The 72089-nt window shown below is 24.7% G+C and overlaps 2 protein-coding genes across 3 annotated transcripts in view; one reads left to right on the plus strand and one right to left on the minus strand.

Moving 5' to 3' along the window:
• Positions 1 to 2557: 2557 nt before the first annotated feature.
• On the minus strand, positions 2558 to 31370 carry LOC145845024 (transient receptor potential cation channel subfamily M member 3-like). 2 transcript variants are annotated; one of them, XM_082952552.1, is made up of 37 exons: positions 31261 to 31370; positions 30714 to 30802; positions 29528 to 29647; positions 28978 to 29086; positions 27399 to 27538; positions 26764 to 26837; positions 26054 to 26184; positions 24302 to 24470; positions 23836 to 24001; positions 21449 to 21575; positions 20741 to 20810; positions 20462 to 20562; positions 20168 to 20302; positions 19702 to 19794; positions 18539 to 18685; positions 17582 to 17869; positions 17305 to 17402; positions 16035 to 16263; positions 15396 to 15544; positions 15045 to 15099; positions 14105 to 14332; positions 13757 to 13831; positions 12139 to 12353; positions 11726 to 11840; positions 11300 to 11405; positions 11105 to 11234; positions 10754 to 10929; positions 9173 to 9299; positions 8059 to 8182; positions 6841 to 6973; positions 6480 to 6662; positions 5882 to 5985; positions 4871 to 5001; positions 4481 to 4629; positions 4134 to 4351; positions 3529 to 3662; positions 2558 to 3392 (listed from the first exon to the last, which is right to left on the minus strand). In XM_082952552.1, the coding sequence occupies exons 1-37, from the start codon at positions 31279 to 31281 to the stop codon at positions 3368 to 3370; spliced, it is 4884 nt and encodes a 1627-aa protein (XP_082808678.1). In that variant the 5' UTR covers positions 31282 to 31370; the 3' UTR covers positions 2558 to 3367. The 2 variants fall into 2 exon arrangements, with proteins under 2 accessions (XP_082808678.1, XP_082808607.1); XM_082952481.1 differs by having other exon boundaries at positions 2558 to 3395.
• A 34586-nt stretch (positions 31371 to 65956) lies between these two features.
• Positions 65957 to 72089, plus strand: part of LOC145849221 (kelch-like protein 18) — a 13146-nt gene continuing 7013 nt past the window's right edge. The window contains exons 1-2 of the mRNA XM_082954357.1: positions 65957 to 66065; positions 67957 to 68260. Coding sequence (XP_082810483.1) covers positions 67960 to 68260 — 301 coding nt within the window. The 5' untranslated portion in view covers positions 65957 to 66065; positions 67957 to 67959. The remainder of the gene's footprint in view (positions 66066 to 67956; positions 68261 to 72089) is intronic.

Below are 72089 nucleotides of genomic sequence, written 5' to 3' on the forward strand. Positions count from 1 at the left end.
CTCTCGTGCAAAATTAAAACTTGTGCAATATTGACCCTTGGTGTAAATTGTCTTCGTGCAATTTAGTTCCCTCGTGCAAAAGTATCTTCGTGCAATTTTCTGCCCTCGTGCAATTTAGTACCTCGTGCAATTTTGACACGTTCCCTCATTTTTGCTACCGTGTAACTTTCTATCGAGTTGTAACTTTTATACAGATGACTAATTTTCACACAAGTCATAGTTTTTACTTTTGATTTATACTATTTGTTGTAAAGTGTTGTAAATAAAAATGAGTAGCTTCTAGATAGTATAATAACTTTTCAATAATTTATCTAGTCTTCAAAAGAGCACATAAAAAAACAAAAGAGCACATTAAAAAATAACATGTTTGAAATAATTAAAAGTAATAACTAGCACTAAGCAAAGAAAAATCTTAATTTAAACTGTTTTTGTATAAAACCTTTTAAACTGTGATAGTTTGTTTACATATTTAGTTTACATTATTAAATATTATAAAACAACTTACTGTTAATATAATTTAAAATATTTTTTTTTCTAGTACGCAAGTGATTTTTTTACTGACTAAGTTTCGCTGATCATAAAATACTAGACAGCTCTACAGAGTCATATTCGTCAGTAAAAAGATTGTTTGCAAACAAATTCAGTTGTTATTTTAATTATACAAACAGGTAAGTTGTTCAATGATATCTAACAGTCTAAGTTAAATTTCAAAAACTTGTAATGCAGTTTAAAACTTTATAATTGAAAGATGTTACGATTATTGATTTTTTAGTTTGTTTGTTTTAAATGCTAGTAATTTCTTTAAATATTTTAAACGTTTTTTTTATTGGATTTTCTTAAGATTAAAAACCCTCATACGTTGTATCTTACAATTAAAAATAAAATTAAACTAATTTTCATAACTTTTTTACAAACGTTAAAGCAAAAATGAAAGATATTTTCAAATCATTGCTAATGGAAAACTTTATATCCTTTTAAAGGTTATATAATAAACACATTTATAACTAAAATACTCTATTAGATAAGTTAATAACTTTAAAATTTAAGACAAAAAAATTTTTAACAAAAAAAAAACAAATACTTAATTAGTTTTGTATTTTCCTACTTTGTTTAAATAACTATTAATAAGATTTAAAATGTTATGCTAAGTAAAAATACAGCTAAATCTAAAATAGTGTTGAAATTAAATAATCTTCTCTGTACAAGACATTTTTCAAAACATATATTATTCACAGTTTTTAAAATTCCATATATTTATGCGTTTTTTAATAACTAAGAGCAAGACTTAGGGTTGCCACGCAAAATTTTAAAAATTCAGCCTGACTTTTACCTTTCTCTTAGGTATGCGTTTTAAACTTGCACTTCTAGTTAAGTATGCAGTACGAGTACGCATATTTATAAGTACGTTTTTTGAGTACCCATATTTTGACAGGTACGCATTTTAGTACGCACATCTTATTCAGTACACATTTTTGAACCAATGTAATGAAACCAACATTTAAATTATATTTTTAAAGCGTTTGAATAAATACGGAATTTTCAGTAAGAATAAAAACATTTGATAATTTTTCTTAAAACAATTTTCTCAATTTCCCAAAACAGCATCGTTTATTCGAAGAGCTAATTTCGTTCCAATGCGTATATATCGGTGTTTGTCTTTCAAATACGCGTTAGTTGTTATATGTACTGCAAGACGATTCAACAAGTTAAGCTCAACTTTTGGTTTCGAGAATCAAGAATATAAAATCACGAGCTTTAAAACGTATACATCGTTAGTATTTTATATAAATTTACGGTTGCTAATATTTGTTATATACGACGTTTGTGTAATGATTTAAACAGTTTTCTTTCAGCTTGTTGTTATTGATATATTAAAAAAAAATACTTTACATTGATTTAAGTGTGTTTAGTTTATAACTTAGAAACATAACTTAGTAATAAGTTACTTTAGATCGTAAGTAAATTAGTCAGTTTACTCGTAATTACTTGGAAACCACGTAAATAAAACATAACCAGTATCATAAATATAACCACTGTGGTTTTACCAAAATAAAAACTTTCTGTCAAGTTTCTTTTTTATTAAAGCTAGAAATGTTAGCTTAGCTACTAACTTTTGTAGTATTTATTATTGAGTAGCTGTTGTGTTGAGAATGTGTACTTCAGCGAAAGATAACTGTAATAATAAGTTATTTGAATGTAAAAATAGTTGATAAAAACTTAATTATTAAAAAATTTGCTCTGAACTAGGTGTACCTTGAATTGTGTGAGGGTCATAATAACAATCCGAAATTTTTTTAGCTGGACGTTTAAAAAATTAAAATTAAGTGGTCAACAAGAAAAAAACAGTAAAATTATACTCCATTGAGATAACTTAAAGCTACATATACAAAAAAAAAACAAATTTTATATGATATAATTTAATAAAAAGTAGCAGACTTTACATGAAATATAAATCACATTTAAAATGTCAGTAAAATTTCTAGGTAATAAATAAACTTAAAATAAACATATGTAATAAACTTTAAAAACTATCATAAAAGTCAATAAAAAAAGCATTGTTTCATTTAATAAAAACATAAAGTATATAAAATTGTTATTGATAAAAGCTTTATTTTCTAATTTTTATAATAATTAAGCTTATACCATATTGTGTAGCTTATAATAATTTTACTTTAAAACTAAAATTCACGTTAAGCTCATAATTAATCACATAAGTTACTTTATGAAATTTTTAAGTTGAAAAACAATTAGAACCACGATTTTTAACAAATCAAAGCCTGTCGTTTTTATCTGACTGTTTTTTCCTCCTAACTATTGAAAAATTTATTACAACTGATAAGAAGTACAACTTTAAAAAATTACTGTTCGGTAATATAAAAAAAAATAAACAATTTTCGATCAAGTATTTATATTCATATCGAAGGGAAATTCATTTATGTGCGGTCTTAACGATAAGTAAAAAAATATTATCATAAAATGATCATATACAAATGCAACCAACATTAAAAAAATAAATAGATAAATAATTTAGTATGACCAATCTAAACATATCGAAATAATTAAAATAAATACTAAATATGGTAGTGCAAAAGGCTTTTTATTAAAGTGTGCAATTTTTTCGGTATATAAATAATGGGTTTTATAGATAGGTCTAATTAAAAAAAGTAGCAGCTTATATAAGCTATAAAAAAATACCTATGAGAAAGCATAGTAATAAATAATAAAAAAAAACTTATAAAATAATCAAGTTAAAATCTATTTCACGATTAGTTGTGTTTAAACAATGCTATTTTCTTTCAAACCCGCTTGCAAGAAAAATGTGTATAACGAATTAATCTTACATATTCTTCCAACTTCATCGTTATATTCAATTTTTTTTGTAATTTTTCTTCCTGCTGCAAAAATTGTTTGATTAAATTTTATCAAGTTTTATTTAAGTTTTTATTTCCAGAAACTGATAATAGATACTTTACAACTCACCAATAAAGTAGAAATTATCCGATTTGAAATAACTTTTTAACAACTTACTTTTTGAACTTGTACTTCTTTTCAGTAGCATGTTGGTTCACTGATGTTTTGAAATCATTGTTTTGTTGGGGGCAAGCTGCACTTGATGAATACAAATTTTGTGGCTTTCTAGCGCTTTTAAACCTTCCTGTATTCTGTTACCAGATGTTTAAGTTTACGTATATACACTCTTTTATTAGTTTTCACAATTCCACTAAAACTTAAAATATGATAATTACAAAGTTATAAACTAAATATTTATTTTTGTAGATTAAGAGAAGTTTAGTATTTCTAACAAAACAATATTTATACATTTTTAACCTGTCAAAATTTAATTAATATATTAAACATACTCTAACTCCGTAGTTAATCATAAAAAAATCATGTAATATTTATTAAAGCTTGTCGTAAGAAAATGATGAAAAGTTCTTCAACAGTAAAATGATTTTAATATTTCACTAATTTACCTTTTTTGAAATTCATGGAAACTTAGGTTAACTAAATTTTCTATTGCAAAAATATTTAAAATCTTTCAATTGTTGTATGTACTGGAATTTTTAAATACTTTTAAAGCAATACAAGAGAAGATAACATAAAGAAATGTCTCTTTTGGTTATTATACTAACAGTTAATGGCAGCTTGTTGTGAAGATAGGCGTTGTTTGACGTATCACTGTAGTAAGACTGGTTTGCGCTATTCACTTCGATGTGGTCCGTAATTGACGTGTAGTTTGAATTAGATCTGTGAATAATTCTTGAAGGTATGGAAGTAAATGGAATTCCTGAATAAATTGCAACTGGAAACACGTCTTCGCTAAGAGCTTCAGGCAGTGTTTGATATTGGTCTGTATCAAAAGTTTAAAAACTTAACTAACTTATCGCTATAAAACTTAATTAATAACCTAATCTTTAAAATTGACTAAAAACAGCTGTATTTTAAAAGTTAAATTGCAAACTAGTAGGGCTTTTCTTACTATTTAGATTATCCTTGAAATTATTATTTTCGTTTTGTCTTTTAACATTTTCTTCAACTTTGTTCAAATTAGGAGAACTGTGTGAATTTAATTGATCGTCACCGGACGTATTGTTCTTCAAGCTCTCAATGTTAATACCAGTCATTGATCTATAACAAATAAATTTTTGCTATTTAAAGTAGTAAAAAAATGGTTACACACTAGGTTTGTCTCAAAAAAAAATCCTTAGCTATAATAAAGCTAAAAAAATTTTAAGTCAATTTTTATCTTTATAATAAAGACCTACACGTTTATATCATCAGTTAACAAAAAAATCTACAATAAAGATCAGAATTAAGAAAGCAAAACTAAATGTATTAAAAGTTTCAATCAAAAAGATAAATAACAAACTGGCATTTTCTTAGTGTTTCATTTGCAGTAAGATTTTTTCTGCTATCGAAATCACTAGATAGCGACGGAAGAGATGCGGTCGGTGTTGTTGCTTCTGAATTTTCATATAATTCATTTTGTCTTCCGAGTTCCTTAGTAAAAAAATATATAAACTTAAATGTGTGTAATATTAAACGTACCTAAATTATTTTAACATACGATTGAAAATTTACCTTAATAAAAAAAGTAGACAAGAATAGTCTAATTTAAAAATTAAACATTATAAAGTTTCTATTTTTAACAAGTACTTTGCTTTTTTACTGTAATATCTCTGTATAAATTGAACAACTGTATTTGGTTAGGTAAATAACAAATTTATTTAAAACGTTAAGCTTTTTTTATGTAAGAAAATAGTATGAAAGTATTAATATGACAAAAAATACTAACTATAGATCTAAAAAAATTCCGATATAGTTATAGTGTCAATGTAATTGATATAAAAATAAAGTATTAATATAATATTTTAGATTTTCAAATAACCAGAACTCACTCTTTTCGAAACACCAATACTAATTTAGAACAATAAAAAATCCATGAAAACTTTATTAAATTATGCTAATGATTTTTAAATAGTAAATATAAGTAAAGAATTTCATGGATGCACTTTGTGTAAGTAAAATCAATTTTCATTAGACAAGCTGTCGTTTCAAATCACACTATTACTATTTAACTTTTCTTATTTAATTCTCGTCAGACTTAATGCATTATTCGCTGAGAATTAAGTAATAAGTTTTTTTATTTATAAACTAAGTTTTAATATGGCATTATAAAAGTTGGTTACGTGAAATATAAAAACTAGACTGTATTATTGATTTTCCTATTATATTTTTTTGACTTTTAGAGCTAACAACTTTAGAAAATTTCTATTTTTATCCGAATGGAATTTACTTTATATTAAGTAAAAACTAAAATAAACATTGCAACCTTTTTAAAGTTAAAATCATTATATACATATATGAAATAAAAACTCACTATACAAGAAACAGCTCTTGACATAGATTTGATTGAATTATCATTTATCATAAGCCGATTCATTGTATCATTTATATCTTCTGTGCTTAAATCATCTACCACTTCTGTTTTTTTTTTGTTTACTTATATTATTTGAAATTTGTCTTTTTTAAAGAAACTAATTCAGAACAAAAATTCCTTAAACAGTTTATAAAGAAACTTAATTTATCAAAATTCTTACACTTGGTTTTTAATTTTTGGAGAATATTAATAAATATTTACATAAAATTTCATTTTTTTTTTTTTTGATAAGGTTACCAAGTCAATAATAATGACTTAATTTTTATTTGTAAATAAAACATAGAAGTTTTATTATCAAAAATACTATTATAAAAGAATTTATAAACAGAAATCTTCAAAAAATTACTTAAAATTCGGATGTAAATTTGTCTAGATGCTGTACAACTTTTATAAGACATTCAAAATTGTCAAAGGAGTTTTGTAAAACGTTTCAAGAAAAATAATTGTAGCATAACATACTCGTAATTTTGAGTATATAATGAGTTAGATAAAATCAATACAAATTAATACAAAAGTATCGATATAAAACTAATCAAACCATCAGAAACAGATTTTATTTTGTCCAAAGTAAGCGATTGCTCCATGTGAGCTGCCGGTTTAAAACTAGGATTGTTGCCACTGATGAATCCATCAGACACTTTCCAATGAGACACATTGCTCATCTCCGAGTCTTGCCTCTGTCTTCGGCGTCTTCTCAAAAGAGTTTCTTGAATGCCATTCACTTTATTCGAAAATTTTATTTATTACTTTATGTTTATGTTTGAAAACTTTGTTTTAAGTAAAACAAACTTTATCATTTTAGTATTAATCTTTCTTAAACTCTATTTTTTTCAACAATAAGAAAGTTCAAAACTATAAGCACTAAACAAATTAGATTTATCAAATAATCATGAACTTACTTTTAAAAGGAAAGTTGTCATCATCACTACCATAACCCTGCATAATATTGTTTTCAGTACCAACTTTTTTACTTGGTTTAGTACTGAACAGCATTTGATTAGAACGCTGAATCTGTAAGTACATCTGCATTGTCTGAAATTAAAACTTATGTTATGGGTGATACCAGGAAATAATTTTACTATATCTTAATTAAAATTATTAAAGAATAACTCATGGTTGCTATAAACATAAAAAACTTTTTACTACACTGTAATTTACTGAGTACCATAGAAGCAAAATACTTAAAGAAAATTTAGTTGCTCCGCTTTCATTTTAACTTTATTGTTGGTCTCTAAACTTGTCTATAACAATTTTGTTACCTTTAATTTTTAATATTTTTTATAGTTTCAAAACCAAAAATTTTTTATAAAATAGTTTAAATTTTTTTTTGTGAAAATTAAAACGTTAAAAAAACAACTATTGACGTATATTAATATTTCTAGGATATTTCTAGGGTGGCCACTGATTTTTTGAAACTTCTTCCAAATTTTTAAAAAACAATTTTTAATATTTTTCATAGTAGAGAATAAAATTTAAAGTTAAAAAATGTACTTGAGTCAATGAAAAGTTATTGTAATGCTAAACGTTATATTGTAAATGATTAAAATTCTAAGCAGTACATATTTTTCTGTTCTTTGAGTTATTCTTGTCTAATCTAAAAATTATTTTTTCAATTGAAAAACCAGGGATCGGCAGCCTTTTGTAACTCGCGGGCCAATTTTTCCAACAAAAAAAATTTGCTCGCGTGCCGCACTATTTACAAAAAAGTTTTCGAGGGCCGCAAATATTCAAAAATAATCATAGGATTTAATATAAAAATACAATTCTAAACCAAAATATTACAAAATAAGTATTAAAATAGCACTAGTCAAGAGTAAGTAACAAATTAAGAGCCTAATTGTAAGTTTTTATTGCAATTTTTTTTCTTTTTATATGTTTTAAAAAAGTATGCTTTTAGTTAAAAAGTATCTCGCGGGCCGCAGATTTTTGCTTTGAGGGCCGCAGTTTGCCGATCCCTACGTTAAACTGTTTAAGAGTCGTGGCTTTTTAAAGTATCAGATTTAAGGTTATTTATTCTTACCACGATTCCAGGTTAAATGACCGCCCTATAAATGGCTTTAATAAATTAATTATTCGTATCTAAAAACACTAAAAAAAAATTCTGCTATATTAACAACCTGCATATGTAATTGCTGCATTTGAACGATTTGTTGAGTGTTATCCTGAATATTTGTCAACGTTTTTTCCATCACCATGTTTCTTTCTTGCAATTCTTCCATTTTTTCCTTCAGACTATCCAAGCTGTCGAATTAAAACCAAACTAATAATGATCATATTTTTAATTTTTTTTATTAAAATGAAAACGATTTAAGCGCGTCTCTTATTTAATGCTAAATCTAAACAAAAATTTGTAAATTACTAACAAAAGTTTGTCATACTACAAAATTGTTTTACTAATAATTTGTTAAAATTTTTAAATCTAAAAATTAAAACTTAAATTACTTTTCATAGACACTTTTATACTAGTGTGGTTTCCTATAAGTAATTTTTTTTAAAGATTTCTAAAAGATACTTTACTAAACAATTTTGTTGCAGCTAAAAAATCTAAAATTAAGTAAATAATAGTTGTAAAATCTGTTTATTAATTTCATTATTTATATTTAATTAGCATGCCACATTAAAGAAAAATAAATGCCATACAAAATTTCTTCTAGCTTTGGTTAACACAGCTTTTATAATTCACTTTATTGATTTAAAATAATTATACTGTTAAAAAGTTCTATTTTTTAAACTATCTAAAAGTTATAAGAAATAACATACTTGTAAGTTCTTGGTAATGATGTAAAAACATGCAAGCATAAACTGTAAGTACAATGTACTAATACAAACATAACTAAATTGTATATATTTGTTATTTAGATAAATTTATTTTTTACAATATATACAAAACTCACGAAAGTAAAAAGTTGTTTTCTAGAAACTTTACTGAAAATTAAAAATAAATCAAACTGGTCAACATTTTTACTTCAAAAAAAAAACAAAAAGTTATAATCCTTCTCTTTTGAATTTGGATTTTGTAAAGTGTTAATACATTACTTTAATTTTCTAACGATTTTTTAAGGTAATACTAAATAAGAAATTAAAAAACTTAAACATTTTGCTTCCTGTGTAATTTATAAACTCGAAAAACTTCAAAAAAAAAGTCATCAAAATCTTTTGACAAAGTTTATATAAATTTTAAGAAGTTTTTTTACATTTCTATAAATAATAAAATTTGAAACTTTAAGTAACCTTTGTTCAGCTTCTGGTTTGTTTTGTAGACACTTTGGAATTTCTTTTTTGTTTCTGAACATATCATCGACAGCTTCTTCTTCAAAATCATGAAGATTTTCCACAGCATTTTCCTCCAAACTTAGTTCTAGAGTAAAAATTAAACTTAGTATTTCAATTAAGTTTTTATTTTTTTCAAGTTACTACTAATTTAAAAATTTGGTTTTCTAGATTATAAATAACATTAAATTAAAAATACACAACTATAAAAAAATGTTTGATAACTTTCGGAAAATAAAATTTGATTATACATTAACTTTAGAAGATAAGAGCCAAAAAGTAAACAGTGATTTAAAGAATAATAATCAAAAAAAATGTATTCAGCAATGGTCATAAGCGTCTAATTTTAGAAATTTTCGTGCTAAGTGTTCAGCTCTAAATTTGTTTATGATAACTTATGACTATATTATTTGAAATTCGTAACTAAAGAATTGTGTAGCCAAGCTGTTTATAAGTAACGGACCAGTTTTATCAGATAAAAAGTTTTCTTGCCGCTCTAATTTTAAACTCGATTACTAAAACAAAAACCAATATAAAATGCAGAAAAAACATTACTCAATCAATTCTATTGAGAACATGATGGTTAAATTAAACTCTTAAAATTTCAGTTGTTAAATAGCTTAAATACGATGCAAGCAGGATTTTTATGTTTAACAAACAGGATGCAACCCACGGGTATATAGTAATAATATACAGTATACTTTCTGTTTGTTTCAGTATACTATTATAACTCGTCGTATATACGAGACCTATCTAACCTCTACCGAAAGCTGGTGAGGGAATAATTCAACTAATGTAAACAAAGCTTACAATGTCGAATTTCACTTTTAATTGTGTTAACTAAAAGTAAACAGCAGTATATCCATACTCTAATTTTTTTGAATAAAATTATATAGCAATTCAAGCTAAGCTTTAAATAAATTTAAAATAAATTATTATTATATTATAAAAGAAACTTTAAGAAAATAAAATTGCTGTTTTTATTCTTAGCAATGTTAAACCGTCAAAACTCTGCAAAATAAAAACTAAAATATCTCAACGTTTAAAATTTACCTTACCTACTTATAAATTGACTCAGCAGATTTATAGCGATATTCTTTTTTAATTAGAAATTAAAATTATTTACAACTTCTTTAGATTTTTTTTAAATTGCAGTTAAGTCGAAAATTAAAATATTATATACTAATAAAGATATTAAAATTTTTTTTATTAAACACATTTTCATTTATAACAGTTTTAAAAACAATTTTTTATAAAAATAATACTTTTGTGCTAATACTTGACTTCAGTTAATAAATACTAAAAATTATAAATATAAAATATGTTGAATTGAAGTAAACCGATTAAATTTTTTGTTGTCAAAAGTAATAAATACTAACCATTCAGATGGATACTCTTAATATTTAAAACAACTAAATAACTAAAAAAGTATTACCTATGAATATAAATGTTTAGCTCTTAGTTATAGAAAAACTTAAATAACAGTTTGATTGATTTTAAAAATATTTAGTGCTAAATATCTACAAAAAAACTCATACTTACTAAGCCCAAAGTTAATTTTGCGTTTTCCACTAATGAATAAAACCATGTAGTACAGATAAACAAATAAGCTGAGAGGGTACGGGAAAGTAGGCCTTCTGGCAAGCTGCCATATGCTGCGATATCTACCAAACATCCAAACTTTGTCTGAGAACGGCATTCTATACTGGTACGTTGTGCTGTAAAATCAATTGGTGCAAACATGTCTAAAGTTTCATTGCTAAATCAAAGTCGGTATACTTATTGTAAAGACATTTTATAATGATACTAAAGTATAAACAAAGTTCGCCATAATAAGTATTCGTAATATAAATATTACGTATGTTCAGAAACACTCTTTAAAAACAAACTTACTTAAATTTCGAAATAAGCAAGTTAAGCGCAATGAAGCAGGATTTTACCAGGAAAATAACTTGTAAAATTGTGACGATCCAAGGAAATGAACCACGTAAAGGAGTGGGTCCAGTATAGTTTTGGTCGGTTGCTAGATAAAATATTAAGATATAGAGATAAAAAACTTAACAACAACGTATTTGCTTTAAAACTCACGGTCTATTAAATCAGCATAAACTTCTCCATACAACATGAAATAAGGTTGTAGTACAATGTCTCTCAAAGTACTGATGGTAAAGTTTGGGTCAGGATTTAGAACTGCCTATAATTACAGTAATAACTTTCTTAATTGCTTTCTTTAGATTAATTACTTGTTTAGTGAAAATGCTAGTAAGATTGCACAAAAAAAAGTTTAGTATATAAGAAACAATAACAAAGAAGTTTAATTCATTAAAAGCATATACAAAAATTAAAAACTAGTTTGTAATTTTTTGTTTTAACTTAATGCTTGTCTGATACCAATTTTTAGAACAAGCTGCTTCTCAAAATTGTAAAAAAAAAACTTATAAAACTTAAAAAAAACAATAACTAACTACTTCACTTAAAATAAAGAGTTAACAGTTTAATAAGTTTTAATCTAACCTTTCGACCCGATCCAAATGCCCATATCAAAACAGTCATTATTGCAATCACAGGAAATAAGTCTGGGATCATTTGTTCCATCAATGTTATAGTTGAACCAAATCGTTTTATTTTACTGTTTGTATAACTTTATTTAATTTGATATTAAAGTTTTATGGTAATAATTAAATTGTTGTCAACTTTCAGTAGGTTTAAAAATATTGTAGTTTAGACTTACTATAACAACTTTAACTTTTTATTCATTATTTATTTTACTTTAATTTACGTAAGCTTTAAAAACTTAAAGTATTCAAAATTTAAGCAATTAAAATATAATCTAAAAATAGCAAGATGTTTCTATATGTACAAATCAGGATCAGGCGAAGGTAGTTAAAAAATGGCATAAAGCTTATAATAATATACAACAGACTAACTGAAGATAGTTTAGTATGTATAAAATCCAAGCCAAATAAGTATACGTGTAAAATACAGTTGATAGGTATTCTAAGTTGTCCCCGCAATAATCTATAATAAATCCCGTTAAAAATCCAGTTACCATGATGAGTTCAAGTATTTTTGAGACTTTTAGTAGAGTTATTTTCAATCTTTTTCTAAAACTAGAAGCTTGAGACATACTGACTTCGTGTATCTGAAAGTTTATAGTACTAGTAATTTTATGGAATGGTAGTAATGTTAAAAATAATAAACAGTAATAATATAATTTAGAAGGCTGTCTTCAATAACTTTACGTTATTGTAAAGATACAAGTTACAAATAAGATTAAAGCGTTGTAATATCGGTGTTCAAAATTAAATCAAGTGTTCCACGCAGATGTAATTTTCTAATATATTAATTCTTAATCAGTTAACATTTATATACATGAAAAAATATAACTAAATTGAGTACACAGAGTTTTGTGTGAAAAATACAGTTAAACAAACTATAACTTATTTATTTATAAAATAAAAAAGTAAAATATTGGTTTTTATATTTTGTTTAACTTTAACTAGCCCAATAAATTTTTCATGTTTTTTTCTTATTGCTTCATTTTAATACCATTGTTTAACAACTTTAGTTATAGATATAAAAAATAGTAGCAGTAGTTATGACAAAAGTTTAGACTAAAAGTAAAGTCCAAATTGTCTAAAAACGCCAAATGTGGTCCGTGACATGGTTTACAACTAATGCAAGTTAATATAACACAAGTTTATAAAAATACTTATTTTTTGCTCATGGGAAAACTGCTGCTTATTTTATGTTTTTTCATTACACATTTGCTAATATTTATTGTTTTCTTAAGTACTATGGCCTTCAAAGAGCTCTATATTCTTTATATGAAAAGGACTTTTTTATAAATTTGGCCCGTTCCTTACCAAAAGCTACCGACCCCTGGTCTAAAAAGTAATGTTTATAAATAATGATATTAAACCATTCGTTTAAAAAAATCAAAGTTTTGATCTATAAATTACTTTGAAAAGATAATAATTTTATCAAACAGTAGTTTTGTAAAAAATTATAAGCTTATTTTTAAAATTTTCATTGTCTATAATTAAAAAATGAAACATTTATAAAGATCTACATTTTTGATTTTAGACTTTTGACTTCAAAAATTTCAGGAAACTTTCCTTAAATAATACACAATGTTTAGGTATGAAATTTCTTACCAAAATTCAATAACAAATTTAGATAATTTTTTTTTTCAATATGAGAAGTATTTATAATGCAAATATTTTGAATTTAGATAAGAAGGAATTGAAATTTTTAAATGAAGAATGCTTGAAAACTTTAGTAATTTTTATTAAATTTCAGTCTATTTCGCCTGTTTAGCTTGAATCTTTTATTACAAACCCATCGAAATCTTAATCTTATTCTTATATAAGATAGTTTTTTGTGTTTGTCTATAGCAGTAAACTACAAATTAGTAATCAAGTACAATAAACTATCACATTCAGCAAAAAAATAACTTTATGATATGTAATTTAGTGTAGTACAATAGTTAGTACAAACTTTAAAGTAATAATACAAATCTTAAAAAAAGAAAATCCAACTTACAAGATCAAATATTAGGTGCAAACAATATCCTGCAATAATAAGTGACAAATAATCAGAGTACCATTTTCGACCTTGCTGTTAAAATAATTTACTTGTAAAAATAATTAGAAGTACAATGATAAGATAATGTCGTAAAAATTATATATACTGTTTTACTTCGCTCTTAAATTTCATTAAAAAAAAAATTAAACTTTACGATTTGTATATATACATTTATCTGTTTAAAATCTAAGAGTACTTATGTTAAGTTTTTATTCATCTTTAAAGATGGAATATAAGGATAAATTGAATTATATTAAAACTGTTAATAATTACTATTATATTGTTTTGCAACAAACTTAATCTTACCATAACTAGTGCTGTGTAACAACACAAGATTAAAATGTATGTCAAGCATGATAAGTAAAACTTGACACAAGGTGTTTTGTAAAAAACTGAGACCAATTTAATTTTTTTGTTCAATTCTCTCTTCGTTGTTACAGAGTTTTCCAAGGTATGGGTATCTGGAGCTTGTTGCATGCTTAAATTCTTTTTTCTCCGTTTAGAAAATTTTCGAGCTCTTCGAATAGTTGCTTGCTAATGAATTAAAAGTTACTGAGTCTAGTCTTTTTTATAACTCGTTTAAAACAATGTTAACAGCCTTTTATAAGTGGCAGGCAAATTATCATAAAAAAAGTTGCTTGCGGACGAAAGTTATTAAAATAGTTTTAGTAATCGTTTTAAAAACAGTACTTAAATAACAAGTTTGATAAAATAAGCATTACAAAAACTGCTTAAGCACTATTAATTTTAACATACCAAATAAAGAGGTTAAAAAAAATTTTACTACAAAACCTTTTAGATTTAATTTTTAAATAGATGTTTTTACCAGAAAAGCATATTGCGAGCAGCATATGGCCCACAAATTGCAGTTTACCGACCCCTGGGTTAAAACACAGAAAAATAATTTCTAAATAAAAGGTTTTCGTAACAGAACATGTGGACTAAAAGTTAATTAAAACTAACAAAAATTTTTTTAACTTTTACATTAAACTGGTCACTACATAGGTATTGACTTTTTATTCAAAAATAATACTACACCCATATAAAGAAAACTTACATTATGAAAACACTTTATAATTTAGTTTTATTAAAAACTTTATGGAGCTCGTAAAAAAATATTGTTAAATATAAATATTTTGTAATTTATAAAAAAATTATTATAGCAACCTCAAAAAATATGTTCATCAAAAACTATTATTATAATATTATTCTTTAATAAAAACCTAAAATGTCTAAGCAAACTAACCCCTGATTCTCTAAGCAAGAAAGATGTTTTTTCAGTTTCAGATTCAGAAGAAGATCTGTATTTATTTTAATTCTAAACTAAACATCTTTCAATCTATATATTAATAATTTGTTAACAAAAAACTATCTATCTAAGTTAAACTTTATTTTGTTGAAATACATCTAAGTCTTTCATAGCAGAATTACATAATAACTTTTTTGTAAACATTTTAAACTAAACTTCTAAGTTTTATTTATTCCATAGCTTAGCTTAAAAAATTAAATGATATTTCTAAGCAAAAAATAATTCATAAACTAAGTTAAATGGATGCAAGACTGTCTAAAATTTAAAATTTAAATAAAACAAACGTACGAAGAAGATGAGTCCGATGACGAGGAATGAGATGATTCAGTGTCACTTGCATGCGCTGGACTGTCTAGAAACTGCGTGATTATTTTACCGTTTGATATCCTGAAAGGAATTGGAAACAACAGCGGCGTAAACGTTATTCCGAGAAGTACCTGAAACCAACTTAAATTAGAAAATAAATTGAGCACATTTCAATGTAATTTTAAAAACTAGGATTTTTTACTGTACTAAAGTTTTAAAAATTTAAATTTAAAAACTATTTTCTTAAACTGTCAATTTAGTTCATTATTTATTTTTATCTTTCTTTTTTTAATTCTAAATTGTTGAATATAAATTAACTTAATTTTTACATTTGTTTTTGTGTGTCCTATTTAAGTGGCTCAGGCTTTGATGTCTTAGTCCAATATTGCAAAATAAACAAAATAATAGTTTTTTCTTAATGTATTTAATAAAACTTTAACATTTATAAATATTTTTATAAACTTAATTTTATATTGAAAAAAGCATAACAATAAAAAGTATATATAAAACCAAAACATTTCAAAATTTAGAAAATTCATAAAACAAATAAAAAGTAATAATCTTTATTTTATTTCACTATACTTGACACTAGGAGAAAAAAACATACACAAAACAACTAACCCTAATTGTTTGAAACCTCCTCATTTGTAGAGGACCATACCACATATCGTTGAGTAGAAATTGACAGCAAGGATGAGCAATGAAGTCTTTGTGCTTTGCCCCGACCGCCAGATTAATTACAGTTTGACCTGACCATTCTTCCAGCTCGTATGTGAGCAACTTCTTTGTTTTGTTTTCATCAGTTCGAAAACAAATGTCCAAAAGCTTAACTGCAATCACCTCAAAATCCCTACAGAAATTCAAAATGGTAGAATATTAGTTACAAGATTAGCATTTACAAAAGTCATTTTATACTTTATAACTTTAAAATCTTAAAGTTTTTTCTAGTAACATTTTTTAGTAAACTATACGTTAACTCTTAAATTTAAAAAATGTAAATCCTACTGTTAAAAATATGGTTTAAAACAATGCCAAAAATTTTTAGGATGTTTTAAGTTTTTAAAGACAATGCAGTTTCTATACTTCTCAACAAAAAGTTTTACAGTAAGATTATATATATGTATACAATTAGTATTTGACCTTTTTAGAACTATGTACCGTTAATGTTTTTTAAATATTAGAATTTAATAGAAACTGATTAACTATTTTTAAGTAATTATACTTAACATAATGTGAAAAAATTATATTATAAAATTATAAACATAACAAATTCTTTTAAAAATAAAACTTCATTTAAAATTTTCAAAAATACTGAAAGTTTGTCATTTAGATTTATTGCAGCAGAACAGCTATTACTTTAAATTTAAAAATAATTTACTAGTCTCATTGAATGATGACTTTAAAAAAAAACTCTCAACTTAATTGATAAATAATCAGAACATAAAAATTAAAAAAAAATTTTGCTTAAGAAAAAATTAACTATTATTGAATTTTTTTTTTAATATTAAAAAATACTGTTAGTTTAATTTCTATGTGTCTAACTTCAAGACAAAAAAAATAGTTTATAAAAAAATACTTATAAACATTTTATACAGTTTTTATACGTTTTAATTCTTTTTCAGTTTATAAATTTGAAAATATAAGTTTTAATAAAATAACAATTAGAATTATGAGTAATTTATGATTTTGATAAGCATATATTTAAGAACTTTAGCTATCAAAATACAGCTTTAACGATTCTTAAATAGTTGAAACAATAAAAATTGTCAAGGAACCGATAAGTTTGTGTATGTATATAATGTACATAGATAACCGTTTATGTTAAGAACTATTTTGATATAAATAAAATAAATAAGCCTATATTTGCTTAATAGTAAACAACAAAACTTACTGGGCAAACGTATTTAACTTTTTTATTACAACTTGGTCTAGCTCGTCATTTTCAGCTTCAGCGGCACATGCTATGTACATCTGATATGCAATCAGAGCCTGTATTATTACTTTTTGTTTAACATTTTCAAAAAGTAAACTGAGAAAAAAACTGTTACAACACTTATGTTAACGTTACTTAAAAAAGTGTTAATCTTTTAGGTCATTTAAAATATTGGTACAATCCAATTTTTTATTTTTCTAAATAACAGTACTTTATAAAAAAATCAAGTAAAAACTTTTGCAAGAGCTTCTTCTCCTTGCTGCCACATAAAGAGAGCCATGGACTGTCTTTGGAAAAGGACAGCCCAAACCAGCAGTTTGTGAAACGGATAATTGAATCGGTCCGAAAGAAAACTTTCAATCTCGTGCGACTGCCGCAGCCCTGATACAATTCCATTCATTGGGAAGTTTGCCTGGGGAGTTGCGAAATGCTGCTTTTTATGTACAGGTCGAACCGCAATTTTTTCCCAGCTATTTGCACAAAATATTTGGTCATCACGACTTTGTTTAGAGGTTCCACTGGTCTGTTGGAATGCAATTAATTGTTCACTTAAGTATATTTACTTTTATTTTAAGATGTTTTTATTCTAATTTAATTTAAAAACTACAAATGTATGATGTGTATAATGAAATCCAAATAATTTTACTGAAAAAAATGAAAACGATTTCAAATCATTATTTAAAGACATTTAATAAATTTTTATACAAATTTAACTTTAAAGTTTGTTTAGTCTGATTGCTTAAGCATTTTTGTTTAGCTCTATTGCTAAAAGTAAGCGAATAGATGTTTAACTTTTTTTAATCATTACAGTACACGTGGCATTCTTTAGTATCATTAACTTTTTAAACAGATAAACACTTTTTGGGTTTAAATCTAAATGTATATTGAAAGAATATATTCATATGGTATTTATTTAGAGTTATCATATTGTTTTATTATGCTAAAATACTACTGAAAACACTTATTGTTTGAATCAGTGTTTCTGAACGTAGTAAGTAGTGTGAACTTACTTCTTTTTGGGAATGTAACTTTTAACAGCCTATGAATTGTATATTTGTTTTAAAAACTTATTTTTGGGTATATCATATATAATTTTTAGTTTAAATCACTATATAATTAATACAAAACTAATTTGCATTCAAAAAATTTTTATCTAACCAAAACAAAAAGCTAGTTTTTAGAAATACCTCACCTTGATTATTGGAATAAAAGGTCTACCATTCTTTTTTTGCTTTATATTTGAAGCGTTTTTTACTTCCTTTGCTTTTGAGTATGCCGCTCTAAAAGACTTCTTTGTAAATTCAGACTTATACGAACCTCCCATCAATTGTTCTATAACCTTTCGATTGCAAAAGATAATATTAAAGATTAAAATCTTTAATGAGCTATTTTAATATTTTAACAAAATAATTTCAAACATTATTAAAACAATAAAAACAAAGATTTATAACCTTAGTTATTGAAAAAACTTTAAAAAGGTTTTAAAATAATTAACAAAAATATTTCTATTAATTTCAGCCTTAATCTTGTAGTATTAAAATAACTATCAAATAAAAGGCTTAACTTACTACAGATAAACTAAAGCTTCGTAAAAAATGGTCAGATAAAAATTTAAACTTACTTAATTTAATAATAATAAACTTTAAAGAAAACTGTAATAAAAAAAAATAATAAGTAAAAAGTAATTAAATTGACAGTAAAAACCAAATACCACTCTTCATAACTATCTATAATTTGTTTTAATATTAAATTAAATAGTTAAATAAAATACTTGTTTCAAGATTGCGAAATAAACTCATTTCATAAAAAGAATTTTATTATGCTTTTAATACACTTTTTAATACTTTTTTATTTAAATTATAACACCGTATAAAACAAATTCAATAATAAAAAAAGAACAAAAACCACCATTTAGAAAAAAAAAAACTTTTAGACTTTAATTTTATTTACAGCAAATAATGTTTTTTACGTCTGATACAAGATTGCTAAGTAATTTGATAATATAATACCGTTGGAGTTAGTAAATATTTTTTCAATATAGAAATGGTAAATCTTAAAAGATTTTGAAAATGCTACTAATAGAGACTAACTATATATACTAAAAATAAAAATAAATTTGACTTCAGTAGTACTAATATAAAAACGTCTAACATGTCTCTTTTTATTAGACAACTATAAAGCATGTAAAAGTCTGTAGCATTTTTTTTTGTAACACATTAGTACGATTTTTTTATTTAATTTGAAAAGGTATTTTAAAAAATTTATAGGCTACCTAAAATTTAACTTTTGATTTTTTTTAGTTGAATAGTTGTACAAAGAATATCACGAATAGGTATGTTTAATATAAAAACTCACTCGGCCGAAATCAATCAGTCTTCGATTATCTTGACTTGTGCCTATACCATTAACATCTTTTAATAGATGCAGAATGTTCAACGGTACTTCACACTGCAGTAAGATTATACTTACCATTAGCTATATATTTAAAATAAATTTACTAAAACTTAAAAATTGTAAAAATATCAAAAAATATATACTAAGTATTGACAGTAATATATCAAAACAAAATTTTTAAAAAGTTATCCACTTTATAAACTTAAATATTTTGAGATAAAAAGTAATAAGTGCATATGTAAGTATATGTTTTTAGAATAAAACATAAAGTTAGGTTTTATACATATCTATTTAAATTTTTATTAACTAAAACAGTTTAAGATGATTAAAAAAATTAAAAACATAAATTCTATAAAAATAATCATAAATAGTTTATTAATGCTATAAACTTTATTTTATAATAAACAACAAAATAACAAATAATAACCCTTCCGTAAAGTTCGTCAAGTCTGCCAACAGTGAGAAATTTGTGCATACTGACTCCATTGTCCATAAGAAGTTTGACAAAAGCAACTTGATCGTTTACCAGTGCATCCATCATAGAATTTTCCAATGAGTTTACCTAAAATTGCTGAGTGATTTTCTACTTATACCAACTTTTATGTTTTTAACAAAGATTTAGTATTTTAAGTAATTTAAATTTTAAAACATAAATGTGTCAGCAGTCATTTAAAAGTTTATTTTTATTTTACTAGTGTTGATGACAAAATAAATCTCTTACTGTCCAATCTTGACCATAAACAAAAATTTGGCTTGCAGCAATATCCGCTCTATCCCAAGACTGAGCCAATTTTAACATTTCTGGAGCTGATTTACATCTGGCTGCAAAGTATACGTAATTAAGTTAATATTTTAAATATGTTTATTTTTGTTAAAACTTTAGTAGCTAGGTTAGTACCTTAGCCCAAGCACTCCTACAGCTCTAAGTTAGAATAAGACAGTAATTCAAAACGCTTTTATGTAAAATTATCAGTTATTATTGTTAAAGAAATTTTCAAACCTTTCAGAGAGATGGTTAATATTGTGCGATCCATATCATACCTTTCATCACCAAGCTTGAAAACTGTTACCTATATAAGAATTAAACTAAGTTTAATAGATGTAAGTAATTGAATAAAACTTTAGGTTAAGTTGTAAATTTAAGATTAAGATCTCTTCTTCATAGAAAAAGAACAAATATTTTTTATTTTAACGTAAAAAGTAATTTAATTAAATATAATTAATATGAACTAAACACTTAAAACTGTTGCTTTATTTTTATTTTATCGTTATTTATTTTTATTAAATGAAGAAAACCTACCATAAACAAAAAAAAATCTCATAAACATTATCTAACTTTAGAAGTGCAGTTTTATACATCATTTTTATAATAACCGATAGTATAATTAGGTAATTAAGTATCTTTATTTAGGAGTGTTTTAATTTATCTGATTAAAGATGTGCACCATCTTGTTTTAAATAAAAAAATATTTATACTCAAAAATACATTATTTACTTAAATTGAATCTAGTTTTCAGATAAATCTATAGTGTTAAAAATGTGTATACACCAAAAATACATTGCTATGTGCGCATAACGGTCATAAAAATACACATAGCTGAAACACATAGAATACTAATGCCACCAAATACTCTTTAGTTTTGTGATGTATGTAAAGAAAAGTATTTATACTTAATATAGGATCTTTTAAACTGCCGTAATAACTAACCAAATCCTTCCTTTTCACACAGCTAGTGATAGTAACAAGGTAGTAGTTAGCCATTTCATCCGAGCATTTGAAACATCCTTTCACTAGCGACAAAAACTGATCTTTTACAGAATTATCTCTAAATAACCTGATGAAAATAAGAACTATTTAATCTTATTGTTATCATTTGTTTTAGAATTTTTTCTTTTTTACTTTTTTTTTTTGAAAACTTTTCGCAAATTATAGGAATTAAAATATCTTTGTATAGTTTAAATTTAAAGTTATATGATACTTCTAAAAGTACAACTAAAAATATTTAACATTAAATGTTTTCTACTAAACTGTTAAAGATTGAACTTTATTATGTTGTTAATAACTGATAATATTTAATTGAAAAATATATAGGTTTCATAAATAAATTAAAACTAAGAAGCTCAAAAGTTAATAAAACTAAAAACACAATTAAAATGCAGAAGTGTACGAAAATAATTTTAAGCGGTATATTTAGAATCTTTTGTTAAGAAGAAATAATGAAAAACTTTTTTTAATTACTTTGTTCCAAAACAGTTTTATCTGATGGAGCTAAAATTATACATTTAAAAAAACTTATGTTCATAGCTTACAAATAAGTAACAATTTTATTGGTTAGAGTATTTTTAGTTTTTGTTATAAGGATGCTTAGGTATAAAAAACTATAAAAATTATTATCGTTCCAGTTTTTCTAAAAAAAAGAAGTTTTTGTATCTAACCTATCAACTATAAATATATATAAACTTTTAAAAATTGTAGAAAACGTTAAATACTTAAGTTATGAGTGTTTAACATGAAAAGTTTTTTAAAATATTTGATTTTAGGACATTTTAATCAAATTAACACTTTTTCTCATTTTAGAAATAAATGCGGTAACTTTTAATAAACAAGTTTAAAAATCTAATATCGATCAAATGAATATTTATTCTTAAAGAAAATTTTTCAACAGCTGTTTGTGCTTAGAATTCATGCTAATAAAAACTTATTAAACTTCAAACTAATTAGATAATTCGAAGAAAATAATGTAAAATGATAACAAATACTTAGACAATTGGTCCTATTTATTCACAACTTTACATAATTTCTTTGTAGTTTATCAATAAAAACTAGCTTGAATATCTATTATTTACTAGGCAAAGTATTTTTGAGCAGACAAATCATATATGAATTAAATTTCTTAACTACTATAGAACAACACAACATAAACTACTGATTAAGTTAAGCATCGTTTTATTTAAGTTGAAAAATACAAAAGTTAATAAATTTTTAATTATTTCTTAACTTATTTTCTTTAAAAATCAATTACATTATTTTTATTTTTAAACTTAAATTTAATTTAACTAATTTTCCTTTTTTTTTTCATTACATAAAACAAAACAGAAATTTTGTTGTATAAAAAACTATAAATTTAGTCTGTTAATTTATACAAAAGTCTTTTTGGGTTAATAAAATTTCTTCCTTGGTATTTTAGTGTATTAGATAATATAACACTACAGCTAATTCTTAACGACTTCTAAGTAATTACTTATAAAAAATTGCTTGTAAAAAACCGGCTGCCGAAAATGAGCTATAAAATGGCGTTGTAGTTAAAAATAAAATTGAAGTTAATCGAAAAATACTTTTGTTATTTTTAAAAAATCTGAAAATCTCCTTAATTCAATATATTAACATCACAACATATGTGCTAAACAAAAAAAATAATTTTAGTTCATTTAAAGTGCATTGTTAGCGTTTTTGTACTCATTATAAATTCAACTTAATGTTTTGGTTAGTTGTTTTGCTTATTACTCATATTTATGAACTTAAATGGTTATTCAAGTTTAAACAATTCGTAATTGTTTCTTTAAAAACAAATGTATGACTGCTAAATCATGCTACACAGGATATACTATTAGTTTTTAATTTGAAAAATTTCAAAATTTTTCATTAGAAGAGTCAACAACTTTTTTCTATTTTTTCAACAAAGTTTTTTAACTAAATTACAGATATTTTAAATTGTTTTACTTAAAATCAAAATACAATTATAAGAACTTTTACATTTCTACATTTAATTAATAAACACAATAAAATGTTATGTTATAATAGACTTTGATATAAGATTTATTTTTTAGAAGCTCTTCTAATCAAAAAATAACTCTCAACTAGTGTAATGTACATTTAGTAAACTTAAAAGCAAATACTAAACCTAAAAATAGCATACAATGAACTTTTTATCATGAATATACATCAGTTTGCTGACTTTTTAACTTTATGGCCCGGTAGTAGCGGTCATTTGAAAGACCAATTGCATTAAAAACTTTTACAATTCTTCAAAATTAAAACTACACGAGTGTTAGAAAACATAGTTCCTATTATTTAACATTAAGTTATAAACTGACCCATCGTCGTCTACATGGATGTGCGCAAATGCAAGCAAGTCGGCTGCCCTGCCGCTTCCATCGCACACAATGACGGGTATTGGGGGAGTTTGTTGCACACATTTCTGTACCACCTCCAACACGTTCCTTCCACCTTCCAGCACCACACATACCATCGACACCGAACCTAAATTAACTTTCCAGTTTAAGAATTTTACGTTTTCTTTTTAATACATTTTGTTGAAATTCACTGTTGTGAAAATTACAAGTTTTTAATGTTTAAGCGAGCAACTGCTTGAATAATTTATTTTATGTAAAACAAAATTTCATTGTAATTTTATTTATATAACTTATTTTTAAATTCACTTTCATTATATTTTAGTTTAATTTAATTAAACTAAAACCTATGTTACTTTATAAAGTAAAGTTTTAGAAATGTTATTCAACTAGACATTTTTCAAACGAGATGTAGTAAAGTAAAACAAACCGGGATCTTTAATAATGGAAAGTTTTTCTTCTAGCTGCCTCCTAAATATTATATCGGTGTCACACTTTCCAACAGTTCCATTGTCAACAAACAAAAAATTGTTGAAAGCAGTGTTGAGTACGGCACCTTTGCTTGTCGGTCCTGACATTGTTTGATATGCTTTCAAACCCTAAATTGTAAAAAAAATATATGTATAAACTTATGAAGTATTCAAAATTCTTTAATAATATTTTTTTTTGTCATATTTTTATATTACACTTATTGAATAGAGGTCTTTAACTTGTACGACAAAGTATTTAAAAACTTTCGCTTCTTTACCAAATAGTATGTTATTAACTTGAGAGAATTATGAACCTTTTTATTATAATTTTGGATGCGTGATATTTATACGATAAAAACTCACACTTCACAAATAATAAAACTTTTTTAAGCACTTTACTTTTCATTCATAAAATATAGTTTGTAAATATTTATTGCTAATCAAAAGTCAAAACTAAAGTGCTCTTGAGTTTGATGGAGAATTACAAACAACATAAACAATGTCAAAATTTATGTACCTTTTAACAAAACGGAAGGATAATTTTTAGCTGTTTAGTCACAAATTTTTTAAAATTTGATATATATTTTTTTGAAAATTCAATTTCTAATTATATCAAAATTATTCAAATCATTTTAAGCTACAATGACAAAGAAATAGAACATTATGAGCGGAAGTAATGCATATTAATGTTGATTGTTTTGTCAGCAGCTAACAAAACAACTCATAAACTTAAATTTCAAATAAATAATTCAAAATAAAAGTTATAAAAACATACATTAATAAAATCATTACATACATGTACTAAATTTATTAAATTAATATAGTAGACAGTAAATTTTATTACTTTATGGCTATAATTTGAATTCAGCTAAAATATATATTATTATTTTTAAAAATACACATTACACTCATAAAATAAAAGAAATTGCACTGTAATATAACTTTAATTTTTACTATCTAACATTAAAATAAAAATCTATTAAAGTTGCTAGGTAAACCATGTTGATTGATAACAAAAGACATGTGTTGCTGAAGTATATAATCATAATTTTAAAAAATGTTGTGCAGTTGAAACAACAAATACTTAAATAATTTTGATAAAATATTTCATTTTCATTTTTAATTGGTTAAGTGGTTATTTCATTTTGATAAAATAATAATTATTCTATTGAAAAACTATAACTAATTTTATCAAAGATAAGTAGCCTATTGATACCAAAATAGCTTATAATTTTTTTATTTGCTATTAGCATACTTTAATTTTCTATCTTCTTACATAAACTTTTAGTTCTTTATACTACTGATTCAAACAAAGCTTTGAAGTAGAATAAACCATAGTCAAGTACTAAAATAAATTATCAATATGTATAATAACATACAATTTATACTTATATCAAATAATAAAACTTTTAAATAATGCATATTTTATCGATTCACAGATAAAAAGCTAAAGAAAACAAATAGTTTATTTAATTAATTTTTTTCTTTGAAAGTATTTGTAAAGTTATATCCTTAAATACTCTAGTGAGAAAAATATACTTTTTGTCAAAAGTTTTTGTAATTACAGTTTTTTAATGCCTTTTATTCACTTCAATTTTATCTTTAATAGCAAACAGTTAAAGCTTGATAATAAAAATTAAATATAAAAAATTTACTTTAATCTAACAAAAAATCAATATATAATTTTGAGGTATAAAACAAAATAAGCTAACTTCCATGTCAATGTCAATGAGATTGTCCCTGTGAGTGACCATACCCCAAGGAGCAATCCCTATGCTGCAGATCTTTGACCGCTGTCGCTGCTTTTGTTCACGAAGAGCTTTGCCTACTATGTTACCGATTCCTAAATAAAAGTAGGAACTTTTATAATGAGCGCTTTCTAATATATTAAGTTGTATTTGAACTATATTTCTTTGTAATAACGTTATCTTCTAAAATAAACATATACAAAATTTAGACAAAAGGTAAACACTTTACAATATTAACATTATTTACAGTTGTAGATAATTACAATCGTGACGTATAAAAAATTAACCTAAACATTTATTTTATTAGTAAAATCGACAAACTACTATACCTATTATTAAAACTATTCTTATTTAGTACTTCAAATTTTTTTTAAAGGTAAATTTAAGAAAATTATTAAAGGTTATTCATAATTATGGTTTTTTTTAGACAGTTTTTTAATCAAAAGTAAGTATAATTATTACTACTAATCTAAAAACTATAAGAATTATTATTGTATGTATCAAAAAAGTACTTTTAATTATTAGTACAAGAACTACAGTATGCTTCTATATTTGTTTAGACAAGATTTTCAAAGATGCTTAACATATAAAAAGAGTTTAATGCTTACTGGCATATAAAAACTAAAACCAATAGAATTTTTTTTTTAACTCTATATAAAAAAGTTTTTAACAACCTCTATCAAGTCCATAACTCATAACCCAAGCTCCAGTTGTTTCAGCAGCTTTTATAAGACCATCACAAAATGCTCTAAAAATATGTTTCATAGTTATTAAAAAACGAAATACATTTTCAAATACAGCTAATAAGTATTTGTTTATGATAAAATATAACTTATTTAAAAATTTTCTAATATTTTATAACTTTCCCGAAAATTCTTTACATTCCCTTTTTAAAAACATTATATTTTATGCATTTAATGGTTATAAGCTTATAGAGCAAAATATAACAGTTGTTAGATGATTTAAATAGTTGAGACAATTTACAGAGGCAAAACAACATACTATAACTTAAATTATTGAAGTTATATTATTTTTGTTTATAAAATACTTTATGTTTTAAATTATAAATACTTTTATAAAAAGTGCTAAACTATCACTGACTTTTTATAAACCACTAAAAGGAAGTTAAAAAATACTTCACAATAAGTTTTTTTTTTCTTCTAAAAATTAAGTTTATGTATCAAAAGGAAAAACCTACACAATTGTTTATATTTTAGTAATTTAGTTTATAAATATATATAATTTAACAACATAAAGAGCTTTTATTCATTTAAAAACTAAATAACAAACTTATACAAAATTTATATACCTTCTTATTTTTGGTTGAAGTGCAAAGTTTTGAGCTCCTCCATGTACAGTAATTATAAGATTTGGAGATTTAAGTCCCCACTTTTTCATCAACAAATTAATAACATCCTTCGATGACGTGTCAACTGCCATACGCAGAAACTGCAACACATTTAAATAACTATTCTAAAAGTTTGTGACTTTAAAACCTATAAGTTTTCTTTACTTTAAAATTTAACCTAATTCATTTAATAACATCCAACATTTTCTTATTTTTTAATTATCAGATATTTTTGTATATTAAAGATTAACTAAAGTAAAAAAAAAAGTTTTGAAAATTTTTTGATTACTATGCAAAAAAAAACAACAAAAATTAAAATTAATATTTTTTTGTACTAATTGCTTATCTGAGAATGAAATGTTAGCAAAGTGAAACTGCTGATAAGAACTGCAACTTGCAATAACATTGTTTTATTTTTATCACGTTTAGCTGATAATAACTAGAAGATAGGTAACTTTGAGATTAGTTAAACCGCATTGCAAATTACATTAGCTTAAAATTTATTAGTCACAGCGTCTAATTGGTTACTTTCATTTTATTTGTAAGTAAAATCGTTTTATTCTTTAAAACATTAATTTATACTCAGCATTATATTGTATTTATAAGTATCATTGAACAATTTTTAATGTAATACAGTTTGAATTGTGGTGTTTAACTCAAAAAAAAATCGAACTATTCTTTAAAAAAATACAAAAATTAAACAAAAACTTTCTATAAGTTAATTTAAGTATTTAAAATGACCTAAAAACTGGGTTGCCACTGGTTTTTGGAATATTTTCTCTGGGTTTTTAAAAGTATACGTTTTTGGGTCTACTTTTAGTTAAAAATTAAGTTTAAAGTAAAAAACTATGTTAAAAAGTGTAACAACATTGAAAATATACTGGAAAGCTACTTTAAATATGTTTATGATAAAAAAAATTTTGATGATTACAAAAAATCGTTATCTGTATGATAGAGTTTTTGTGTCAAATCGAAGTTTTACTACTTAATATGTAAAAATTGTTTAAAATTCATTCAAGGTTTTTTAGTCTAAACTGTAAAATTCCAGGATTCCAGGTTTTGTGGCAAACCTGTAAAAAAGAACTATAAAACTCAGAATTTAAAAAAAAAAACATATACATACATATGAGATTTTTTTATGTTTTATAAATTATTTACTTTTAAAATAGATTAAAGCAGGTTCTTTAAATTAAAAGAAGATTAAATTTTCAATCTCTAAAATTTTCATACCTAACATTCTAGTTTAAAACCGGATACTGTGTTATTAAGTTAAAGCAAAGAAATATCTATAGTTTTATCAATTTAGGGGCTTTGAAAACGCTTTTTTTTTGGAAAATTATTTAGTCTTTTCGAATTTAAAGTGCATCAAAAAATTCAATTTTAATGATGTAGAAAGTAAACAAGTTTATTTATAATCTATATTTAAATTCAAGATACATTTTCCCTATATTTGGACGCTAAAAATTACTAACAAAATCAAATATCATAAAAAGTAACAACAAATATAAATAAATAAGTATATATAAAAATCAAAACGAACCCGAGATTTATCACCTTCACCTGTACCTTGGAATTCTAATGTGCCATATGCATCAGTTGTGTACTTGCAAGTATGATCCATTACATTCCATTTTTTCCCAACTTCATCACTGTAAAAAATTATATTTTTAACTATTTTCAGACTGGCATACATATATGTAATATAACAAAGACTTATTAACAACAGAAACATTAATAACTAAACTTCATACATTCATAAAGTAATTTGGAAAACGAAAAAAATATCTATAAACCTACATATGCTTCAGTTGTTATGGTCTTTAAAAAAAGTTTATGATTAACACATTTTTTCAATCTAAAATATATAACAGTATTGAATGAAAATAAAATAAGGGAAACTGGTCAACAAAAAAACCTAATATGTACAATTTTAAAGACTTTTAATATTTTTTATACAACTGTTTTTATTATTTTTACCAAGAAAACTTATAAAATAAAGTTTGATTAGTTAAAGATATAAATTCAAAAACTATAACAACTGCTCGTTTAAAGCAATGAAGTTTTTATTTAAAATAGTAAAAAATAATAACTTGTTAAAAATTTGTGACTCTTTTTTTATTGGCTGCTGAGTTCTACCTTCGGACTCAAAGCGCAAAATTGGATCATTGTTGAGATATCTGTGTTCTTCCAAAGTCAAACCACAGCCACATCTGCGTATTATACAAATATTAAGCTAAAGATTTTATATTATAAAGTATACTGTTTAGTTTATACTTTTAAATACATTCTTCATTGGTTATATATTATTCTCATAACTACCTTTTTTAATTAAATTCCTTAATTGTATGTAAAATTATATAAACTGCAAATAAACTTTAATTGAGTCAATTAAAAAAAACATTGTGCTAAAGATTTTCGAACTTTAATACAAGTTATTGTTTTGATTTTAAATACCTAAAATATAGTATTTATTGTTAGAAAATTAATAATTACTTTTATTTCTAAAGCTATCGACTTGATAGTAAGGTTTTTGACTATCCCCAGAAAAGACAAGATGTTATCCTGCCATCAATAAGAAATAAAGTGATTCAGACAACCATCAAAAACAATCCATGTGTCATTATGCAACCAGGTTGTATCTGCATGATGACATATGTCTGCTTGAATGAGGAAGAAATTGAGGAAAAATGTCACATGAATTGTTGTTTTTGGTCAAATGGTTGAGTTTATTGTTTTCTTTCCAGGGGATATACAAACATTTGCGTTATAAATCAATAATGTTTTAGTTTCTACTCTTTATTAAACCTTGCAATCTCTAGTTTTCAATTTTCTGCTTACCTTAACATAACATAATTATATGTTCAAATTATATCAAGTTCCCATGGTCATAAGTTAAATAGTTTGAAAAACAATGATAGCAGGATTAAAATATTGATTTTTGAACTATTAAAAAAATGAAGCTTAAAATATTTAGAAATCTAGAACCAAAACAAAAACTTTTTATAAATATTGTTTTAATTAATTGATTAAAAAAGCTAAATGTAGCTTGTAGTATTATTATTACTTATCTAATTATAGTTTTATGCAAAACTACTTGACTGTTTTACAAGTAAGCAATCAAAAATAATTCTAGCTGTTAGATTTATCAGTGTCTGCCATATTTAATTACATACAAGACTGTGTTATTTGTTTATCACTGTTAAGTTTACTACAGTTCATCATTTTTGTATAAATGGTAAATTTTAATTAATATCTTTAAATAAAGGACAAGCAAACCTCAACTGATTTTTCTTTGAGTTTCTAGCAGTTGGAATGAATTTTATGCACTCTCTTTTTTTAAATGTTTTCTTTACCCAGTCTCTTTCCTGAAAAAGTTTTGTTTATTTTTGTAACATTAGAATGTTATATAGAAAATATACTTAATTTATAAACAAATGTTCATTTGCTTTAAAAAAACAAGAAGCTATTTTAGATACTTTTTAGTTTTGACTTATTATATTTTCTTACAAAAGTTTTTTGAGTGAATTTGAAGAAAATTTTTGATCAGTTTAATTGTTTTAATAAAAAATATTTAATTATTTCAATAATAAACCTTGTTAAACTAAGGTATTTTTTTACACATTAATAGCAACTAATTTCAATACAACATTAATGTGAACTATTTTAAATTCTTTAACTTAAAAAAACAATTTGAAGTACTAATAAAAATAAGTATAAAAAGAAATAATGTAACAAAAAAACTAGGTTTTATAATTTAAACTATAAATTTTTAGCACATTAACAATAAATTGAATTTGTATTTTATAACTTAAGTAAAACTAACAATTATGTCATCCATTATCATCTCTGCTGTTTGCAATATCCCTTGTAATTTCTCTAAAATTCTTAGAAATTGTGAAGCTTTTAACCATAATACAATAAGCAGAATCTTGTTTTAAGACTGCAAGCCTTAAATATATTTTACCAAACTAAAAAGATTGTCTGTGAAATAAAAATAATGTAGCAGATTTATTGGTAATAAATTAAGAACATTTAAAAACTCCCTTGACACAATCTAAAACTTATAGAAAAAACATCAGATTGCAGAACAAATCCGACCTTGCCAAGCAAAACTTTTAAGCAAATGCATATTTTTTACCTTAAAATAGATTGTTCAAAATAATAAACACAACATTTTTTGTAAAACATATTCACAAGTGTTCTCTTAGTTCAATTTTTAGTAAATAGAAGTGATTTTTTAAAGATTAATTTATTACAGCTTTGTTTTGAGAGATAACTTAATATATAAAAAAACGAGCTTTTATAGTAGTAATCAATAATTTTATATTTAAAATCTAAATTTTAAACTAATAAAAGTGTAATGAGACTAGTACAAAGTTAAAATTACTTTATTAAAACTACTTGAAAAATTACTTAGATTACTGGTCAATTACCAACATTACTTTACTTCTAATGCTGAGTAAAACAATAACAGGTCAATAGTAATAATTCACATGCATAATTTTAGTTTTCATCTTGTTTAATACTTAAGTTTACAGAGCGAGATTAAATAATAAAGTAGTCAGTAACTATTAGCATTTTCTTGGATAAGTTACTGTATAAACTTGGTAAAGCTTTTAAATTATTAAAATCATATAATCGCTATAAAAATTTGAATTAAAGTATAAGCCAAGTTACGCTTAATAATAATGTCTACTTTATTAACATAAATAAACAATAAAACAAAACAGAACATATTTAGTATACTAGGTTTTTATTTATCTTTTATATTAGAAATACTCATTATTCAGTTAACTACTTGTTCAATCACAATATCTTTTTTAACCAATAAAGATTTTATGATACATACAACACAATGGTCCATACTTGAAATGTTTAAGCTTTTTTAGTAGTTTTGAAAATTATATGTATATCTGACTCTATACCAAACTGTTTTTCTTTCAAAAAAAATCGGTAATAGTTTGAGTCAGTCTAAAATGCTTATTTATTTTTTTAATTTACAGAAAACAGTAGCAATACTGTCAGTCAACTAATTTTCTGAATGCAATAATTTAATTCTATTTTATTTATCAAGATTTATAAAAAATAGTTAAGATTAAAAATAAAGTCTTCATTTACATTAATTTTTTACGTACTACTTATATTAAATACAACTAATTTAGATGCAATTTAAATCTACAAAAAACACTCATAAAAGCTTAACAACTGCAAGTTTTAAAATAAAGTTTGTATGTTTTGATAATTTTAGTAGTAGTATACACAAAAGTTATTCTAAATACTTTTTTTAACTTCAACTAAAACTTTCCTTTGAAGTTATTCATAGTTGTGCTTATGTTTGCAAAAAGTAACTAAGGATTCTATGTGCAAAAACTTAACATATATTAAAACCAGAAGCAATTTTTTAGTGGTTTCCGTAAAAATATTTTGGTCATTTTTATCATAAGATTTTTTATTTAAACTACAATGTTTTGTCTAAAACAACTGCTTCACTGACATTTAAATGTATTAGATAATCAGTCAGTCACTAACATGACAAAAAAAAAACTAAACTATTTAAATAAAAGCATTTATGAGCATTCTCAAATTATTAAATTTTTAGTTTTAAACACATACACTTGAATGACTTCAATGTAAAAACTTTAAAAAAAAATTATAAAAACAAAGGCAATAACTGTTAAGTTCTTTTTTTAGAGAAAATCTCTCTATTTTTACATTTACTTAACATAGGAAGTATATAAATTTAAGTTTTTTCAAAATGCAAAAAACTAAAATTATAATCTAGTTTAGGTCTTTAAATTTTTAACAATGGTAGAAAACTGAATTAAGTACTCAATTTAAGAGATACTTTTGAAATCTTAAAAAGAGCTGATTCAATTTTGAATTTTTTTGTCTTTTCATTTTACTAAAAACACAAAATCTTAATTTAATAAACAAACTAAAATACAACACAACTGCTTTTTAGCAAATTCTTTCAAACTTATTTAATGTTTTTTTAGTTTAATTTTTTTTTTAATGTTTAATGGTATAAAGTAGACTAAACAATAACAAACAGCCTGCCAACAGAAATGTTTGGCTAGCATCATGTTTTAGTTTTTAAAACATCTTATGAAAATAAAGCAAAATAATGCTTTTTAATATTTGACATTTTTAAAATGTCCTCTTAATTTTATTTTTTTGTACATTGTAGTGCTTATCCAACAATATTTAATTGTTATCTTACTCAGTTTTTCCCTATTTTATGTTAAAAATTTGTAAAAGTATACCAAAGGCTAAGAATTTGTTAAACAAATGTGGCGCTCAAAATCTTTTTTTGATGAATCTGTCCCAAAAACTAGAAAGTTTGCCTAGTACTAACATATTTGCTAAAATTATTTCATAACTACAAGATACACACTTATGCTTGGGATCAAAATGCACACCATACCAGATACTATACTGTAGTTGATCCAAAATGATACTACCAGGCTAATTCCTAAACTTTTAAAAGAAAATGGTTGTTCTTGAAAATACAAATTTTGTTTAGTTTTTAGATCAAGTTTGAGGTAAGGTTGAAAAGTAATTTGTTTAAAGGTGCTGGTAGGCACAGATTTCTACTGAATAAATGAGTAAAGTAGCAATTAAAATTATTCAGACAACTGAGTCTTGTGGCTTTAATCAGTGTGTTTCAAATGAGTACAATTTTTTTAAAGTAACAAAAAATATTAAGGTCTCATTTTCTATCTGAACTGATTTTCTAAAAAAAATTCTTGATATTTAAAAAACATTTTTAAATAAAATTTTATTCACCAATAAACAGAAATAATAATTAGTGCTTTTTGTATTATAAATTTATTCACTTAATTTTAGTATACAATGAGCTTTTTTTAATATCTGCTGTGGGTTAAGCTCCTGTCCTATCATTTCATTTACTTTTGGTAGTGGTTTATTAGTTGATACTTTTATAAATTTACTATGGCATTTTTTAAGTTTACGTTTTAAAAGCCTTTTTGCTGCTTATGGCACCTAAATTTCTACAACCCTGATCTAAACTCTATAAGTTGAGTCAGTCAGAAATAGGTTCTTGTTGACTGACTTTACATGACATTTGAAACAATAGAAATGCAAGTAAAAAAAAAGTTTTATTATTTAAATTAATAACTTTACTAACAATTTATAAAGGCCATAGGGGGGAAACCATGTTTTTTACAAGTTGATCTTATTTTAAAGAATTTTTTCTAGGCTTCAAGATGATTTTTATCATTTAAAATAACTCAAATTAATTTTTGAGATATGACCAGTCAAAGTCGGGCCGCATAATAGGTTCCCTATGGGAAGGGAAAACTAAAACAGCGAAAAAAGACTATTTTATTTAAAATCTATCTCCTCCTACAGTTTTCAAGCAATTTTTTTCAAAATTTTACAGTCAAATCTTTATACAATAACAAAAAAATGTTACTTTGGAATTAAAAAAAATTGTAAAAGTATTATTTAAAAAAAAACACTTTTTTATAATTTTTGTGATAAAAACTTAATTTTTTTAAATTAAAAGTTAAAAACATTAGTAAAGTTTTTTTCTTCTAATATAAGGGACATTTCCTGAAAATTTGAAAAACATTGCTTGAAAAATGAAGGAGGAGATAGATTTTTAGTGAATTTTAAAAATTCTGAGAAAATTGATCTCAAAAAATTTGCGGTCCATACATTTGTATCGGAAATATTTTACAAAATATTAAATATCTCAAAAGTTGAATGATATTTTTGAATTCTATAAAAACTGGCTTGTAGTTTGTATTTAAAGCTTTCATATAAAAGCCAAAGTTAATTTTTGTAAAAAAAAAGTGTTGGACCTGGCCTTAAATAGTAATTAAAAACCTGTTTACATTTTTTTTACGAGTAAAAATTATGAAGTTTGTAATTTTTATTATATCAAAATTTCAGGTTTTTTTTTAATTTCCCAAATTCCAAGTTTCTCCAGGTTTTTTTTTCTAAACTGTCAAATCCCAGATTATTCCGGATTTTTTGGCCACTTAGATGTTAATATTACCCACTTTAAGAAAAAAACAGAACAAAAAATATTTAAGTTACATTAAGCTTGCTTAGGTACAGTTGAGTTTATAAAAAGGTTGACAAAAAAAATTAATATGGGCCAAAGTTTAAAAAAAACTATAGATCAATTTAAAATACCTAAAAATACTATAAGAAGGACTCAATAAAAACAAACTATGTCCAGTCTTGGATTTAAAAGTAAGTAGCTTGAGTTAGCCTGTTTTTTTTCAAAAAAATTCAAAAATGGCCCAAAATAGCCTTTTTTTTTTAATTTAATAAGTAGAATCCTGAGCGTGTGGCAACCCTGAACATTAATAATAAAGCAATGATTATTAACTGTAGCAAAGCTTGTTTCAATAAAATAGTAAAATCAGCTCACCTATTCCCTTAAAATTAAAGCCATTTGTGGGAATAAATCACTCTTGATCAAACTTGATCTTATTTGTAGAGTTGTAACTAAGCTAGAAGTTTCTTTTTACAGATTTTTAATATTGAAAAATATTTTGAGATGTATTTAATATATATTAGTTGAAGTCAGAGAATACAATAGGTTTCTTATGGGATGGGAAAACTAAAACAGTTATTAAATAAAACTACTAAAAATCTATGATCTCCTACAACATTTTTTGAGATAAATAAATTTAATTTTTAGAATATGTTCCTTACAATGATTAGAGAAATCAGTTGTAATTTTTTTTTATTAAAACAAAAATTTTTAGGACAGATTTTTAAAAATATTACAAGAAAAATTTAAGTATCTATCTCATAACACAAGTAGTGATAAATTGTAGTACTTTTTATTTATTCTTAGTTTAAGTTTTCTTCCCCCATACAGAACCTCATTAAACATATTGTACTCTGAGACTTTAACCAGCTATATCTCAAAAATTTAAATATCCAACAACTGTAAAAAGAAACTTGTAGCTTAGTAAAAACTGTACAAAATAAAATCAAGTTGTAAAAGAAGTAATTTACCTCCTTTAAGACCTTAAATTATTAAGACACTTGTGAAAATTTACCATAAAACAACTCAAACTTTCTTGGTTTGCTGTAGTTGTTTACAAGCTAAAAAAAGTTTTAAGTTATAGATTTTGGTTGTATTAAAACAGAACCCTATATGCATTTTAGCTCAGTACTTTTATTTTGATATTTAATTTTCACTATTTTACTTAACACTATTAAAATACTATCTTGTTTGGGTTCTAAAATAAGTATAGTAACTTTTCAATAAATCTATCACAGTAGCCTAGAAAAATGTAGCTACATCAATAGCTATAGTTTTTTTTCAAATTTTTTTCCAGGTTTTCCGAATTTTTTCCAGGTTTTTAAAAGCAAACATTTTTGGGTCTATTTTTAGTTTTAAGTTAATTTCTATAAAAGAAACTGTGTTATATAGTACAAATACATTTAAAAGATGCTGTAAAGTTACTTTAATTGTGTTTTTTAATAAAATAATTTTTTGAATTAATTTTTAACTGAAAATGTTAAAATTATTAAAAATCCCAGGTTTTTTCAGGTTTTTTGATCAAAATTCAAGGTTTTTCCAGTTTTTTTTCAAAATTTCTCAAATTCCAGGTTTTCCAGGTTATTTTTGCCTAAATTGTCGAATTCCAGGTTTTTTAAGGTTTTTCCAGGTTTCCAGGTAAAGTGGCAACCCTGTGATTACAATATTGTAAAATAAAACTAATTAAATATCTTACAGGGTTGCCACTCTTTGATTTAAAACACCCTCCCTGAGTGACCAGAAACTTCCCTGAGTTCCCCTGAGTTTTTTTTAAACTTTAATATTTTTATTAATTACTAAAAAATTAAAATATTAGTTATAAAAATATTGAAAAACTAGCAGCAAGGCTAAAAAATTTCTAAAGAAGCACTTGAAAATTAATAAAATTTACTTTTAAATTTTTAAAAATATTAAAACTGGATTACTAAATCTCATTCTAGATCTAGAAAAAAAATTCCATGAGAACTTTTTAAAAACCTTAAAATTTCCCTGAAATTTTTAGAAAAAACAAAAAGTTCCCTGAGTTTCCCTGAGTTAAAAAAAAAGTCAAAAATCCTTTAGTTTCCCAGAGTCTCCCTGAAATTTTCTACTATTTGAAAATTCCCTGAGTTTCCCTGAGTTCCCTGAGTGTGTGGCAACCGTGATCTTAGTTTATAATATATACATTTGATTTTTACTCAGCAATTATATAGCTTGTTTGAAACAAAATATCTTTTTCAATAAAATGTGTTGGGCTTAAACCATTGATTTTTAGCCTAAAATTAAGTTAAAAAATATATCAAATCTAATACAATTTCAGCTTGATATTGGTGCAACATCATCCTAAGTAATTACCTTTTTTTTAATAAAAGTTGAAATGACAATAATAGTAGAAGTTGGATAGACATCATTAATAACAAATTAAATCATTTCTTAATAGAAGAAAAGTACTATAAAGCTAAAAATTTTCTGTGAAAAGTTTAAAATTTTGTTGAACATCTTCTGCCCCTTAAAGCTATAGTAACCAAAAAGACTTTTTTATAAGTGTCAGTCATGGGTATTGATCTGATTACATTCAATTCAGAGAGTTTTTAAGCAATATCAGGGTTCGTTCGCCAAATTCCTTTTCATTTAGCCTGACAGAGACCTATTTAGCCTGACATTTTTTCAAAGTAGAAAAAATCACCTTCAGAAGGCATTTTGGGTATCGGGGGGTCTTAATTAGCAAATTAACGCAATAAAAGTATTCACAAAACTACTTTTAAAGAAAATAAAAATTTAAATGAATTATTTTTCAACATCTATCAATCCCTTACCCAGCAACTTGAATATTTTTAACTGGTCATTATAATTTCTGCTTCAGTGAATTCATACCTTTATTAAATTTTGGGGCTTAATTACATCCACAACTTATCACCCATATACAAGGTTCGTGTCAATTAGTACTTGAATTTGTCAATTATAAGTTACATGACTGGACCAGAAGCTTTTAGTAAAACAGAAATGTGAATAAGTCTGTAAAAGAAAAACAAAATGTAATTAAACACATCTCTCAAAAACTTTATGTTATCATTAAAGCATCTTAATTTTTAAAATAACTAACTAAAATAATCATGATATTACATAAGTAATTTTTTAGTCTTGTGAATATCTCTAATAACTTTGAATAAACAGAAAATAAAATATGTGAACAAACTGCTAAGAGTATTAATCTATAAAGTATTTGGTATAAAGCCTTTATATTAGAAATTAAAACAGTTTAACTAAGCTCTGAAAAACAAAGCTCATGTAAACAAATTCAAACAAACAGTCAAGTTGTTGAACTAACTGTAATGTTTAAACTGTACTTTTTTATGAATTTTTATAGTTATGACGTATATAATCTACTAAAAACAAAATAATGAAGATTCTTAAAATTATTTTAGAGATTCAACAAAAGGTTTTAAGCACTTATTTTTACAAATACTGACTGATTTTGTCTTTAATAACTAAATCTTTATTTAGAAATAAATTCACATCTCAATTTGATCTTAATTAAAAAAATTTCATGCATTTGAACTGACAAAAACTGAGATTCTCAAATTTTTAAACACAAAAACTGATTTAGCCTGACGTTTTTCAACTTTTTTCAAAAAAACTGATTTAGCCTGATTTAGCCTGATTTAGCCTGACTTAGCCTGACGCGCACGAACCCTGAATATATTTAACTAACTTCCACTAATAACTTGAGTTATGCTTATTTTATACTAACTACAATTGTATTAATTTTTTACTGCGCTTTGAATTATTTTTAGTCAGAAATATTTTTTTTTGTAATTCTATAATGAGGACAGAATTATTTTTTATTAAAAATTACTGTACAAAGTTTGAAAAATTAAATTAAGACACCTTTATAGGGACTTGAGTTGAAATAAAAACAATTATGATCAAAAAATAAACAATAAAACTGATAAGTATTTCATCAGAAAATTAATCCTTTCATATATTTTTCAAAAAAAATTAATAATAAGTTACTGAAATGTAAGAGAAGTATGTTCTGACAAAAAAAAATATTAGCTTTCAGCACTGGGTAAGTACCATTAAAAAAACATAAAAAAGTTACTAGGACCGGACCGGGAAATAATTGCCTATCCAGTTAACGCAGATTTAACAGAAATTAAAAATACTTATTCATACCGCTTAAGAAGCTCAAATAAAAACAATACATGTTATTTATTTTGATTACAATTATATTAAGAAAGCAAGTATCAAATACAATTGTGCTGGTTTCGTCAAAGCTATATAATAAATTATAAGTTATACTAAACCAGGTTTAAAAACGCAATAAAAAAGCAAAATTGAAACTTTTACTATCTTATTCTTTTTAAATTTTCGTCAAAAGATTCTATCGAAGAAATCACTAGTTTTTTCACGATTTCTAATACTTGTTATCTAGTAAGAAATATGATGTATTAGAAATAAAATAACCAATAATAAACTTTATATTTCAGCTTAAAAATCTAATGTTATGACTAAATCTTAGATTTCGCGAATAATACATTTTGTTTTAGAAACAAGTTTTAACTTTTTTTTGTCAAGGAAAAACAAAAATTAATCAAACTTTAATTTATATTTTTAATAGATTTAAAAGTAAATAATAATTACGTACTTTGTATAAATTTTTATATTAAGATGTATAAAAACAAAATTCATTAACTCATTTAAAACTATAAAGTTGTATACTATTTGCAGTTGGTAAGCATTTTTTAAGTTTAACAAAATTCCAGTTTGTAGTTTATTCACACAAATGGTCGTACTCGCACACATTTTATACTAGCCAGGTGGAAATATCATATCTTTAGGATGTAAATTAAATAAACGTAGCAAAGTTTTTAAACTAAACTTTAACCTGAGGCAGCTTTAAGTTAATTTCTTGGAGTCTTTACTACCCTTTAATATAAAATAAATAAAAAAGGAAATATAAATTATTTATTTGAAAAGTTTTTAAATAAGAAACTTTACTTACGTTACACATTTAATAAATTTTTCCTAATAGTTTTTCAAATGTTTAATTTACAAGAAGTAAACAATATATACAAAGTATAATAGAAATTAAATGCACACCTTGAGAGAAAGCTGTTACTAATTTTAATTTATAGCCTTGATTTTATATGAAGTTATTAGATAAATTTAATTATTAAGTATTTCATGTGCTTTTAAATATAAGTTAACTAAAAGTTTTAATATGAAAGTTATATAGCTCGTTTTTTAATCAAAAATATATTATAGCTAAATGCATTTTTTGTAATCAGTTATAGCTAAGATAACTGAAAGTAATAGTATAGGATTTAAATTAAAACTAAAAATACTTTTATAGAAATCAAATATAATTAAAATTATTCTGAAGATCACAAATATTAATTTTAAGATATGTAAGTAAGTATATAACTACAAGCTTAGAAAACACTACCATTATTTTTATTATCTAAATTTCATTGGTATCTTAGTTATTACAGTAATTATTTTTTGTTTTAATATTTTTTATACTTTCTTTTCCTACCAATATAAAAACAACTGGAGTCAGAACTAAACACATAAAAAGTTTATTGATATCATTATTTATACTTTCAACTTTTTGTTTTGGTAGATTTTTCATTTTTTGTGTCGAAGATAAGTTAAACACAATTTTTTTTTGTAATATTAGAAATTTTACAGCTTTACTAATACTCAAAATTTTTTAGACTTAATTACAGTTTTATTAAAAAACCTAGTTAATTATTTTTTAATGTCAGAATAGTTTTTATAATTTCAAAATCAAATGTTGTAAAGCTGACTAAGGCTATATCGAATATATATGTATTAGTTATTTATCGTTATTCTTTTAGTTACATAGGAAAACTGATGTGTATCAGGGGCGTGTCTAGACTTTTTTCAAGGGGGGTTCACATTTTTTTTTTCTTAATTTCCCGCTTGAGTACGCATTTCTTAGGTATGCACTGCCAGTTAAGTACGCAATACTTAGCCGAAAAACTCTGTGTTTAAAATTTTTTTTCTACTTAGAAATAAATAAAAACATTTAAGTAGCAATGGAAAATTAATATATTTTTTATTTATTATACTGTATTGAATTTAAATAAATTAAAACTAAAAGAACCAGAAAAAATAATATTTATAATAAAAACTTTTTTTCCAAGTAATTTAATCTATGAAAATTAAAACTTCACTGAAAAAATGGGTAATTACCTAGGATAATGTCAATGAAATAATTACCAATATCAAGCTGAAACTATGTTAGAATCAATGTTGTTTTTACCATAATTATAGACGTAAAAATAATATTTTATAAATACATAAATAAAACTTATTTATCATAAACGAATAAAACTTATATATTTCATTGCTTTTATTTTTAGAATAAAGCAAATGATACAATAATTTATTTACATTACAATACTGTAAAATGAAATCAATTAAGTGTTTTAGTTTATAATAAATGAATCTAATTCTAACTATGTATTTCTATAGCTTGTTTAAAACGAAGTATAACTTTAGATCAATCATATAAGGCTTAAAATATTGTTTTTAAGCCTTATATTATGCCTTATATTAAGCCTTATATTATTTAAACCTAAAATTATGGTTTAAATGAATATTAAACATAATATAATTTCAGCTTGATATTGATGCGACATCATCCTAGTTAATTACCAAAAAATGTTTAGACTTATACAATTAAATTAATATATATTTAAATTATAATTATATGTTTGCCTAATGGTGCAGGAGTTCTAATGATGAATTGTAAATCTCTTTGAGTTGAAAATTTCAAAAAATCAAGAATAAACTTTGTGGCCAACAGATATACAAAAATAAAACAACTTAAATAAAAATATTAATAACCATTAAATGATAAAAGAAAAAATTGCTAGGTGGTGTAGTTGTCTAAAGATGATTTTGAAAACTCTCTGAATTGAACTTTTCAAGGTTTAAACCCAGTTGATTGACAGATAAACAAAAAATATTAATTTTAAAGTACAAAAGCTTCACACAACAACATTATATAAAATCATTTTTGTAAAATAAAACTTTAGTGATTATATTGGACATTTTTTAAACAGAATTATACTTACTAGTTCAAAAACAATTTTTGATCAAAAGTTATTTACTAAGTAACAACTTATAGTGGGAACTAAGAGCATTTTAATAAAAAGTTTCCTAGAAAAAAAATGCTACTTTGAAACTGTTACCTATTATGACGTCACAATTAAAATTTCATTTAAAATCTATTTCAGCTGGGCAAAAACGAGCATTTTTTGTTGAGGAAACTTTTTAATCTTTCAATGTTATAAGTTCAACATTCTTTATTCAAAGTTTATCAAACAACCATAACAAAGTCAATAAACAACGTTTTTAGTGATATTCTAAAAATCTTCTTTTTTCTTTTCTTTTTTTTCAAGGGGTTCACAGGAAACAAGAAACCAGTCAAAACACGCCCCTGATGTGTACTATATTTTTACCTTTGAGTGTCGCTTAGAGCTAAATTTGTGCGGCTTCAGAGTGTTGTACTAATTTGTAGAACATGTTGTACTTCTACCAATGCGCTTGAGTGATTTTATTTGTAAATTTTTGTTTTACTGTACTTATTTTTAATTTTATTATACCCTATGTTTAAGCCCTTAATTTAAACGCGTACTCTTACCCTAACTATAACAGTTTATAAAAAATACTCGATGCATATCGGTCAAAAGTGTATGTTTATAAATCGATCCTATAAAATTTTTGAAACAGCTCCTAAACCTGGGTGTCTTTGATTATCAATGAATGACGTTACCTACAAATACAAACTTATATGTATAGTACTGTTCTTATTAGATGTTTTTGTCTAGTTTATACAAGTTAAGGTGTTTAAATTTTAACATTTTTTAATATAGTAACTAAGTAAACACAAATCTTAAAACATTTATAAAGATTTATATATAGTGAAAATACGATGTGATTTTTTAAATTATCTTTTATGATCTAAAGACTACAAAAATTATTCGCAGGTTTCTAGGACTTTTGGCAGTCCTGTATAATCTGTTAGCTATAGTTATCGTTTATTGAACGACAAAAAAGACGCTCAAAATATTTGGTTCTAGGACCTGGTGCACAAAGAACCTTTCGGTTACCGAGTCGCAAACCACGGACACCTTTTAACGTCTTGTCAAGGACAATTAACAATTAGTTTAGTTTTTAACAACAACAGTCTATAATAGCAACATGTATAAATGTTATTAGAGTATATAGTTTATTAATTAGTTATAAAAAATTAATGGCTAATACTTTTTTTTTATAAATCTATTAATAAACTTTTATTTAAAACAAAGTGAATTATAAATAGATCGTTTTCAAGTTAAGTTCATTAAATATTAATCAACAAATTTGTTTTTGTTAAACTATCTATACAAATATAACGAAATAGATAATAACAATTAAAATAATTTCGACGTGTGTCAGCGTGTTACTTTTGGTATAGGGTACATAAAACTAAAAAGTGTAAAATTATTTTGTTTTCGCCAGTAATACTTTTCAACTTAAGTAAAAATACGTATACAAATTTAGATTTAAAGAAGCTAACTTTAAACAGCTGCCTTAAAAAAAACAATGTTTCAAAAAGTAAAATACCGTTAGTGTAAACAAATATAGTAAAATGTTTTTCTACTTGTATAAAAAGTTGTGTGGTGTACAAATTAGAATAATAAATAAAAAATTTATACTTATAAATAGCTCGTTTTTTTATTTACTCAAGTTTTACAGTACTTTAAAACGATTTAACTTAAATTAAAGTTTTTGCGCAATTTATGTCAGCGTCAAATTTAACCCATACATTTTTTATGATACATATTAGAAGAGGTATTAATTTTTTTCTTATTATACAATATTTACTTTATGAGTTGAAAAACTATCAATTCTCATAATAATTTTTGTATAAATATAATAATGTGTTGCAGAAAACTAAAAAAAAATCCTAAATTAATTGAATTTTTTTTTCTTTATAATATTTTTTAATATGCTAAAGTTTATAGTAAGAAATTAAAAACATACAATACGTAAGTACGTTAAAAACGTAAATAAACTTCAAAATGTTGCTTAGAAAACTGTAAAAAAGTTTTGGTCATATAGTTTAAAATTTTTTTAACATTTTTGTACCTTTTTTATTATAAGTTCTCTAGCCCGAAAAAGGGGCTTTCCGTAAGGCGATTTCGGTATTGTCCAAAAAACACTTCTGGGTTAGATAAAAAACTCAAATTTTTTTTAAATTATAAATTTTAAATAATTTATGTTTTTTTTTCATGAGAACTACACCATGTCAGAAAAAATTTGAAAAAAGGTATAACTAATTCAATATTTTTGTAGTTCTTATAAGCTTAAATTTCAAAGAAAATTAAGAATTACTTGTTTAACTTTAAAACAAAAAGTTAACAAAAATATGACGAATTTTAACTTACATAACTTCTTAAATACTCGATACAAAAAATGATGTAGCAGTAATCTAGTTCTACTTAATAATGTTTGGCTCTATTAGTTTTTATATTCACCAAAAAAATTCAATTACCGCTTGCCAGCCCACTTTGTACAGCAGTCTTTTAAACAGTATTTTATGTAACTGTTCATACTTTTATTTAAATCAACATGTTTTTAAGTATTAAATTGAGAAAATTCGAAATAAAGTAGAATAAAATTGAATAATAAATACGAATTTGATACACAAAAGATTTTCATACTTTTATTTTAGTTGAAAAATAAAGTTTTTAGCTTTTATTTACAAATTTTTTAACAATTTAAACTCAAAAAAAAAACTTGTTTTGATAACTTTATAAAATAAGCAAACAATTAAAAAGTATGTACAGCTTTATCCATTTTATGAGAAAAACTGCATAAAAAAGCTGGGTGGTTCAGCTCTACAATCTTCAATGTTTTTCACTAAAACATGTGAGAAATTGTTAAAATTTTGTTTGTTTTTGAACATCAATACGAGCTGTATTACACTTGTAAAAGTTTAAACTAATCTTAAATACTTTTTATCGACCATTATCTTTTAATGTTAATTTAAATGTTTTGTAACAATATAGTACAAAATATGTTTTTTTACCTATCCTGCGGTTAAAATTCAATTGAAAAATTTATAAAGCATATAAAAATGAGTTATGTATTTATATACGTAAAAAAAAGTTAGGTAATTTAACTAATGGGTGTTTTATTACAAACTTTAATACTCTCAAATTTGTTGATTTTAAGTTTTTTTATTGTATTAAGACAATTAATAAGGTAGAATTTTGTTTTAAATATTGATAAACTTAAAAAACCTTTATAAAAATAATTTTCAGTTAACTTACTGAAGTAAAAATAATAACAGTAATTTCTAAACTTTATTTAGGAATAATGAATATTTTGTAGTAGTAGGTATGAATGGTTTTATTCTTATAAATATAAAAACTTTTGTTTTTACTGAATGCTTATTTACAATCATGTTAGTATAATATATTACTTGTCTTATTTTAAATATTTTTTAAATAGCATGTATATTGAATGGAAACGGGTCTAAATTGCACGAGTGCATAAAAATGCATGAAGCCAAATTTGCACGAGGGAACAAAATGGCACGAAAACGATTTTGCACTAAGGGTCAATTTTGTACGAGTTACATTTTTGCACGAGAGTAAAAAAATACAGAAAAAATTAAAATTAAAAAAATGAAAATAAAACTAAAAAAGAATTAATAATAAAGTAAAGAAGAAAGTTACCGACCTAGGGTAAGGGTTAGGGATAAAAGTGATAGTTGAAATATAAAATTACAAACTTAAATTATAAAAAAAAGCTACCGAACGAGGGTAAAGGTTAGGGGTATCATAAATAGTAAAAAATAAATTAGAAAATTAAAAAAAAAAACAATAACAATAATAAATATGAAAATAGTAACTTACCGACCGAGGGTAAGGGTTAGGGGTAACAGTGATAGTAAAAAAAAATCAAAAAATAAAATTAAAGTTAATACAGAAATATAAAAAAAAGATTTAAAAAATTTAACCCGTGCAAAATTGTCTGCTCGTGCAAAAATCTCTTCGTGCAATTTTGTGCCCTCGTACAAATTAGTCTTCGTGCAATTTTGTGCGCTCGTACAATTTTGTGCACTCATGCAATTCTGTACCCTTGTGCAGTTTTGTCAGTTCGTGCAAATTAGATAGCTACCCATATTAAATAATAACATAATACTTCTTTACTTTGAAATATATTCTACTTGTTAAAACTAATCACAAACATTTTTCACTATATAAATAATTTAAAAAAATATTTTTAGAAAGAAAACAGCTAGATGACAATAGTCTTGTCCTTGTTTTAAAATTTAACAAAGTTTTGCTTGGAGAAACTACAAAATCAAGCAAATAGATTCTTGAAAACATTTATGTTGCAAACGTTATGACTATTATAAAACAACTAAAGTGTTTAAACTAAGAAGTCTAATTAAAGCTGCTTCTAATTATTTTAAGCGTTGTTTCCAAGTAGTAGTTGAAAGTACTAACTTCTTTGAACTAGGTTACACTTTTGATAAGAAAATACTAAAAAGTTCTCAGTTACATATCCATTCATAAATTTATGTTTGTAATGCACCCGATGCCTGGATTCAATACATAAGTAAAGAACGAAGAAGGTTTTCAAATAAACTTCTTATGAAAGTCCGTCTTCATTTACAATCGGACGAAACTTTGTTTTTTTGCTTATACAAGTTTTTATCATTTTCTAAATTTAAAGATTGCGAAGTAATTGAAAAACTATTTTTGAAAAGAAAGAAATCCTACTTGCGGGAAAAAAATCTGATACTTTTCACACAAACAGATACTGTCACCATAACAAATGTTACTAGTTGTTTTGCAGATACCATCGAAACGAGCCGAAAGCCTCTTATAATTATGTCAACAATTTTGAAGAAAGAAATTTAAAAGTTGACAAAGTTCTTTCATCGATGATGGAAAGCAAAAATCATCACAAGGCAGTGCTTTTGAAAGGTGCAGCTTATGTGTTTGGTGGGCTTCAATGGGTCTATAGAAGTAGCAGTCCTGGGGTGTTTGTTGAAATGTATTCGCATTTCTCTGATGCTTGGAGTGTGGCTGAAATGCCTGATGATCGTACTTTGTTATGTGCTTGTGCGATGGTAGACAAGATCTTTGTTATGGAAGCAGCTCACCTTCAGTAACGACTAATTCTTGCTTAAAGTTTAATCCGAAAGGTTGCAATTGGGAAAAAAGTGTTGAAATGAACAAAGCAATATTTTGTGCGGCCTGTGTCGTTTTTGAAGGAAGAATTGTAGTTTGTGTTGGATGGGGTTATGATGATACATTAAATTCTGTCAAAACAAATGACGTAAATTCCGAAAAATGGCTGATGATGACAAATATGATTAACAAAAGAAGAAACTTCAGTTGAATTGCTGTAAGAAGCAAGTTGTTGGTGATCGGTATGTCTTGTGAAATATATAATAGCAGTTGTAAAATGAGTTCTGTTCTTACGTTATCTGATATAGAAGATTATCATCCTGACCAATTTCATGAGTTTAGCCAAAGAAAAACGGTGTTATTGTGTTACGACGTCGACAATGACAAGTGGTCAGAAAAACCGTGCCAAAAATTAACAAAAAATCTTATTAGTTGTTTTCACGTGAAAATACCTTTTAATTAAAACAAAAGGTTTATTTATAGTTTTAAAATTACTTATGTATACTTATTTTTAAACTGTTTAGTTCAGTTTAGATTAAAAAACCGGGTTGCTTGTGTTTTAGTAATCTTTTTTTTACAGGTAAGTTTTTGTTTAACGTGCCTAAACAGAACATAACTAAAATTTATGCTTGAATAATTTTATAAAACTGTTATGCCTAAAAACAAATAATTTTTTTATTAATGTCCTTGGCAATGACGTTAAACTGTATACCAATGGTAAACGAATCGATAATCAAAAAGTTTTTTGTACACCAGGTCATAAGAGCAAATATTTTGAGCCTATTTTTGTTGTTCAATAAACAATATTATTATGAGTATTAGTTTGGCTTCATTATACTCATTGTACTGTTGGTAGCTTTATTTTTTAGATAGTTCGTAGTTAAGTTCAGAAAGTATTATAATATTTTAATAGTTGATAGATTTTAAACTTGAAATGTTTAGTTGTACACAAGCATTACTATATGTAGTTTAAATAGTAATTTTATAATAATAAATTGTTTTTATCTAAATTTGGGAATTGTAAAACTTAATCCAATTTATAAAATTCAGTATAATAACTTTTATTTTACTCTAAAATATTTAATATATTTTTTTAAATAGAATTCAATTGTAATTTTTAGTAGTATCAAGTTGTTTTAGTTTTATAATTCTTAATATTTTAAAGTTCTGAACTGTAATTATAAAAGTTTCGTACTTAAAAGATTATGGTTTCCAAAATTGTTCGACTAAATGTATAGTTCTACTATTAGTATAGTTTTTGCAAACACTGTAGATGAACTTGAACACAATAGATAAACTACTGTAAAAATTAGTCTAACTAAAGATACTTAGTTTGCAAAGAAAAGCTTTCAATAATATTCCAACATGAATAAAAAACTAATATAAAAGTATCTGGCGTCAAGAATTAATTGTTTAAGACCTGATTTAAATATTGAAATTTAAATATTGAAATCACTGGAGTCACAAAATTTATGTCAGTTTTAAACTGATTGCTTGTAATAAATAAATTTATGCCGTGTAATAAACATATAAAAACATTGTTACCAGAGATATTTAAAAAATGAACTGTTTGTAAACTTTTACTGATACTAAAAAAGTCAGTTAACTAACCAATTTAAGCGAAAAACAATTTAAACTTTAAAAAAGTAAGCACAAAACAATAGTAAATAGAGCTGAGTTTGAAATAATCCCTTCAGTTATTTCACTAAAAAACGTTGCTGTTGAATGTAATGTTTGTTTTTAATAACATTTTTTTAAGTATGCTTACAATTGGTATTATAAAATAGTTTTAATGTTTTCTTATTAATTAAAACTATAAATTTGATTGAAAATAGCGATAGAAAAATTTGAAAAATAACTCAGATATGGACCTAAAGTTCTCTGCTTACAACCGGTTTTTTAAATAAATTAGAAAATTCAAAATAAGAAAAAGTTTGGTACATCCGCTGTTAATATGTCAATATTTATGAAAACTAATAAGTTTATAAACAAAGCTTAGTTGTTAATAATTTTACTTTGTAACCGATAAATTTTACATTAATAGTATACAGTAACCTCTCGGTTATTTACGCACATTATGTCCACAGGAAAAATGCGTAAAGATACGTGAGATCGTAAAGATACGAGAGGTTCTAAATATACTTACTATAACGGCTGTTTTATATTGTTGCTTCTAATTAAAAGCAGACTTGGGACTTTCCCACTTCTAACAATTTGTTTACTTCATTTATAAATATGAAAACAAAAGATATAAAACTATAACTATATTAGAAAACAGGATTTAAATTTATACAAATAATAATATTTGTGTAAAAAATTTACTAATTTTATTTCAAGTTGATTTTATCTTTATTTATTTGATACTTAACATTTGTACTCTGTTTTACTTAGCAAATTCAATTCATCATTAAGCATTTGTTTGCAATTAAGAAATGGTGTGGTGTATATATCAAAATTTGTTTCATTAGCCTTTTAGAAAAATATGCACTTGGTGCTGAAATGGATTTCTTCTTTTGAACAAAAATATATTCATCGCTTGCTAATTTTAGAAAAAGTACTTAACTAAAAAAAAACGTCAAATGAAAATTAATGATATGTTTACTAGAAAAAAACAACTAAGATTTGTGTTAAGTGTAAGCTCTATATAAGTATTACTGCTACTTTTCGCTAAGAAGTTTCATTACATTATTTTTAGATGTTTATTCATGTATAGGGCAAGAAAGCTATATTATTTGTCTGTGTTTTAAACTCTCATAATTTTATAATACTTTCATTATTAAACACAGTCATATTTCTTTAAGAATTTTTATTCAATCTCTTATTGTTAACAAATTTTCTGATATAGTATACAGTAACTGAGCTATAACTAAATGTTTATCAATTAGTAAAGGAACATAAGTTTAGAAAGTTTAAAGATATAGAGAGGTGATTTAGCATTAAGAAATATATTTTAAACTAAAAATATACAATAAATGTAATTTGTATAATATTAGAAAAAAATTAAAATTTTTATTTTCTGAATTTTTTAGAGTTCTAAAATGCGTAACTAAACGAGAGTGCGTAACGTAACGAATGCGTAAAGATGCGAGAGGTTACTGTACTTGTGTATTTTATTTTTAAAATTCAAACGTGTATTTAAAGTGTCCTTTTTGATACTCTGAGTACAGTGCATCCTTGCTAGTCTGTCCCTCATTAATGCGGACGGTTTCAGTCGAGAAGTATATTTAATTAAGTTAGCAACGGACAGTTAATGTTTTTACTTTAAAACTTAATATTCTGTTATGAAAACAATGTTCTTATTATAAACACATATTTACTATAATTTTTATAACTTAGTGTAAAACCAATTGGAGCTTGCAAGACAGCACTAACTTTTATTTAATGTAAGCAATTTGGTGTTTTGTCATAATCAAAAAAAAAATCAAACTTTAAGCTTAAATTAATAGTGTGTGCTGAATATAATTATTGTTTATTGAACGATAAAAAAAAGCGCTCAAAAAGTTTGGTCTAAAGACCTGGTGTACAAAGGAACCTTTCGGTTATCGATTCGTACACCACCAAATACAAACGTTTGTTTGAATAACATATTTGTTTAAAGAAAAACAAACGTTTGTTTAAATTCATTAACAAGTTTTCTGTTCTAGTTTAGAACTTAGTACTCTTGCTTAGTCTAGTTTACAATGCAATTTGTTTTTGTTGGATTTAATTTAAACTTTATCAAAGTTTAGTTTTATTTTTTTTTCTTTTTTAATTATTTAGTGTTGTTGAAAAAAATGAAACGAATGGTGATTTCCTTCTTCACTGTTACCAGCTATGGCCTGGGAGTTTCCAAACTTAAAAACGAGCGTGAACATTTTTATAAAAATTTCCAAAAGACCCAATTATTTTTTTTATCTTAATAGCTAATTAAAAAGTTTTTTTTATTCTAGATAACAGTCCCTTGTCTTTAATTAAAAAAAAGTTCATTAAATTGGAGTTTGACTTTTTGAGTGGGGCCCATTTAAAAATTTTGTATTTTTTTCTTTTTTTTTTTATACAACCTTTTCTCCAAAAATAATGATTTTTTTTTGAAAGTTTTTTTTAAAACATACTTATCAAAATGAGTTAAATGATGTTGTTTTTTTTTATTCAATTTTTTTTTATACCATAAGCCTGTGTAACGAACCACTCATTACATTTTATGTTTCGTTTTATTTCAGAAGAGTTAAAGTTAAAGAATTTCAATGTTTTAAGTGACGTCACGATTGGTATTGAGAATAGAAAATGAGAAAAAGAAGCGTGAAGTAAATTTGAGAGAAAGAGTTTAAAACTTAGGTTGCAGACGCGAGTCGGGTGGATTACTGCCGGGGGAGAGAACGCACACAACGACGTGGATACAGCACAACGATGGAGAGCCGGCAAGGCGAACGAAGCATAGTGAAGACGTTTGGAAAATTAAACGAGGATAGGAAGCTTACATCGTCAAGTCGATTTTCTTAGCAATGTTAAGTATATTCAAGAGAATGTTTAATATTTAGTTAGCGTGCCTATGAAACTCTTAAAGAAATTGTCGGTAGAAATTTTATACCACTTTGTTTTCTTACATCTTATTCACAATGCTTTTATTAATCTTAAAAATATGTAAAACGTGCACTTATAACTAGTTTTTTAACATTGTTCCTATAATAAGTACTAGTATATTAAATTAAGCCTGCGTTCCATCTGAACGTCTGTTATACTTTAAATAACCGTTTCTTTTTATCTTTTTTAATACAGCTAAACCAACTTATCAACATCGTTATTGAGGACGGTTACACCTGAATAAACTTTTCAGAAAAGATTCCAACTTGGCACGATTTTCGTTTTTCAGATATACAACTTTTTATGCGAAAATAAAATATTTTTTTAATAATTCTTATTTTTAACTGATTTGTATAGTTGTGTTTTATGATGTTGTGATATTTTTTTCCTAGTTTATTATTGCTTTTAAAATATATGACCAATACAAGTTTTACCTAAATTCTTAGCAACGCTATTTGAGGGATTTCTTGCTCAAGTGCTAAGAGTTTAGGTAAAACTTGTATGGGTCATATATTTTAAAAGCAATAATAAACTAGGAAAAAAATATCACAACATCATAAAACATAACTATACAAATCAGTTAAAATTAAATACTATAAAAAAAAATATTTTATTATTGCATAAAAGGTTGTACATCTGAAAAACAAAAATCGTGCAAAATTGGAATTTTTCTAAAAAGTTTATTCAGGCTTATGGTATAAAAAAAAATTGAAAAAAAAATTACAACATCATTAAACTCATTTTAATAAGTTTGTTAAAAAAAAAATTGAAAAAAAATCAAAATACAAAATTTTTAAATCGGCCCCACTCAAAAGGTCAAAACCCAACTCAATGGTTTTTTTAATTAAAGACAAAGGACCGTTCTCTAGAATAAAAAGAAAATTTTTTTAATTAGCTATTAATATAAGGAAAATAACTTGGTCTTTTGTTTTGAAATTTTTATAAAATTCCTAAAAAACGCTCTCAAGCTAAGTTCACGCTCGTAACTAAGGGAGACCAACTTTATTGTCCAGATTATTTTATGAGTGAGAAAAGTATATCTAAATTATAAGGAATAGTAAACACTTTCGATGAATTGTTTTACTAGTTTTGAAAGGGCGAGTTAAGTAAACCACAATAAGTTAACACAAATATAATCAAAATAAGAACCTTAAATAAAACTTTGATTTAACAGCAAACTATTAGTAAAATCAAGGATTAAATCAAATGAAATGTATTTAGATAAACTAAAAACTTTTAATGTACAACAAATTAAATTAAAATATAAAATGAACTCCTTAAAAATGTGACTATACAGAAACTTCCAACTGAACCGCTAAAAAGTCAGTAAAACATTTTTTTTCTTTAATAAAATGAAAACCTCTAGCTTGCTACTTAAATTTAGCTTGGAATGAACTAGAACAAACGCAGCAACTTCAAGTTTTTATACATTAAACTTTTACAAAGTAAGTTATTAATTTAAGGCCATAAGAGGGTAAATCACTTTTAAACAACTTTGTTTTTTTATAAGCTACAAGTTGGTTTGTACAGCTTATGAACATTTTAACTGATTTTGGAAATATAGCTTGTCAGAGAGTACAACAGTAACAGGGATTGAGAGAAATTGAAAACGTTGAGTAAATAAAAATTACGTAAAATTTGTCATCTCTTACATTCTTCAAGATAAATACCTCAAATTTCAGAATTTTTTCTTGCAATACTAACAAAAATCTGTTTAAACAAACTATAAACTAAATTATTTTCAAGGAATATTTGCTGAAAAATACAGGAAAAATTTATCTTATACAACGTAGGAGATAATATATTTTTGTAACTTTTGTTTATTCACTATTGTTTTTTACCCCTCCCATAAGAAACATGATGTACTCTCTGACTTCAACCTTGAAAGTTGTAAAGGTTATGTGTAGATAAGCTAAAAATCAACTAATAAGATCTAGTGGCAAACAAAATTACTTACCTACCTCTTTTATTTGCTTAATTTCGAATAATTAACTGAGCTAAATTCTTTACTATTTCATTGAAGCTTTCCTGAATAATTTTTTCAATTTTGTTTGAGTAAGTTTCGAAATCTAACTTTCATTTTTTAGCAATATCTACTTCAGAAAACACCATATAAGCATGCAGAACTTCAGAAATAAACAAATTTGAATACAAGTTTGTATCAACTTAGAATTTTATACTCGAATTATTATGTAGCGATTTGCAAACACTTACAATTTCTTAAAACTTACATCTACTTTTAACCAAAAATATATTCTGGTCCCGCTCAAGTTACCCCTACTCGAGCTCAACATGTCACTACCTGGTATTGTAGTGAATTTTCAACAACCATCATAAATTTTAGTTTACATGGTGCTGAAGTTCATGCAGCTTCAGTTAATAAATTTTTGTATTATAAGTTTGTAAATTTTTAAGATGCAACTGACACAGATTGAGCTTATAGCTCCAGCATTACGAAATTTCGTATATTAAATATAAAAATTTGATAAAAACAAACATAGCAGGAAACTAAACTTTTTTATAGTCATGTATACTTTTGGCTGTATTTTAATATTTTAGTCAAATAATCAAAGATTAATAATATTTAAAAATCTTATTATTTCATTTATATATGTATTATATTACATATAGCACTATTTATTTAATTTTAGATTAGACACATCTCGTCGTTTGCAGATGTTCGGCTAGCTAGTTCTAATGAAAAGCGATTCTAGAACTAAGAGGTAATTTGTATTTTTCGCTTAAGATAATTTTTCTATTTGCTATCCATGTACTTTTCTACGATTGCTGAGGAGTTGTTTATACATGGATTCTTATTCTATTTTAGGTTTTTCATAAACAATAAAAACTAACTTTTATATTTTTTTTCTTGTGACATGAAATCATTAAATATAGTCATTTCAGGAATGACCATTGTAAATTTACAGTATGCTACTAAGCCATGGGGAGGTGTAACATCTTTAACTATGCTTTTAAGTGGACGGTTAGTGTTCTGCACAACACATAACAAAATACTATTAAAGCTCGACTTAATAAATAGTGAGGCTTGCCTAGCCAACCTTTTATTTTTAGTTTTCACCTTTTTACGAAAGGTCAAAGTAAACTGGACAAAGATTAAGACCATAAGTAGGTTAACAATTCATCTAAATTTGAGTTGCCTTAATTGTCTGTGTAACAAATTTTTCAAGATAACCTAATATTAAAAAATAAATGAAATTTAACTAATTTTTTATTAAAACAGTCAGCCAAACAGATATAAATTGCTTTATTTTAGTGCATTGTATAACCTTTAACTTTTGTTTAATTTGTCAAAAAAAAACTATTGTAAATTTAGTTTAAAACCAATAGATAACAATTCAATTTTAAAAAAATCTTAAACAAACTTATTTTAACAGTTTTTTTTTTCTTTATACTAAGATAAGTATTCCTTCAAACTGATCTTAGTATAAAGAAAAAAAACTGTTAAAATAAGTTTGTTTAAGATTTTTTTAAACAGTAATACAATTTACAGTGTTTAGAAATAAAAGACTTATGTATAAATCAGTATAAAGGCAAAACTTTTCAATAAATATTTCTTATAAGAAGTGGAAAATATTATCTTTAACCACTTTAAAAGATAGCATAAAATAAAAGTTTAGAAATTGATTATTAATTAGTTGAAAAAATTAATGTTACCTAATGTGTTCATATATTAGCTAATTGAAAAATAAATAAATAAAAATATACTTTTTTAATTCAATTACTTTTTTTAATATTAAAAGTCTTCTTTTCTGGTACAAAAATGGATGATATTAAAACTCAATTTGATAAATATAAGCATATCAATGTTAATTAAAAACGATTTGTTAGAAATCTATGTTATAAATAAGAACTTTTTAAAAAGAAACATAATAGTGTACACTTTATTAGGTTAAACTACTAAAATTTACATGAAACTTATGTTTATCTAGACATTTTTTTAAATCTTAAAATCTTTATAACATTGTTAGAAATGTCATATACAAGTATTAATTTAATTAAAATCACAACTTTTTTATTTATTTAATCAGTTTTTTAAGATTTTTTTACTTTTCAATTAAGTCTTGAGATAAAAATGTTACTTAAATGATTCGTACATTTATTTCTACTTCAACCACTGGCAAGTCTAAGATATAGTTTAAACAGAATAAAATTGCTGGGATACGCCAACTTGACCAGTATGCAAATTTAAACATATTTAATAAAGTTCTTTTTTTGCTAGGTACATCATTTTCTTTTTGCAACCATCTATCATAGGTTTTAGCTTTGTACTTAGTTTTGATAAATTTTATCTTTTTTACTTGTTCTCTTATGTAACTGGTTGGCATATGACTAAAAGGAATTTCTTTTGGTGAAAATGTGTTCCATTCATTGTTGGTTAAGTTAACATCAGAGAGCCTTGTGTAAGTAATCATGCTTTTTATAGTTTGAGTAACAAGGCGCTCCATTCTTGCAAAACATAAGAAATAAATATTAAAACGCAATTTCACCTATCAAATAAATAAAAGTTAACCAAATTTCTTATTAAATAAGGTTATATATATTTAAATTAATATGTCTGAAGAAGGTATATGAATTGTCCTTGAAAACAGTTAAGTTAACAGAGCCACAAAAGAAAGCCTGATACAACTTGGAAGAAAAATGATATTAGATATGTATTATTGGGAAAATTATTAATTTGAAAAATGAGTATGAGAAGAAAATCAAAGAACTAGAAATCAGCATTCAAAAAACACATGAAACCCACATTTAGGTTTACAGGAAACAAACAGCAGATAATTCTCTTGAACAGAAAATTAATTTGCTAAATAAGAGTCTAATGTCATTTAAAAAGTATTTTACCATTAAGTTTGAAACAAGAACACCAGATAATATTCCTTAATTTTTTATTAAACCTACTATTTATTCTATAACTTTTCCAATATCACTAATCTTTAACTGTTCTCTGGCTACATCTTCTGTGCTGATATGATCAGAAACAATGCTAAATTACATGTGTTATACCAATATACAATAAAGGTAGCAAATACAACCCTTAAATTACAGACTAATTTCTTTGACAAGTAGTATTTGCAGAATCTTTGAACATATAATTTCTATAAAAGAATTATATCATCTTTTTTAAATAACCTAATTTCACCTAAACAATTTGGTTTTTTCAATAACCAAACATCCTATTTTTGATTATTAGATTGGTTACACTCTTGGTTGGTGTCTTTTTAAGCAATAAGTCTACTAAAGTAATTTATACTAAAGCGTTTGAATCTGTCTCTCTATAAAATTAATTGAAACATTATCGCAATAAAAATTCAAATTTATATCAGTCTAGTTAGTTAGTTCAAAGAGTTTCTAGACGATAGAACTCAAAAAGTAGTAACTAATAACACACTTTCAGAATCTTAACCTATTTTTAGTGGAGTCCCTCAAGGAGTTGTTATTGGCCCAGTACTACTTATTATTTATATAAATGATATAGCTTCAGAAGTTGATGTTAGCAGCAACATTTACCTCTTTGCAGATGACACAAAAGTGTTTAGCCAATTGAACGCAACTTTACAGAATTTATTAGATAAAATTTACAATTGGCTAAAGAAAATAGAAATAAAATTAATCCCTAGTAAATGTCAAGTTCTAAATATTCAAAAAAAAAACTACCATATCTACTTTTGACTTTAAAATAAACAATAAAAACTTATCTTTGACTTAAAAGTTTTAAGATCTTGGAATTTTTGTTGCTGAAAATTTCAAAAAGAACCACCATACCAATTAATTTTACCGAATTACATCAACTACATCTTTTCAGTTTTAAAAATATTTAAGTCTACAGATATAAACATCTTTGAAAAGTTGTTTCTCATATACATTCGTCCTAAGTTGGAACATAACACACCAATCTGGTCTCAACACTTATAAAAAGATATCAACCGTAAAGAATCTGTTCAAAGAAAGTATACCAGATTACCTTGATAGACTTACAAAGCTTAATAATAAATCTTTAGAATACAGGATACCTTGACCTCTATTACTTTTTTCTAAACTATTTAACAGTGAAATTACAATTAAGGGCATAGGGGGGTTACATTTTTTTCACAATTTGTTCTTATTTTATATAATTTTTACTAAGTTACAAGATGCTTTTTACAAATTTAAAAAGTTCAAAATAAGTTTTGAGATATAGCCGGTTATATTTGGAGACATCAACAGGTTCCTTATGTGAGGCGCAAACTAAAACTGCAAAAATAGACTATTTTACTAAAAATTTATCTTCTTCTGGGTTTTTTTGAGACAACTACTTAAAAATTTCAGGAAGTTTTCCTTGATATATTTAGAAAAATCTGTCGGAATTTTTTTTTTAAATCAAAAAATAAAAATTTTATACAAAAAATAAACAAAAATACTTTTTTTTGTTATAAAATTTTATTTTCTAATTTTTTGAAGTTGTGTTCCCGCAGAATTTTCTAAATATTGCAAGGAACATTTCCTTAAAAATGAAAAAATTTTGAAAATTTGAGGTAGTTATCTCAAAAAACGTAGGAGATAAAACTTTAGTGATTTCTAGTTATTTGCTATTCTAGTTTGCACCTCCCATAAGGAACCTATTGTTGCCTCCTGACTTTGACTGGCTATATCTCAAAAATTATTTTGAATTTTTTAAGGTTGTAAAAAGCATCTTGTAGCTTAGTAAAAACTTTATAAAATAAGATCAAATTGTGAAAAAAGTGTTTTAACCCCCCTTCCCCTATGTCCTTAATATACAATCTATTTTTGAACCTTATAGAACTAATTACTAACTGAGAGGAAATAGCAAAAAATTTACATGCAAACATCTTTTCAATGCTGAAGTTTGGCATAATTCTTTTTTTTATTGGTCAGTTAAAATATGGAACAAACTTCCAAATGAAATATTTTCTTGCTAAAAGTTAAAGAACTTTAATATAAGTTAAAAAAGTTTGATTTAAATAAAATGTTTGTTAGTAAAATTAATAAATAATTTTTGTCAACCTTTGATTTAATTTTGAGATTCAGCTTAGTCCATAGTTCAATTTTAGTAGCCATTCTTCTATTAATGATGAGTCCTTTTTTAGTATGTTCAATAATTATTTATCTGCCAGTCTATTGTTACTGTGCTTGGGGCATTAGGTTTTTTATTTTGTTGTTAGTCAATGCATTTAAATATTACATGTTGATTGTTCTACATCAAAGCATAAATAAGTATAAGTTTAAAGTTAAAATATTTGATTTTTATGATTATCTATAAATTTTATATATATTATTTAGTTTTTTTTCTTTGTTTTAAACAAAATGAACTTTTTGTGTTTTTTTTTTGTTATGTATCTTTCTGTTTAAGCGACCTAGGGCTTGATGCCTAGGTCCATCATATGGACGATAAACTTGCAATAATATTATGTTTATATGTAAGAAGAACTTATTTATATTAATCACTTTTATTTTGCTCTAGTCTTTAGTAAAAAAATTTTAGTTCAAGACAATCTAGTTGTGCAACAGGCACTTAGTACTTTTTTTTTGTTTACTATTAATTAGTGTGTGCTTTTGAACATTTATTATACATATATTTCTTTTTTTTAATAGAATTTTATCACTAGCTTCAATTGGTAAAAGTTCACCAGTTGTGTTAAAAAACACAAATTAAATTATATATTATCAAAAAAATCTAAATGTTATCAGGACTGCTACTCTTTGAGGCAAAAACTCTAGTTTGAGTAACATCAAACTAGCTAAGTTGGCTTAAGTTTATAGAAGAAAGAAAAAAACAATTTCAGAAAAATCTACTGTTAATTAAGAATAATTACCTAAAAATGGTAAATAATAAGACAAATGAATTTTTAGAACAAAAAAATAATTCAAAAAGACTAGCCTGAGACTTAAAAAAAATATCCAAACTAGTCTTAGTCATCTTAATCTTATTTAAATCAAACTAGTCTAAGTTGGTCTGAATTAGCTTGAATATATATAAAATTTCAAACTTTCCTGAGCTGTCCTGAGTAATCTGAGTGTGTGGCAACTGCATTTCAAAATTAAAAAGCTTATAGCAGATATTTGAATTACTAAAAGTGTTTTAAGATAATAGTTTGAAAATTTTTTTAAATTTTAAGTTTTTCTATTATTTAGTTTAAAAGTTACTATTTCTACAACTTTTATAACTAACTTTTTAAAATTGGTTATCAATATAATTTTAAATTAATGTTTTAATTTTTGAACAATTCCCATGTTTAGTTCGAATGAGTAATATATAAGTAATAATAAGACTTTAATGTATGTTTTTCAAAAATATATTGGATATACTAGATAACATAATTCTATTAATTAATCTGATAATGAACTGTTTTATTTCAAGTTTCAAATTTCATTATTTCGAACTTTTTGAATAGTTAACTTAATTGACAATCAATTTAATACAAATTAGGTGATTCCCCTTAAACTATTAAGTTTTGAGTTAGATGACTAACAAACTTAACGAAGTCAAATACAAAGTTTTAGTTAAAAAAAAATCAAAAACAAACATAAAACTAATAAAAGATTATAATCTCAACTATAATATTTTTTCGTAAAGTTATACGCCATAAGTTTAAGTTTAAGTTTATTCTATCATGTAGTGAAAACAAAAAGACATTTTAAACAAAAACAATATTTAGAAAAAAATCTAGATATAAAAAACAAAACCTTATCGTTTTTATTAGCTAGAATAACAAACCACTTCGAAAACGAGTTTGTGGGTCTGTATCGCGTTAGGGCATACTTGCTTAAAACCATTGCTCTATTTACTTGAGCCTGGAATTATTAACTTAAAACAAACAAAAGCCTCTTCTGTTCTCAATTCGCATATAAACTATCGGCATTTTAACAACTCTGGGTAAATGTCCTAATGACAGCTTTCAGAACTCTCTGAGTAAAACCTGCAAGAAATTATCCCGGTAGTCGAAATTCGACAGCATTCTTCTTAAAACGAATTGCTTTAAGTACTCGAGCATGAAATTTTATTTTAAGCAAACTTTGGTATATATATATATACTATACACGCTTCAGAACTAAAGTAGCATAACAATTAACAATCGTTATCATTTTAACAACTTAGCACAAAATTGTATTTGCCACAAAAAATCGACCAGAAATTCACTTCGTTTTAGAACTTCTTTTTTTTATTTTTTGAAGCAGAAGTGTCATAACTAATTTATAATTTATAGTCAAAGATTTAAGTACAGCTGTCTTAACCTTTAACTTTTTTGAGTCTAATTTGTCAAGACTTAACGCTTAACAATCTAAGTACGAGAAACTATAGCTTTTATTCCCACTTGATCTACACAGTATTTGATTTCTTGCAACTATGCCAATGCCCTAAACTATTATTCTTATCATTAATAATTAAGTTAAGTACTTTATCACACAAAAAAAAAGGTTTTTTTTTTCTTTGTTATAGAAGAATAAGAAAATCAATAATCGAAATAAACAATATTCAAAATTTTGTGGTTAAGTTATGTTCGTTACGTTAAAGTAGTTACTTAAATACATTTAAATTTAGCATAACATTTTTATTTGATTTTTTATTTTTTTAAATATACTTAAGCAGGTTTTGCTAGACTAGAATGCAACAAAAAATAATTCGAAATCTTTTTTTTTTTACTTTTATTCAAAATATCATGCTCAATTTTTTATTTAACTATCTTTGAGGCAGTTGTAGCCACAAAAATAACTTTGTGCTTAACTTCTTAATCTTTTAAGTTGGTAAAAACTGTTTATTTCATTTCAACTATAAACGTTTTATCGACAACTTCATTTTAACTTGTTGTGAAATAGTTGTTTTATACCACAGATGTTTTTGTGCCAAAACTTTATTCCAACTAACGGCGTTTCACTGCTCTTAAGTAAATTTAAGAACAGATCTACGGAGTTTCAAAAAAGCTCTAAGAATAGAATTCTTATAAATGTATATATATGTATATATATATAGTAGTTTGTTACAAGATGTAAATACTTGCAGAACCCTTTTTTTTTTTGCCTACGCACTCCTCAACTGCAAAACGAATTCACAACAAAGCACAAAACAAAACACTTAAATGAAAGTTTAAAATTTAAGCATAAATAGTATATGACGGAATTTTGAAACTGTCAAAAATCATGCAAAACGGCTTGTGCAAAATTTAACTTATTAATTGACAATAAACTGGCAAAAATTCTCAAAACTTTAGTAAGTGACTACATATTTGAATAGAAAACTAAATAAAATAAATAAAAGATAAAAACTTAAATAAAAATATAAATTTAATATACTATAAGATGAAATTAAAACCTATTAAACTTTAAAAGCGATTATTTATATGTGTACAAGACGATACAAACTCCTCGCTTCTTTTGTTTAGGCATGTCTCACCCTTAGGGTGAAATTTCAATTCGGAGAACATCATTTAAAGGGCCACAGCTAACTCTGGCGTTGAGACGAAGTTCTACGTCGGATTGTGCTCGACTTAGTTCAGATTCAGGTATGCCAATCATAAAAATTTTTAATTTTTAAGGCGGCATATATAAAAATGACATTGAGCTTTCAAAATATGTTTGTGGCTTAAAGCGCAGCGGCATTGACTTTGAAATATCCTGGAAAGTTATAAATAGAGCATAACCTATAGCTGACGGCAATAGCCCGAATGTAGGCTGTGTCTCAAAGAAGCAACAGCCGTTGTATATGCACTGAAATATAAGACATGCCTAAACAAAAGAAGCAAGTTTGTATCGTCTTGTAGACAAATAAAAGAACCGATTTTAATGTTTTATAATTTTTAACTTCACCTTATAGTTATTTAATTTTAATTTAACTTTTTATCTTATTTTTATTTTATTCAATTTTCCCTTCAAATCTGTAGTCATTCACTAAAGTTTTTATATCTTTTTCCAGTTTATTGTCGATTGGTAAGTTAATCTTTGTGCAAGCCGTTTTGCATGATTTTTGACAGTTTCAAAATTACGTCAAAATCTATTTATGCTTGAATTTTAAACTTTCATTTAAGTGTTTTGTGCTTTATCCTCAACTTTTTTTGCAGTAGAAGAGTGCATAGGCACGAAACTCGAGTTCTGCAAGTTTTTATATATTGAAACAAACTTTTTTTATCAAAAAAACCATAAGGCGGGCTCTGTGTTGAAAAATTAATTTATTAAGCTTATATCTTTTAAGGATAATTTAACACTAGCACAGCTTAACTCATTGAATTTTCTTGTAAAGAATTTAAATTTCTTAGTAAACTTGTGATTCCAATTTAAGATTAATACGGCTTAAAGATAAATTACAAAAGCTGAGAGTTTTTTTTACTCTTAAAAAGACTATCAAGACAATCAGAAAGAAGTTTACATTAAAAAAGTAATTAGCTCAAAATAGAAAAATTTACTACAAATTTTTTTCTTATAGTGAGCTTGTTTTTTTTTTATTGAAGTTTTATCAAATTTTATTATATCCTATTTTAAAATTACATATTGCTATAATGACTCATTAAGTGTTTTATTGAACATAACTTATTAAATTTTTATGAAAAAAAAGTGTTACCCAACCTAATAAAAACACCATATTAACTAAAACTTGTTTTTTTATAACTACAACTTAAATACAGCTTGGGTAGATTCTTGTTTTTATCTTAACTTTCGTGATTCTTAGTCTCTATAAAATTCATATTGTAATGTGATTTAGTTTTATTTTACATACATTTTATTTTTATCTATGTTATCATTTTATATTAATTTTAACTTTAGCTTCTATGTCTAATAAAATTATTGGTAAACTCTTTTGTTTTACCTTTTTTTGTAAAACAAAAGTTTATCTACTTTTATCTAATGATTTTATTTTCGTCATTATAACTTTGATATAGTTAGTATATCTTAACACTTTTTTATCTTATTTTCTAAAGCAATAACCAGATAAAAGCGTTAACGAAAAGAATTTAGTATAGACTGCGTAATTAAAAGACAGTTAATAAACTTTTCATAAACAATCATAACTTTAGTTGTTTATTACGTATAGTTCCGAGCAGGGGATAAAAAAAATTGAATTAATATTATAAGAAAGCTATTTATTATGTTTTTCTTTTAAAATGTTTTATTTAATCAATTTCATATCTATATGTTTATTTTTTGATAAAGAGTAAAGTTTATAATGTTCAAATATTTTAAAAAACTAATTCAAAAATGTCGTAGTTTTATAAGTTGTTTTGTAAAAATAAATGAATAAACTATAAAAAGAAAATATTATTACAAAAATGCAAAATTAAAAAGTTCAAATGTGGTCACACAAAAGTGTTTTAAAAAACTATGATTTTACAATTTGAAGGGTTTAATTTTTAACTTTTGAAGAAATCAAATATTGGTTTTATTTTTACAACATTATAAAAACCGTAGTTTTTGTTTTCTTTTCATCAAGTTGTGTAATAATTTTTCACGTCTGCTAGTAGTTTGTTTTCAAAAATTTAGTGTTCATATTTGTTTTTGGTTTAAATTTATTTTTTGTCTTAATTTTTGTAAGTGTAAATGTTTGACTAAGTAATTTATTTATGTATATATTTTTTTCTATTATTAAGAAAACTTTATTATTAAATCTGATTAGTACTCCGTATTTAGTTTTTTATATATAAAATATTTCGTGATCCATCTTAGCTTCTTAGCAAAATTTTCTGATTGTCGATAAAATTGGATTTAGTAAGATTTCACATTCTAAATACTGGTATTTTAAGTTGTTTTAATTTTTTTTAAATATTCATACCTGAGAAATTTTAGACAGCTATGAACTAGAAAATTTGTAATTTTATGAACAGTTTTCTTAAAAGCTACTACGTAAAACAATCTATTTTTGCACAAAAAGTTGTGCCACTCAACTGAAAAAAGTCTAGACATGTCCCTGGTTCCGAGCATAGCTCTTTAGAATTACATTACTGTTGCTTTATATCTTTGTTCAAGTACTCTTTCCAAACAGTTTTATAAAACAATATATTTACTTTTACGTTGTTAACATTAAAACTAGCCTGTAGTGGAAAAAACTAGGATTTTGACACTGAAAGCCAACCTTCTATTTAATTGTTTGTCCTTCATTCTTCGTTTCTCTTGTTTTTCATTTCCATTTCAAAATTCAACTGAGAATACCCAATGGCATGTCAATTGCCTAAGTCTGCTGAATCTAAGGTTACTTTTATTAAATTCCAAAAATGATTACGCTAAAAAACAAGATGTAGTATTTTAGACTAAATTTGCGATCTTTGCTAAATCCTTACTTACAATACAACCATAAAAATTTAAAATTTTTGAGTTTGAAATGATTAAGTTAAAAGTAATTAAAATTAAAATTATCGAATTTAAAAAGAGTAATTAACATTATTCAGTTTTTTAAGATCGAATTTATTATGATTAAGTTTGTTATGATCGAGTTTTATTAGATTGTGTTTGAAATGATTGCGAATTAAAAATGATAGTAAACCAAGCAGTGCTAAAAATATCTATCATTTTGAAGCCGCTCATCAAAATTAGTTGGTGTCTTTATAATGAAACATGTCTTTAAGTATCAGAATCAGACTATAGAATTTACAAACAATGAAATTAGTTTATCTACAAAAAAAATCAATAACAGGTTTTCAAATGCTTCTAAAGTGGGGATGCCCCTTAAATGTGAAACAATATTTAATATAGAAAATCCATTAGATAATTAAAGTATTTTAAGTTCTATCTATGTTTACAATATTTTTACAGTTTCGAGTACTAAAGTTGTAAATAGTTATTAGTACTGTACTTATTTTTCTGATTCTGAAGGTATATTTGATATCGAGAAAGGTAATGAAATTTAATTTTATTGTTCTAAATACTACTACTGACTATTTATGCTTGATTTCAAAAAATGAGCACAAAATAATTGGTCCTAGGACCTGGTTCACAAAAAAAATATTTCAGTTATCGAATCGTACACCACTTGGATACCTTTTAACGTCTTGTCCAAGTCCAATAGTAACTCAAAGTTAAATAACTATTGAAAAGAATGAAAAAGTTTCATTTGATTTTTTTAGGTTAATTCTGTATTTTTACTTTACATTAAAGATTATAGAAATTTTTTGATTAAAAATTACATTATTCCATAAAAACTTTAAAGTAGTTAAAGCATATTTTGTATTAAATTATCTTCAATATCTTGAGTCAAAATGAGTATTAAACACTTATTTGTAAATAACAAGTTTAAATATTACTTAATTATTAGTACTGTGTGGCCTAGTGGTGTATGTGTATTAAGAAGGGTATTGACCAAAAAGTGCTCTAAAAGTTTGATGCACAAAGAACCTTTTAGGAGTAGCACACTACAGAACCTTTTAACATATTGAGAACTGCAATAGTTTAGGGTTAAAAATTAAAACCTGTGGCTGTTAAGTACACATGCTGTAGATTTTTTTATGAATATTTTAATTAAATAAATTAGCACATTATAAATGTAATTTATATACTGCAAAACTAATTTTAAAGATCTGAAATGAAAAAAATTAAAAGATTTGAATAATTATTTAATTAAAAAAAAGTAATTTCAATGATTTTAGGGTTGTCAAAAAACCTGGAATCCTAGAATTTTACATTTTAGGAAAATTTCAAGAAATTTGTAAAAAGTACTTAAAATACATGGGATTTTGAACAAAAATCACAAAAAACTAAGAAAAACTTTAATTTTAAAACAATTTTTACATATTGTGATTTTTGTTTTTAATAAAAATTTTACAATATACAGATTTTTTGTTTTTATTTCTTTTATTTAAAACACATTCAACATTACAATTATTTTTAATATTTTTACAGTACTTAATTAAGTTTTTTACTTTGAAATTCATTTTACTAAAAATTGACTAAAAAACTTGCACTTTCAAAAACTTAGAAGAAATTCAGAAAACATAGAAAATAACTTCAAAATGTCTTTGGCAACTCTGTGATGTGCTCTTTTTCAATTAATATAAAAAAGTTTTAAATTGGTACTTACTAATTGAAGAATAAACATTTTTGTTATTTAGATTAAAACATAGAAGAGTTGTCAGTTAAAAATTACTTTTAGAACACATGTTTAATCTTAAAGAATTTTTGATCAAGTTTTTGTCTAAATTACATATAAACAAAACATTTTAGGCTACTAAAAGTTTAAAATTCTAAACTAAAGTAATATATAGAATTTTTTAAATATTTAAAATCAAAAACAAAGCTTTATATTCCCAATTCTTTTTTTACTTAAGAAAAAAAGTATACTTAATGTAAATATTACAGGTGTATAAAACAAAAATTTTCTATTAAGCATTAATAAAGTTATTGTCTTTTTAATGAAGACTTTAATTTCATTTGTTAGTTTTAAGTTAATTTGAGTAAAGTGTAGATAGAATGCATTTGAAGCTATTTATATTAATTTAATTAAAATTAAAAAAGGTTAGACATATTGAACAGTGTTTTTTTTTTTGAAGTCTTGTATAAAATGTTTTGGAATTTTTAAATATACCAAAGAAAATTTATATACAACCTGTTTTGTTTGTAATTAAAAGAATGTACCTTTTACCTTGGAAATTGATTTTAGTTCTAAGATCAATTATATTGTTTAGTGTCAAAAAAAGTGTTATTATTTTTCTAATAGAAACAGAATAACTAGAAATAACAAGTATGAATTTATTAACTATCCTTTATTTTATTTATTGAAAATTTTTTTCAGACTATGGTTCTTACACTATCAGAATTTGGTGATGGTGACACTGAAGAGAAATTCCATTGCAAATCATCATTTAATGAAGCTTTTAAAAAGATGCAACAAATTAGAAGAGAGGGTAAGCTTTGTGACATTGTGCTGAGAACACAAAATTCACGCTTTAGTGCACATAGAATTGTACTTGCCTCCCAAATTCCATATTTCGAAGGTATGTTGCTTAGTGGAATGATAGAGCAAGATAAAAATGAAATAGAAATTTCTGGAGTTGAACCACACACATTGCAAGTTTTAATTGACTTTGCTTACACAGGTTACTTAACAAAGTTCTTTATACTGCAGATTATTTTCTTAATCTTGATTTGTATTTTGTACTATGTTATTTTTGCTATTTTACTGCGGCAAAGGGACAAAAAATCAAATATAAGATAAATGTATGTTAGTTTATAGCTAACTATTTCACTTATGTCATGATGAACTACTATGACAAGTGGCAACAAGTGTTGATGTAATAAGTAATAGGTTTTGAGTTACGTTAACTGCCTTAAATTCAGTTATTTTACATCTTTGAATTTTAATTTTCAAGTTGTCAGTAATTTAAACATAAATTGAATTGATAAATGTAAAAATAAATCTAAAATAGTTCTAGTTGATAGCCTCCCTTATGACAATTTTTTTTGTGCAATAATTTTTGATGCAGAACTAACTTCTCATACAAATGAGTATTCTCCCTGATGGTGCAATATTGAAGCTTAATATTTTTTCTAACTACTGCAAAATGAACTCATGGTATTGTAAGGGTTGTAAGGTATTTATAAAAGAAACTTAGGATAGTTTTAATATTTTTTGAAAATCTCAGGCCAGTCTTTTTAGATCTTAAATAAGGTTTAGTATATCCACTTTCAATATTTTGTAATTTTGTCTAATTAAAAACTAATGTCGTTTAAGAACTCGATTTTATTTGGTTTGAAAATTTTATGTTAACTACATTATAAGGTAAGAGTAAAATTTTTGATTAGTATGTTATTTTAAAATTGTTTATATATATGTTTGTTGATCACTGGGTTTTGATGTGCAAAATTACTCAGAGAGCTTTAAAAGCTGCCATTGGGAGCCATTAGTCCAAAAAAATCAAATTATTTTCTATTATAAATAAAATTAGATAGTGTGGTCACAAGTTATCCACATACTTTAAAAACATGTAATTGAATTAAACTTTAAAGGTTGAACATTTTAAAACAGATTTAGATCTCATAAGTTTAGTAAATACCAGTTGTTAAAGTGCAAATAGCTTTCGGTTATATATTTTAGAAGATAATGATTATGAGGTATAAGTAGTTAATACTTAGTTTCAATTTCAATTGCACTGTAAATTTAGTTCAAATTTTTAAATAAAAACACTTTTGCATTATGAGAATTCACAATCACCTTTTCTACTGTAGGATGATATTTGACAACTCTGTGAACTTGGCAAAATTGTGAAAGTACTTAAGATCATAATTTGCAGAACTACGTCAATTAGTAAGTATCATCTATACATTTTTGACAAAAATTTAATTGATAATATTTTGGCACAAACATAGGGTTGTTAAACACTCGGGCTACTCAAAATAATTCAGGATAATTTGAAATTTTTGAAAATTTTGAAAATTTAGGCCAACAAAAGCTATGTTGAATATTTTTTAAAACATATTGATTATTTTTCTGCAAAACGCTGCCTGTTTTTGATATTTTGATAAAACCAAAGCTTTTTTTTTGACTTAAAAAGTGTGCTTTTTTAACTCTGTTTATTCTTATTTTGTTGTTTTAACTTTTTAATATTGATTAGCAGTAGTTTTTTTCTCAAGCAATAAAATTAAATATTTTTTGAAAACTCAGGCCAACTCAGGCTAGTTTAATGTAACTCAGTCTGATTAACTTTTTTTATTTGAATAGTGGCAATTTGCATGTACAGTAACCTCTCGCTTATTTATGCACATTGTGTCCACAGAAAAAATGCGTAAAGGTATGAGAGATCGTAAAGATACAAGAGGTACCAAATATACTTACTATAATGGCTGTTTTTTGATATTGCTTCTTATTAAAAGCAGACTGAGGAATTTCCCACTTTTAACTGTAACTGGTGCTGGTGAGCATTACAAAGATTTGAAGGCAATGTGAAAAAAATTTTGCACAAGGAGACACTTTTGCAGGCAACTCTTTTGCACAATTGTCACTTTAGCACAAGGGGACACTTTTGCACGGTCGTCACTTCTGCACGCAGGATATTTTTTGCACCGCGTCATTTTTGCAAGGCAACATTTTTACACGTAAAAACTTTTTCACAACGTTGTATTTGTATGGCAGCATATTTGCATAGGTTCACTTTTGCACAGCATTATATTTCCATGGATATACTTACAAAGTGCAAAAAGTTTAATTAATCAGTCAATTTTGAATGGAATTTCACTTTTGCACGCTTCTAATTTTTATTTTCCAAAATAAAAACTTAAATAGATTTTTTTTTTGTAAACCTAAATAATATTCACTTTTAAACGCAAGTTGTTTTGAATGAATAAAACGTGGTAGTTTTTAAATGAAATTTTAATGTAAAGTTTTTATAAACTTACTCTTTCAAGAATTTATTTTACAAACTAAGTTTTAGTCAAAGACCTTGTCAGTGTTTAAATAAAGTTCTTAAATAAAAGTTTAAATTTGAAGTTTCACGTAAAACAATATAATAACGTACCACAATTCATAAATTCATATTTATAATCTTAACTTAAATAAATTAGATGGATAAACATTTTCTAATTTCAAATAAAAACAATTTTGAATACTTTAAATAAAAATAATCTGAATTTCGTTAATTTTTAAACATAAAGATAGACTTAGTTTAGTAAGGTTTCAAAACACAAGTCTTGAGTATTATTTTTTACTTATATTATCTTGATGTTAAAATTAACATTATATAGTTGTTAAACAAATATTTTTAATATATTTTAATTTTTAACAATTTTTGAAGAAGTAAAAAAAAAGATCTAGTTAATTTATGAAGTGTAAATGTATTTTAAATTCTATTTGATGTTTATTTTTTGTTTTTTTTTAAATTAGCGTGAGAATAAAAAGAACAATAAAATAGCGCATTTTTTATGATTTAAAATTGGATTATTTCATTACTATAATGTTGCATGATCATTTAGAGAGTAACATTTCGAAGTTTGAACTTATGTTCAAAGAAAATATACCATATTATACTTTAACCGCTGCAGAAATTCAATAATGAGGTTTGGCAGAATTCTTTTTTATTATCGGTCAGTTGAAGTATGGAACAAACTACCATGAAATATGGAACAAAATGAATTAGTTTTTTGCAAAATTTTTAAAGAATTTCGATTAAAGTTAAAAAAGTTTTATCTGAATTATATTTGTGTTAGTAAAATTAATAATTATTTTTCATCAATTGTTGATTTAATTTTAAGATTTTGCTTAGTTCATAGTTCAATTTTATTAGAATCACCTTTACTCTATTAATAATGAATTATTTTTCAATGTATTCTGTGATTATTTATCTTATTAGTCTATTGTTAATGTCCCTGGAGCGTTAGGTTTTTATTTTTGTTGTTAGTCAATGCATTTAAATACTTGATGTTGATCGTTCCAAATCAAAGCGCAAATAATTATAATTTTGTGGTTAAAATTTTGCTTTTTAGTTAACATATAAATTTTATATCAAATTATATTTTACCTTTGTTTTAATAATTATATTGTGTCTTTCAGTTTAAGTGGTCTAGGTTTTGATGCCTAGGTCCATCACATGGACAATAAACTTTTAACCGTATAGTAAAATATATAAAAAGGCATAGTTGTTTATTTATATTAAAGTTCAAAATAAAGTAGAACAATTTACTTAAACTTAAAATATTTTATTGTCCTAGTTTCTAAATAAATTAAATTTTTTGTCCCTGGTATGAATCTTTTGTAAATAATTTTATTTTATCTTTTCGTTAGTTTGTTTCTAACATTAACTTTTACTGTTTAACATTTGCCGTTTAAATGTTTTACATTTTTTGCCTTTAATATAAGTATGTTATAAAATTTTAGTCTTCAGTTTCTTTTTATGTTACAGATTTTGTACTAGCTAAAAATTGTTTTACCAAAAT

The sequence above is a fragment of the Thalia democratica genome, chromosome 1 (genome assembly GCF_965202585.1).
Source record: "Thalia democratica chromosome 1, ktThaDemo2.hap1.1, whole genome shotgun sequence".
NCBI lineage: Eukaryota > Metazoa > Chordata > Thaliacea > Salpida > Salpidae > Thalia > Thalia democratica.

Excerpts from the sequence above, each read along its gene's own strand:
- LOC145845024 (XM_082952481.1), bottom strand. The coding sequence starts at position 31,281 with ATGATAATGGATGACATAATT. Across the intron at positions 21,576-23,835 it reads ATCCATGTAGACGACGATGG|GTTATTTAGAGATAATTCTG; the intron begins GTCAGTTTATAA and ends TATTTTCATCAG. Across the intron at positions 11,841-12,138 it reads TACATACTAAACTATCTTCA|TAAAATAAAACGATTTGGTT; the intron begins GTTAGTCTGTTG and ends TTATACAAACAG.